The sequence below is a fragment of the Agelaius tricolor genome, unplaced genomic scaffold, assembly GCF_023055355.1.
Source record: "Agelaius tricolor isolate 1412-34295 unplaced genomic scaffold, bAgeTri1.0.p SCAF_15, whole genome shotgun sequence".
Classification (NCBI taxonomy): Eukaryota; Metazoa; Chordata; class Aves; order Passeriformes; family Icteridae; genus Agelaius; species Agelaius tricolor.
In genome coordinates, this window is record NW_027269275.1 from 8526643 (window position 1) to 8598210 (window position 71568).

Genomic DNA, 71568 nt, shown 5'->3' on the forward strand with positions numbered 1-71568 from the left:
GCAGAGCCCTGGAACAGCTGCCCAGGGAGGGCGCGGGGTGTCCTCCTCTGGAGACATTTCAAACCCACCGGCGGCGTTCCTGTGCCACCTGCGCCAGGTGACCCTGCCTTGGCAAGGGCTGGGACTGGGTGATCTCCAGAGTTCCTTCCAGCCCGAACGATTCTGGGGCTCTGAACCAGGATGCTGAGCCCTTCGACCCGGAGCGCGGATGCAGGAGAGCACAGTTGTGTAAAAACCAAAAAAAAGGGGATTTCAGCTCGTAGCAGTCCCACTTAACAGAGGATTTGTCACACGCTCCCTCTCCAATGTCGGAGCCCCTAGCACTCCTCAGAGCGCTCAGCCCACACCCATTGCCAGTGCCAGCCTGACACCTGCCGGCGGCCCAGCGGCCTCGGCAGGACTGAAGGGGACCTGCTCGGCTCGCTGTTTGCAAGGAGATCGGACCCGAGAGGCCCCGGGAGCGGCAGTAGGAGCAGCGGGAGCGCCTCGGGAGCGGCGGGGCCGATTCGGGGCCGGCGGGACCGGTTCGGGAGCGATGGGGGCGATTCGGGGCCGGGCCCGTAGGGGCCGGGAGCAGCGCGGCCGCCGCCACCAGGGGGCGCAGCGGGCGGGGCGCGCGAGGCCGGTCCCTGCCGGCGCCCGTAGGGGGCGGGGCCGCGGGGCGTGAGGGGCCGGGCTGCCATGGCGGCGGGGCCGGCGTGAGGGGCGCGGGCAGGACGAGGGTGGCGAGCAGCCATGGCGGCGGGCAGCGCTATCCAGATCCCGACCCGGCTGCCGCTGCTGCTCACGCACGAGAGCGTGCTCCTGCCCGGCTCCACCATGCGCACCAGCGTGGACTCGCCGCGCAACATGCAGCTGGTGCGCAGCCGGCTGCTGAAGGGCACCTCGCTGCGGAGCACCATCATCGGCGTCATCCCCAACACCAGCGACCCCACGTCCGACTGCGACGACCTGCCCAACCTGCACAGGTGCGGCTCGGCCCGGCTCTCCTGCCGCCCTCGCGGCCTGCGGGGCCCCCGGAGCCCGGCCCGGCCTCCCCGGCCGGGGCTCGCCGTGGGGTCCCCCCGCGGGGCCGCCCCGCTCCGGGAAACGCCTCTGCCCTCCCCGAAACCCGGTCTCACAACCGACCCAGCGGGCCAGGGGCCGGGGACGGGCTGGCCGGAGGGGAAGTTTAAAAAGAGGCTGAGGTGGCCGAGCAAAATAAGACGAAAGAACGCAGCTCTAGGGCTGTCGCAGCTGTTAACCATAGGATTTTTCACCTAATAGGTAACACGGATATTGGCTTAGTTCACATAAAATAAAAACAACTGTATTTCTGTCTGGTGAAACTTACATGATATAACCCTTGCTTTCGCAACTTTATCGTATCAGTGGACTTAGTCAGATGTTGCAAGAAAATAACTTCTGTTGTAAATCTGCTTCAGTAGGTCCGGTGATCTAAAATATTGATTCAGTTCAAGGCTGGAAAGAACTGTCATTTACAGACACTCCCATTTCCCAGTGCATATTGCTTCAGCAGAAGTGTCAGTGTGCCTGTCCACAGCCAGATCCATTATGAAAAAATGACATATGTTTCTAAATTGTATAACTGATATTACAGTACCTTTCTTAGTTTTTCTGTTAACTCATTTGTGTTCAGGCTTTAGGGGTTTGGTTTTGTAATCTGTGTTACAAAGGGAATTGAATAATTTGATTACATTTCACAATAGGAACTATGACCCATCAGGGTCTTGCAACTTACAGCTTGGTTGCTTCTGATAGGGAGCACACAAAATGTTCTGTGGAAGGTGGCAGATAATACAAGATTTGATCTGGTTTTAGGATTGGCACTGCTGCCCTGGCAGTTCAGGTGGTTGGTAGCAACTGGCCCAAGCCCCATTACACGTTGCTGGTGACAGGCCTGTGCCGGTTCCAGATCCTGCAGCTGCTGAAGGAGAAGCCCTATCCCATTGCTGAGGTACAGCAGTTAGATCGACTGGAGCAGTTCACTAATGGCCATAAATCTGAGGAGGAGCTTGGAGAGCTCTCAGAACAATTCTACAAGTATGCAGTGCAGGTAATTTGTTTTATTCTTGTGTGTCACATAACCTGCGGGTATACTTAGGCTCTTTACTTGTTTTCTATCTGCCCTTCTGTTTCTCCAGTTCCTATATTTTTCAGCAACTAGTAGAGTTTCAGTATTTCTGCTACAAAATAAATGTTACTGTTACAGCTTAAGGTTTCTATGCCAAGTTCCAGGGTGTCTACCCAGCTCATTGCAGCTGAATCTTGTGCAACTGCTTGTGTTGGTGCTATAAGTTGGTGTTTCATATATAGCAATACTATAGATACATTCTAGTAAAAGATTTGGTCAATTTTTACAGAGATATAAGAACTTATATCCGGTAGGATATATTGAAAAACAGTAGATATGGATGTATTGAAAAACAGTCATGGGGAAGTTTTTAATCTGTGTATATGGGGGAAAGAGGAGATGAAAATATTGAAAAAAAATGCTGCAAACAATAATGATACTTTTGAACTTCTGAAACAAGCAGAAAGCTCAAAGTCTTGGTGCTCTGTGCTGAGTTAGTGCTTCATCTGTGAACTTTGGTGAACTTATTTCAGTAGCTTTTTGGCAAACTACCTGGACATGCTTCAGACTGAAAGCCACAATCATGTTCAGATCAGAGAGGCACTGAGCTCATCCCAAAGGGGCCCAGCAGCCGTCAGTGTTGTTCCCTGTGTGTTGTAGCTGGTTGAGATGCTGGATATGTCCGTGCCTGCGGTGGCAAAGCTCCGGCGCCTCCTGGACAATCTGCCCAGGGAAGCCCTGCCCGATATCCTGACCTCGATCATCCGAACTACCAACCAGGAGAAGCTGCAGGTATCGTCTTCTTCAGCTCTTTCACTGCTGCTTAGGTGTGCTGCCTTCCAGAGTCACTCACTTTGGGTAATTTTGGAGTTGCTTACACTTGTGACTGTGCAGTGATAACATTATGCCAGCAGGGATTTGTGTTACAGCTGAGCATGAGTGCTTGCAAAATGGTTTGATGGTCTGGTTTAAAGTGTTTATATGCATGTGGCAGAACTCACCCAAGGTAAATAGATCTAGTTGGGAAATCTTGGAAATGGTTCACTTTATTAAACTCAAATAAGTAGAGTATGGACTTCTCATAGTAAAGATGAAAAATCTTTCTTCAGGTTGTGTTGAAACTTTGCATATTTATCCCAGCTGACTGATCATTATATGTGTCTTAATACTAATAACTTCAGAATTTAAATACTTTTAGTATTAGATTGAAGTATTTTTAAAAACATCTTGAAGTCTGGGTTTCTTTAAGCTGAGACAGTGGTTAAATTTCTATCAAATGTCAAAGTAAATCTGTGCAAAAATGATCTTTATGGCTTGGTGCTTATTCATCTGATTTCTGTATTTGCTTGCTATGTTTTGGAAGTTGTTCCTTTTCTTCTCTAACTGCTTATGCTGCACCTGGAATTGAGTGTGTGTTAGGTTCTTTCAAAGCACCACAAGTAGAAATTAATGCAGTGTAATGTGAAGGGAAGGTGTGCACTGTAGCTGAATATCCTGCTGGAGGAAGGTACATTAGGTATTGGTGTGTCACTTTTTCATTTTTAGGAGTTCTAAAGAAAAGAGCAGCTGGTGGAAGCTGTGGAAATACAGAGGAGTAGAATTCTACCCATTTCCACACATTAACTTCATTTAATATGAAAATGAAATTGTGTACAAAATATTAAAAAGACAAAATAAACAAATCTCTGAACGAAAACCTTAAGGCACAAGGTGATTGTTTTTCCCCTGGGTTACCCAAGGAGATGATGCTGTAACTTTTTTAACAGGGCCATCTCTTTGCTGAGGCCCAGTAATTGAAAAATAGGACATTGATAGATGCTTGCTACAGAAAATGCAACTGAAATATTCAGATGTTTTCAAATGAGACAGGGTAAAAGAATTTTCTCTAGTTTGAAGTGGTTTGTAGTTCAGGCATCCATACCCTTGAGGCCTAGATTTTGTGTACTGTGTTCTCCTTGCTTTTTTTGCTACCTGTTTTCCTAAATCCATCTATTCTGTACCTCTGGTCAAAAGACAGTAGCAGTACCTCCATGTTCCCTTCCCCCAGAGTGAGGATTCATCACTGTGAACTTGGCTGCTTACAACTCCCTGCTCTCAGATTTTAGATGCTGTTAGGCTGGAAGAACGGTTCAAGATGACCATACCATTGCTTGTTAGACAGATTGAAGGCCTGAAGCTGCTTCAGAAAACAAGAAAGTCCAAACAGGATGATGATAAAAGGGTATGCAGCTTTAAATGTGGAATACTTAAACATTCTAAATAAGGTGCACTTTTTAAACAGGCTGATGAATGCATGATTTTAATCTGTGTGTTTTTAATATGTAGCCATAGCTGGCAACTTTGGCTGTGTAGATACACAAAATACAAAATATTTGTTTAAAACTGCCTAGGCTTTATTTTAATGTTTTTTAAATTTAATTTTTATTTCATTCTGAGCACTTTGTGACATTAAATGAATGTGCAGATTCCTGAGTTCATGGTATGCACCCAGTGAGTTCTGGCCTGTGCAGTGAAAGGTGTATTGTTTACTGATGGCATTGCAGATGAGTGCCAGCTTTTGAACTACAGATAAACAATGGGTGTTGTAAAATGGAGCTTGTTCACTTTTGCTGCATCTAACTGCACTTAAATAGTTTAGTAACTGGAAAGTCATTGAGAAATGAAAAAAGATAAGAGAGATGTACCAGATGTACCCATTTTTCTGCTTAATGTGATGAGCTGCAGTGCTTGAAATATCACAAATAGCTCCTTTCAGTTTTGTTCCTATTTTGTGTTGTTTTAGAGTTTAGGCTATACAATAAACTTACTTAGAAAATATATAAAGAACTGTAACTTTTTAAAGTAGCACCAATAACACTCTTTGAAGTTAATTTCTGGAGTTGAAACTTTCTTGAGTTCTGAATTCTTCTGTGCACCTTACCTGTTTTTGCCATGATTTTCATTCAAAGGCAAAGTCCACAGCTTATTTAAAACCCAGGACCTGGTGCAATTCTGTGGCTCTGTTTCCATTGCACAGGTTGTAGCTATTCGTCCTAATAGAAGAATCAGCCATGGAAGCATTACAGAAGATGAGGAGGAAGAAGAAGATCATGATGATGTTGTCATGCTAGAAAAAAAGATTAGAACATCCAGTATGTCTGAACAAGCTCTTAAAGTTTGTCTTAAAGAAATAAAAAGGTAGGAGGCTTTTAAATGGTGGTTTCTTTTAAAATTTAAACAAATCTTGCAGACCTTCTCCTGTTTAATATGTGTTGGTTGTTTTTTTGAAATGATTTTAAATCTCAGGCACAAATTGCTGCCTTGTGGTGCAGTAGAGGCTTCCTTTGCATTTAGTTTCTTGTTGGCCTTTTGAATTCTGTACTTGCATTTCCAGATTAAAGAAGATGCCTCAGTCAATGCCAGAATATGCTTTGACAAGAAATTACTTGGAACTGATGGTAGAATTGCCGTGGAACAAGAGTACAAAAGGTGAAACCCTTCTCTTAGTGGTGATTCTTGTGCACAAGCGTTTTAGGACAAGTAACTATCATGTAAACTGTGAATTGGTTCAGTCTTGTAAAAACATTGTGGGTAAGTTACTGTAAGCCAGGTAAACCATTACACTTCAGTTTTAAGAAGTCTAACTGAGTAGCCTGTGTAGCTCACTTGGATATCTAAGAATGTAGATTTAAGAAGTGTTAAGAATAGTTTCATTAAAAAATGAAGGTGTTACTAATTACAATTTGTGCCAGTATGTATCAAAGAAATGAGCATCTAATTATTTCTTATATGTCAGACAAAAAACCCCTTTGGGAATTTCTGTAACATTGGTCTTTCTGAAGAAGATTCTGGTTTATCTTAAGCAAGTGTGGTAAGAAACAAAAGGATAAAAAAGCACAACTGTAGTTAATTTTAATAATTACAGCTTGGGGTGCAGTTGAAAAACTGAGTCTATATCTGCTTTGTACTGTAGTTTTTGGAGTTGTGAGTAGAGGGTGATACTGTTACTAAAGATACAGTGTGCAAAAATGGAGGGTGAGAGAAGAATAGGAACCAACTCTCCTGACCAGCACAAGTAGGTTAAATGGGCAAAATTACTTTGCACAAGGTGGACTTAGCCCACTTGCATGTCCATCCCTACCCTTCTGGTGGTACTTGTAGTGATGAATTGTTGCTGGTTTGAAATAGAGCCCTGGCTGTTTACAAATTTTGTAAATATTTTCTTTAATCATGAAATTGTAAAAAGATCTGCTTACATTTACTTTGCAGTATTATTCAAAGAATCCCCAAATGAGTAAAATGTTTGTTGACAGCCATGTCCTAGCAGAATGTTTTTTTGGTGGAAATTGCTCTTTGATCTTTTAGAATTAAGCTGTGTCATGTGAAGTGTGGTGTTTTTACTTTAAGCAAAGTTTGTGAGTGTGACCCATGTGATTGCTACTTTGAACTCTGTAGCAAGAGTGAATAAAAACACACATGAATACAGAAATAGAAAATCATGATAATGACATCCAAGGCTGAAATAACTATCAGCACTGTGTCATTTTCAGTACTATAATCCATCTAGCTAAGAAGGAGATCAAAGAGAACTTTAATACCTTGTTTTAGAGAAGCACTGTCTGTGCTATGTGTGAATGGGGACTGCCCTGCTGAAGGGATCTGTTGCTGCTGTAGGATCAGTTGTTTGCATTTGCAGGGCAGATGTTGTGATTGATCCCTGGCTGTGTCCATCCAGATCGCCTGGAGATCCGCGCAGCCCGCATCGTTCTGGACAATGACCATTACGCCATGGAGAAGCTGAAGAAGAGAGTGTTGGAGTACTTGGCTGTGCGACAACTTAAAAACAACCTCAAGGGCCCCATTCTTTGTTTTGTGGGGCCCCCAGGAGTTGGTAAAACCAGTGTTGGAAGGTCAATTGCAAAGACTTTGGGTCGAGAATTCCACAGAATTGCTTTAGGAGGAGTCTGTGATCAGTCTGATATTCGAGGCCACAGGTAATTACTTCTTCTTTTCCTAATTGCAGTTTTTTCTTTGCAGAATGTATTGCTTGCTTTCACTGTTCAGCCAATACAGAGAAATGGTAAGTTTTTATTGATATTCCTTGGTATTCAGTGGTCTTCCTTGGGAGAGAATTTTAATGGGAATGGATGTTTAGTGCTGTGGTGCAGCCTTTATTCTTTTCTCCTGCTGCTGCCTTCTATTTTCATAGGGAATGGATTTCATCTTCAGTTATTTTAGCACTTTGAAGTAAAATTCTGTAGAAAGTTTACATTAAACTCTTGATTTTTCTGCTTTTTAAGAGAGATGTAATTAAGAAAGATGTAATTATCCAGTGTAACCTGTGGTAGCAATACGTTCTTTCATAACCATGTTTGCTGCTAAAATACAAGAGGAAACTTGGAGTGATACATGAAGGTTGCTAGAGGATAGCAATGGACTTGTTTGAGCACTGTTTCCCTGTTTCAAAAGGGTATCTATGCAAGAACACCTAAGCTGGCAGGTTTCAAAGGAGATTTTTTGGGATGACATTCCTTAGGACTGTTTTTGATGTTGGGCTCTTTATGTATCTACTATTCAGTATTTTAAATCTGTATTAGTCCATTCTCAATCCTTGCACCTGGAAGCATAATGAATGGGCAATAGTGATAGATAACTGCTAAGCATCAGTGCAGCATTTTTGTTTCCATTACACTTATTTTGCTTATTGCATGCAGTGTAGAAAATCTGGAATAATGAATTTTAGTCAGGTTTTCTTTTTTAACTCATGCTATTGAATAAAATTTCTCCTTACAGCACCAGGTGAATACTGTGAATTAAAACCTGTCAGTTATTTTTTTATGCCATCTAACAGTTAATTTTGCCCAGTGGCTATGCAGCTACTCTCAGTAGGGTACACCTAAAATAGAATGTCCTAAAAACAACTTAAAATGTGACTCAACAACATGTGCTATTCGAAGTGAAGCCACTAGAGGCTGTGAAATACTCAGCATTATGGAAAGTAACTTTTCCAGAGCAGAGCAGGACTCAATCCTCTGTAACAGGGAAACCACATCTTGAGCTTGACATTATAAACAAAAGTCAAATTTCCCATCTTGTGCTTAGACCTCATAAAGAGTAAAGACAGGGAGAGTCATATGAGAGAGCCTCTGAAAAGCTTTTTAATTCAGATGTTTGTGGCTGTCACACATTTTTGAGGGCATTATTAAGTTATTAATTCAGAGGCTAATTTCATATTTAAAAGTGTATTAGCCAATGAAATTAGCCAATGGTAAATATTTGCTAAGAGATTTTATTTTTCACCAGCGAAGGAAAATGTAATCTAGAATTAGCAAGAATATTGTGTGGTTACTGTCAACAAGCAAGTGTATAGTTTAAAAATGAACTTCAGAGCAGTTGGTACCAGGAGTCCTTTGTAGCCAACTGCTTTTTCCAGTTTTTTGTAGCTAAAATCAAACCCACCTGTTGCATACTGGATTTTAAATTCTGCTTTGGTTAGTTTTCCTCTTTCTCAGAATAAGATTTAATCAGATTAGAACTACAGCTTTTCTGTAGAGCTCTGTAGTGTCCTTTTGTGTGAATAAATCCTTCAGGTTACTCCCAGTCAGGTGAATGCACGTTGGCAGTCTGGTGGCAGTCAGAGGGAGGTGGTCACAGACTGTTGCTTTCTGAGTTTCACTGTCAAGCAGGCTGATTTTCTAATATTACACCTTGGAACACTTGAGATTGTTTTTCTCCTAAAAGCTCTTTATTAGGCTTTGGGGCTTAAGTTAAGGATTCCATTAACATTGCAGGAGAACAGTACTGTATGTGCCTACTGATGTACTGAACATGTAGAAAAATGTACCAAATGTACTAGAACATTCAAAAGGAACTGTTTCAGCTTGACTTGCAAGCAAACAGTGCCTGAAATAGCTTTCACTTGGCCACTTTGGTGAAAGGTGCAGATGAGAGATTGAGCAGACCAGGCTCTGGGAGAGCAGCAGGCTGGGCTGTGCTGTCTCAGTAACTGTGCTGTCCCACCTGATGTGTAAATGTGGCAGTTGGAGCTGCCCAGGTTTGGCCATTTCACTGGGGATCCTGTGGGATCCAGCTTGGGAATCCTCCACTGATTTAGTAAAGAGTGGCAGCCATTGCTCTGCATTCCCAAAATGAAATCATCCTCCTGGTACCAAAGCAGAGCTCCTTGATCAGACATCTTTCAGCTGTTGTCTGCATTTACCTCTCATCTATACCATGTGTTAAAGTATGTTGGGTTACATCTGTCATTTACTTGTATTTAAAAAGAAAGATAAAAAGAAAAAAAACTCCACAAACCACTCTGAAGAATGACTTAGAACTTTTTTCCAAGCTGCTTTTAAAATCTCCTCGGTATTGATATTTTGTATCACAGGAAATCACACTCTGTTGTGTGTTTTTTCTATTTCTGAAAAGGAAAGATGTAATTGTGCCATTTATTTATAGTGGTGCTGGTGAGGTAAGTGTGAAGCTCTGCTTTCTCACCTTCATGTGAAGCACCCCTCCTGTATTACCCCTGCTTTGCAGTTTCAGAAGCTTGGACAGTTCACTTCTGCCTTAGGCCTTTGACTTGTTCAGGTGCAGCTGTTGGAGCAGAGGTGGATTCCTCACCAGGACAGCTGTGCTGGCAGAACTTCTGCACAGGCCTTGTTGCACCAGGGAGAAACAAACTTCAAACAGCTTCACCCAGGAGAGGAAGGAGCTGTGTTAGACAAGTACAAAGCAGAGATTTGTAAAGCCCTTGAGTGGATGCAATCTCTGGCCTTGCACAAAAAAAACCCCAAAAAACCAAAAAGGCTGTGACCTTGTGCAAGGACTTTCAGAAACAGTGGTGTTACCTTTGTTTAACTGCAGGTTAAAACATTTAACCTGCAGTTAAAATATTTTAAAGTATTTGTCTTGAGATCACTGTGAAGAAAGTGAGTCCTGTTTCTTTCTTTCAGTAAATCTACCACTGCTTTAAGGATTCTGTTTCCTAGGCTTTCCCAGTTGACTTTTGGAGAACCAAGAAGGCTGGATTTCCCAGCTGTTTTTCCTGCATTTTCTAGGATACACAGTGCCTGATGACATACTATACCACTCTAGTGTTTTGTTTAAAGGTACTTTTTCACTCTATATAAAAAGATTACTAAGTTGCAGACTTCTGCCTGGAGCTCTCAAGGGGGGTTTGGATTTTTTAAGTGAGGTAAGTAGTAACCCTGCTCTGTGCTTCCTGTTTTGAGTGGGGAAAGCTGACTGTCCTCTGGGTTTAATGCAGGGAAAGAAACTGCATCAAAAAATGAGCAAAGCAATGTAGGATATTGTTTAACCTCCTTTCAACCCAGGCAAAAATAATGAATTCAACATCACATTCAGTGAAAGTGTTCCTAAACATTAGCATTTAGTTTCACACCTTACAAGGCAAAGGTTAACAGCCAGACAGATAGATTTCCATATCTGCTTGTAATTTTAATATATTCTGGCTGGTTTTATATGTAAATACCTGTAGGGCCTGCTTTACCAAGGATTCTTTTGTTGACGTGTGTTCCCCTAATAACTTTGGAGATCTCAAGCATTTGATTATTAGTATAATAAAATATGTATTGGTCCATGTCTAGTAAATGAAGAGGTACTACAGATTTAAACTATTGCATCTGTTTGTCTTCATTTGGTTTATAAACCAGCCTCTTTCTTAAAACTCAGTGGAACATGGATAGCTCAAATCTTCATGGGATTCAAAAGGACCAAGTAAAACTGTATCTAAAATCACAAACATGCATTAAAAAAGGGTAGTGTTTTAAAGCATGCACTTGAGAATAATGTAGCAAGCAAGAGCAAAGAATGTTTGATGTTTACCTAATTGTGTTACCCTATTACTACCATAAGCAAAATATTGAAACAGTTGGTCTGCATTGTCTCTGAAGCATATAAAATTATTCTCAAGTGCAGGGAGTACTTTGTGGTAAAAACAACCCAGAGGAGAACAAAACTACCACCACCAAACAAAACCCAAAACCACAAAAAGAAAAGAACCCAAACCCATAACTGAAAAAAACCCAAATTCCCCCAAAACCAAAGGAATGCCCAAACTGCTACACTGACACGTTTATTTACACTGGTAAGTGATTCACTTGTGTGACCTGCAGCTCTGACTGAGTCTCCTCATTTTCTGAATGCACTCTGTGGGCTGCTTTCCCTGTGCTGGCAGGGCTGTGGGTGGGCAGATGGAGGAGGAGGAGGAGGCAGAGCTGCCCATGCAGAGTGCTGATCTGTAATGAACGTTCCACAGCTTGGGCTCCTGGGAGCAATCCACTCCCTTCTGCACACTGATACTGCACTAAAGCACTGAAGGGAGCAACTGTTGCCTGCCAGCTGCTTCAGTCTTTAGCAGCTGCTTCAGGAAGGTCCTAACAGGCAAACTGAATTTCTCCTGCATTGCTGGCTGTTTAGAAGATCTTAAAACCTTTTATTTTTTGTCAGATCTAGAATTAAGTTAAAATTAAATTTTATTTACTGCAATTTGTTTCCTCAGTGGTTGAATGTTACATGGAACCAACACCATTGCTGTGTGGTTTGGGTTCTGTTTTTGTTGGGTTTTGGGGGTTTTTTATATATTTAAAGTAATCTCTAGTATTTTTTGAAATTAGTCCCGTGGTATTTTTGGTTTCATGTTTGTAAATGTCATCCTGTTTATTTTGGACAGTAGTGAACCAGATCCTGTGGCAAAGCAGGCCTGTTCTGCTTGTCTGCTTTGTGGGTCATGAGCTAGATATGTAATTCAGCACTTAGTGTATCTCTTTCTTCTTAGAATTTCATGCTCTTAATTATAGTGCTTTGAGTAGTTATGGCACAAGCAGGAATGAGTGTGATAAATGCAGCAAACAGGGGTTGTATACATCTGTAAAATGTAGTTCTGCTCTGGTGTGTGTTATGGAAAAAAGGTTTTACTGATTTGCTAAATAAATTCAAATTCGTCATTTTTTGTTTCATTGCAGTGTTCAGCTTTTCACTTTATATTGAAATGACAGTAAATACTGTTCTTTTTGGTGGGTGTTTATTAAACCATGCTGTCAAGGGGACATTGACAGTTCAGCATAATTGGAATTTTGCTCTCTTTTGTAACCTGCTGTGTGAACTCTGTTGTGATGACAAAATCCCAGCATTGTAATTATGAAAATGTTTTTATTAATGAGGTTCCCAAATCTGCTTCTGCTTGTTCTTACAGTACAAGGATGCTGGTACTGGAAGATGTAAAGGTGTCCACAAGCTATAAAGTTTGGATACACTTTAATGCAAATTATTATCTTTGCAGACCAGCTAGTTCACCATGGAACTCAAATTTTCATCTGCTGTTACAATTGCCTGTATTAGCTCCATTGTATATTCCATATTTTTATCAAGTATTCCACAATTTTGTGCAAAAAAAGCAAGAATTATTGAAGTGCTGTTTGTTCTCCTATTTTGCCTGGAGTTTTATTAGTGATATCTTTGGTGTTGCTGCTCCTGTTGCCTGTGTCACCCCCGTTTCCCCATCCCCTTTCCTTCGCAGGCGCACCTACGTGGGCAGCATGCCTGGCAGGATCATCAATGGGCTGAAGACTGTCGGGGTCAACAATCCTGTTTTCCTCTTGGATGAGGTGGATAAACTGGCAAAGAGCTTGCAGGGGGATCCTGCAGCAGCCTTGCTTGAGGTAAGAGGTGTCAAACTGCAAGCATTGTTTCATTTGAATTTTAAAAGAATTAAACTGGACTCAGAAGATTCACTGGACAAAAGAAGGTCTGGCAGTGCCAGCTCTGTTCTGATATTGCAATATCAGCTGCTGAGTTCTGACATGGGGGGTTCCTGTCAGTTCCTTGGGCACAGTGCAGATGCTGTTACACAGTGGCTAAGTAACAGAAATCTCAGTGAGCTGTACTTGAACACAAGGAAAGATTTTGGGATGTTTTCTGTATTTAAATAGTGTTCAAGCCCTGAACATCACTTATTTGGGGGACTTCAAGACATTGATTTTTAATGATCAATGTTGTTAGCTAAGAACTGTAGAGGATCTAGACAGTAACCAGGCCTCTTCAAGTTTTCCCTTTCTTTCTTGGAACAACTTAAATATATTTTTGAAGCTCTTGATGGTACCAGCTTATATTAGAGCTAAGCAGTTTACCCAGTGCATAATATGGACCAGATGCATGTTCTCTTAGGAGCATTTCTTTAATTTGTGTTGTAATTAACTTTCTGAACTTGGATTTTTCATGTAAGTCACAGATTCCCACTCCTTGACTGATTATGGTGTGATGAGTGTTTGGCTGATTATGGTGTGATGAGTGTTAGCTTTCCATGAGAGTCAGGTTTTCCATGAGTGCATTTTTTCTGAACTTCTGGCACTCAGATATGAATTGCTCTAATTTTGAAGCAGATATTACACTTATTTTATCATGAAGGTTTTAGAGTTGTCAAAGTTGATTTCCTTAAAGACACAACATTCCAGAGATTCAGTTGATGACTTTGGTGAATGAGATACTGTTGGAATATTTTGTAAATCTCATCAAGTGTTGAGGTATTATTAATTAGGTTAGTTGGGCTTTCAGGAGGCCAAAACTGGAGTGATCACAAGGAAGATAAATTGAGACCTGTGCCTTGCAAGCTTCATGCATCATGTTACAGACAGCAGTAAGGAGTTGTCAGAACCTTCATCCCAATTTCCATTTTCTGGAGTGTGACGTGATTACAATTCCCTTTTCCACCGATTTGTGCATATTCAGTGCTTTTGTTCTAGCAGTTTGCTAGAATAAAACATTCTCTTTGCTTTGGAGAGAGGCAGGAGCATGTCCTCAGGTGTGGGGGAGAGACAAAGCGTTGCCCTTCCCTGGGCAGAAGCAGGCTGTGTCCATGTTCCTGTGCCAGCACGGACGGCACAGGAGAGAACGAGGGAGGTGCTGGCACAGCAGGGCTGGCCCAGGCTGAATTGTTGGGAGTGCCAGGGCAGATGCAGCACTAATGCACAGTGATGGTTTCAGGATTGTGCATGCTTAGAGATTCCTTGTACTGCTGTAGTTTTACACCCTGCCTTCTCTTTTGTGTTCTCTCTGCCCTAGGGGCTGCCATGTTCCCACTGTTGCAGCTGCACTGCTTCTGGCATGGTTCTGTACCTGTTTCAGTCAAAGGGAGAGGCATTAGTAAAGAATACCCACATTTTTTGAGCTAGCCTGGCTGGCTGTCACAGAAGTGACTTAGGGCATAATCCTAGAAGCATCTCAGTTGTCAGACCTGAGGTATGGTAGCTTTAGTAGGTGGGGGTGAAAGTGGATCTGATAGTATTTGCCTACCGAGTCATTCTAATGACTCTCTTGACTGACAGTGCTTAATGCAGTGATTTAAATATGAAAAATGCTACTTAAATGAAGGTGTCATGAGCTCATCTGGATGCTGTATGACATTCTGCAAATGAAGTGTCAATTGACTTCCTACAAACGTCATTATTTTCTTCCTGCTAGATAGTGGAAAATTACTGTTTTGACAAGGCCAACGAGTTCTTTGAAAATCAGTGTATGAACAGGCTGTGGTTTGAGAGCTCTGTTTTGATCTTTGCATGTTAACATGAACTAGTAGTAATTTAAATGTGCTAGCAAAGAGCGTGGCTTCACTTCTTTAGCTTTTAAAAATGACAGTTATGGTCCTTTACCTGTGCATTTACCAAGAGTGTAGTACACTTTTTTAGGGTGCATGAAGGGCCTCAAAGTGCAAAGAAAACAAGCAGAGAAGTGTAAGAAATACATTATTCCTTGTGCTATTCCTCTGAAGGATTTTATTTACACTTTGCTGAAAGTGTAATGCTCTCTGTTTCTAAGTTTGCTGATACCTCTCCTGTCATTTGTCTTTTAGGTACTTGAACTAAGCTGTCCTAATTCTAGTCAATGAATGGATAAAAATACCTGAAAATCAATTTTTTCTATTTAGCTGGCTGTTGTTTGCTATGCAGACACAATGATTTGGAATTCCTTGGGAAGAGTGTTCCAGTCGTGAATCTAGATCTGTAGATTAATATTGGTAATTTTATTCAACCTTTACTGGGTTTTATAATTTTTTTTTCATTCCCTGCCCTTCAGTGGAGAACAATTGTGGTTTTCTATTGTGTCATTTGTGAAGGTAAACAAATTTAATTAATACCTGTTTATTGGTTGTGTTGGAATTCTGGTACTTTGTTGCTGCTTCGAGATGTTCCTGTTTTCCATCTTTTAAAACCACATTCTCAGGGATATTCAGCTCTGCTCCTGTCATAGATTTTTCCAGCTAAGCCTCATAAGATTCACTTCCCACTGCCTGCCTGGGCTGCAGGGTTTATGTAAGCCCTGCTAATTGCCCATTAGTTGCATCTGGAGAAGTAATTGCTCTATTAACCATGGCTGGGCTGCTCCCCTGTGAGATCTTTCTATCTCTCTGCTGCTGGCTAAACATCCCAAAGCAGGTGCTTTACCTCTTCTAATGGACAGATGTCTCATGGCTGGACATTATAGCCTCATTTTCATCTGCTTCTCGTGGTTTCTGTGCTTGGAAGGTCCATCTGGAGGGAGCAGAGGTGGGGGTTATGCTGGAGAGCAAACAGTAGGCAGTGGTCACCTAACTGCTGCATCTGCTGTTCACGCTGCTGCTTGTGTGCTAAGTGCCACCATTAAGTATGAAAGGCACATCCTTTATTCCTTAATGTGTAGGTGTGTTAAATTCTTGCTGTCCACAACAGGGCATATTCAGGAAGAAAATTGCCATCCCTGTGAGCTTGGGAGCAAAGCTTGGTGCTTTCTAATTGCTGGATATGTGTTTAGTTCTAATGCTTCTGCAGAGCTGTTGCTTCAGCAAGACAGAATGTCTTCCTATTTCCAGTTACTGTTCATTAACAAAGGAATATTTTAGTCTAAATTTAGATGACCTCTGTTAAAACCAGAAGAAAACAGAAATGGATCCAAGTGCCTGATAGTGACTATTTGTATGCAGGGAAATTAGACCAGGAGCATAGCCAGGCAATTAAATGTTCATGGAATTTATTCTGGATTTTGTGGTAATAAAAAGCTGTTACAGAGAAGCCTTTGTATGCATGTGAGCTATCTGTCATAAATTAGCCAAGATATTTTGTGCACTGAATGTTCTTTTTGTACTTCATATTTCTGTATTAGTTGAGTATCTTGGAAGACTTTTGAGCTTGAACTTCAGCACAGATACCTAACTGAAGAACAGTTCTATTTGCTTTGGAAAGTCTGTTTGAAATACAGAGGCAGGACATTGCTTTGTATCTTATTCTAAAAAACAGTTACCGTGACAAGGAATTATGAGTCCAGAGGATCTCCAGCCCTTGTAAAAAAATCTCAGATAATTCACATTTTTAGATATAATCCAAGTTGGTTTGAATTACAGTTTTCTTTATCTTTATTGGATAGTATTTTTTACATGTGAGTTCAGCATCAATATTTTGTATATCTTCATAAATAACATTGTACTCACCAGCTTGGCACTTAGTAGGGTTCATAAGGATTTCTAGTTGCAGACTAGAAGGAGAGAGAAACATGCATGTAAATAAATGTGTCTAAATGCCAATTTGGTCTTTTAGAATACATTGTTTTTCAGCAGCTTTGGAATTGCAAACACTTCAGCTGATAGACTAGAATTGTGTGGAGATATTAGTATTTAAAAAAAGAAGTTGAATTAGGATTGGCTATTTAAAACAGTTTAGAAAAATTTGCTAGAGTAGACTTTGAGTGGGAAGCTAATATTTGGTATAGACCTGCTTGTTTTGAAGCCAGTTTGTAGCTGCTGTGCTGCATCCCCTGCCTGTTGTTGTCTCCCTGTGGTTTAGGGCTGGGCTGGGGGGCTGGCTGAGGTAAGGCACAGCTCTGAATGATGTATCGGTGGACTTGGCTTGTCAGGATTTTTCAAGGCCTTTTGCCTTGTTTGTAAAGAAGGGAGTAAATGACAGCAGCTTCTTGCTGAAGAGGGTAAGAAAAGCTTTTGAATAGCTTAGAGCCAGTGCACAATGGCATTCACTGAGTTCCAGCTCTAGGTTCAGAATTGGAGCATATGCTTCAGTATGTTTTAAGATTTCACTATTAAGGGGAAAGTGTAACTCCTCTTACATCTTTGCAGCTCTTCAAAATAAAATCCAAATGTATTCTGATTTTTAGGAAAGTCAGCTGTGATTCTGGCATTCTGTAATAGAATAATTTTTTAAGTTTGTTCTCATCATTAATTTTTTGAAAAGATTTTTCACTTTTCAAAGCCTGAGGAGAATTGAAGAGTAATGAAAATTCAGAATTGTTTCTTTATAACCATCAAAGAAGTCCCCAAATTCAGTTGTTGTTTTTTAATTATCAACACTGTTCTTGGCTATAATTCAGGTTGTGTGCATTCATTTGGGTGTAGGCAGATAAGTTATTTTGACAGTGGAGTGCTGTTTCTCAGGAGATGCATGGGCCCCATTATTTGTGACATGAGAATTTTTTGTGTGGGTGTAGCATTGATCATTCATCACGTGGCAAGGAAGAGTGTGGCTGCACTTCAAGGGGATGTGAAGCAAAGGTGCTTCTCAGGTGATACAGGAGCCAGGGGTACATGGATGTGTACAATGACCTTGCCATTTTTGGCACTGTTAACAAATCTACAAGACAGCATCTCAGTACCCTCATGCTCCGTGTTTGTAGTGAATACTTAGCACCTAATCTTAAACCTAGGCAAGTGTTGTATTAGCACACCTAAGTTGTACTAAAAACAATAGGAAGACAACACAGTTATTGAAGCCCTAGTTCTACTTGCTCAGTAGATTTTTGAGGTTGGTCAGACTGTGTTTTTGTGCTGCAGTGCTTGTTCAGTTTTGTCTGTGTTGTTTTGGAACAAAAAGAAAAACAATTGTGTTGGGAAGGCCGGGGCTTGCCAAGGGTCAGAGCTTGCCTGGGATGTCGTGGGCAATAAGAACTTGTACTCCTCCTTTAGTAATAAACCTGGACAAAGCAGAAAGAGTGGGGCAGCTGATTTTGTGACAGCAGCTAAGGCTGGGATTGTGTTTTCCCCTTGGTCTCACAAAAGAGATCTCACAGGCTGGTGTAGGAGTAAGAAGTAAGCTTATAGTAAGAAGAGCTGCCAGCAGCAGGTGAGGGTTGGAGTCAGGGATCACTTGGGAGAATTCTCCTTGTTCCATGGGACCACATGGACTGCTTTTCCAGGGTTGCTGTGAGTCCTTGAAGGACCACTCTGCCATGTGTGAAAGGTCATGGAGATGCAGCTTAGGGAAGTGCTTGATGGCTGGAGAAATGCTGCAGCAGCTCTAGAAAAGGGCAGCAACAAGTCAGGGGAAGTGGCTTTTTGAACTGTACATGTGATGTGACATGTAGTCACAGAGTAATCCAGGCAAGGCCAGGATTTATTGATAGCCATAATGTATTTCATTACTGTAAAGTCAGATGGGACAGATCCAAATGGAATATAATAAAAATGTGCATATTTTATTTACTTCTGAATGAACAATTGTGTGACTTTTTTGTGTTCACTCTTGTTAAGGTCCTGGATCCAGAACAAAATCACAGTTTCACTGATCACTACCTAAATGTAGCCTTTGACCTGTCCCAAGTGCTTTTCATAGCTACAGCCAACACTACAGCCACAATCCCACCTGCCCTGCTGGACAGAATGGAGGTTATCCAGGTGCCAGGTAACACTGCAGTGCCTTCATGACATGGCTGCTGCAGGTCTTTAAACAAGGTTGGGGTGTTCCTGCTGAAATGAAAGGCAGCTCCTTAAGGAAGGCCTGCCAGGAGTCTGGAGTGCATGGCTGGGGTCATCAGAAGGGACAAGGCAGGATGCCTCTCCTGTGGCCTCTGTCACAAGGATAGTATTTACCATTGGATTAGCACTCAAGAAAATGGTTTAAAAGTGTTTGGCACTCAGGAAAATGCAGTTCCAGGTCTATGGTGATACATGGGTACATTCTGTAATGATATTTTCCTTCACTGATTCGTTTGTATTCTAATGGTCACTTGGCTGATGCATCTTTTTAAGATTCCAATGGAGAAAGGGGTCTTTGAAACACTAAAATTCTCTTCTTGTTTGTGTGAAGTTTTGAATAGCCACAAAGGATCATACCAACAGCCTTGTAAATTATAGCTGGGGGAGGCTTTTTCCTAAATTCAGTCAGGTAGAATTGTAAAAGATAAGAAATTTGATTATATTGTAGTATGTAAGCAAAAACATCATTAATAAATACATAAATGCCTTTTTTTTTTTTTCTTTTGAAGGATACACACAAGAAGAAAAAATTGAAATTGCACATAGACACTTGATTCCTAAACAGCTTGAACTACATGGTCTGACTCCACAGCAAATACAGATTCCCCAAGTAACCACTCTGGGCATAATTACCAGGTAAATCTGTTCATTGCTTTCAGTGTAAATACCTTCTTTTATAAATCAGTTTATGAAGTGGTAATACATCTTATACATCAAATACATCAAATATATCTTAATATGTATTGTCCTTAATAGCTTCAGCAGTTCAACAGTTGGTAGCTTATGGAATTGCTCTTTCCCTAGCTCTTACCTTCTCTAGAGAACATCCTTTCTGTAGAGAATCCTTTGCTCCTGCTCTCCAGGTGAGGCTCACAGTCAGTTGTGCTGACACAATTGCCAAGGCCCTGAATAAACAGGAATACCTGAGGCTGGTGTGGCTGCACTGTCTGCAGCCATGGCCCTGGCAGCAGACAACATGTAGTTTAAAGAACCAAGTTATATTTCTATAATTTTCATACAAAAAATGGAAATTAGGCTTCGTTTTTTTCCCTTGTGATTTGATGGGTACATTTGTTTAGATCTTGAATTAGGCTTAAAAAATTAAAGTACAGGATTTTTAAATAGCTTCTATTCATTAGAACTGGGGTTTTTGTTAGACATGACAGCAAATGTATTGATCAAAACATCTTTGGAACTTGAAACCAGCTCATTTCCAATGAAAAAGTGTACTGATTCAATGAATTGAAGTATTTTATGACCAGTATTTTGGCTGTTTTGTGTAGTGTTACTGCCTGGTGCTTCTTTTTAGTTCATAGACTAAAACAAAATATTCTTTTATGGCCAGTTCCTCAACTTCCACTGAGCTATATATTTCAAGTTTTAAAATAATTTTTCCTTTTAATTTTTATTCTTCCAGGAGAAGAGCTCAGTGCTATTGGACATTGCTTAGCATTTTATGAAGGTTTGGCACCAGCTGTTAGTCATGTCTTCCCACTCAGTAATTAGTCTGCAATTTTATCAGCAACCACAATTATTTTGATAAAAACAAATTCTTTTTTTCCTAAGTGCCAGAGCAGCCCAAGGTGTTGGTCCATTTGCCATGCCATTTCTGTGTGTGTGGTCAGTGAGAAGTGTGTTTCCACTGCAGAGAGCTCTGTCCTGCAGAGCCCAGCCCAGTCTTGTCTCCCCAGGTACACGAGGGAGGCGGGAGTGCGGGCCCTGGATCGGAAGCTGGGAGCCATTTGCAGAGCAGTGGCTGTGAAGGTGGCAGAAGGGCAGCACAAGGAAGCAAAGCCAGATCGTGCTGAGCTGGGGGAAGGAGAAGGTGTGTATCTTTGGCATGTTTTGTTAAAAAGGGAGCTTCTAATGTAGTCACTAGGAAGCTAATGTAGCAACTTTTCCTCCTGTTTTATTCTGCTTTAAGGACTCTTGTTTTCAAAAGCCTGGCAGATAGTGTGACAATATTATTATGTGCAGTTTTAGTGCTGAATTATGACTTAGGACATAATTTGAGTAGTTTCAGCCTGCTGAGTTGGTAATTGACAAGTTCAGTGCATCTGTTTTATGTCCTAGAGATGCAGTTATGATTTGTGTATGTCTTCCTAGGTTTTTTAATGCAAATCTTTCACATCTTCTCTAAGCATGGCTGTAGTTCCTACTAGCTCAGAACTCAATCTGGTTATTTTGTTGTACACTAAAAAAATTGTCTGCTTGAAGGGCTCTGAAATTAGAATTCTTTTTATGTGCCTTTTAAGACCATGCTTGTTCAAAGTCTCTCAAAGCTTTGGTAACTTCTCAGCCTCAATTAGTCTGCTCTTGTCTCCCATATGTACAGACAGTGTTTTATCATTTCCAGTCATCAAACACACTGAAAGAAAACTAAACACAAAACTCTCAAACAGCAAAAATACCCAGGTAACTGCTTCACCAGTAAAGGCAGGTCTCTTTCTAGTCTGGAAATAGGAGGGGGAAGGATGAAGTGAGTTGAGTGTTCTGGGATAACTGTAATGTCTGTGAAAACTGTAATATAAGAACATTGAATTTGGCAGTGTTTGCTTAAGCAGGTTCAGCTTGGTTTTCTCTGAACGTTTGGCTTAAAGGCAGTGAGCTCTCACAGCAGCAGTGACTGAATCCAGGAGCAATCCTGCAGTTTAAATCATCTCATCTCCATTAAAAGGCAGAGCTTTTAAGACATTTACCAATGCTTTCCTTTTCTATTGTGTGTGTGTCCTGTCCCTTCTGTGCTCTGATGGACTCTGAAGTCAAACACTGACTTGTTGATGCTTCTGTGGTTGGGAGTGCTGAGCCTTTGGCTCTGCTGGCCCAGCTCAGCAGCACCAGGCAGTACCAGGTGTCCTGGCTACTGCACCTTCTGCATGGTAACTTTGACAAGTCATATTTGCAAAGTAGGTAGCTGTGTCTAAAATGGGGTTCAGAGGTCTAATGCAGCTGCTGAATAAAAAGAGATGTTCTGCTCTTCAAGCATTCTGCTAAAATAGACAAGAGGTAGGTTCAGAGCACAACTCATGGTACTGTAAGAAGAAACACTTTATTATTAAGGCAGGTAATAAAAAGGAACTGTACTAGACATCTCAATCCAGTGAGAGAGTTATTTACCATGTTAAAATTAGCACTGTGCTTGCAACTGAGGTATTTACACTGTTAAAATTACACACTGTTAAAATTAGTTCTGGACTTGCAACTTACCAAAGCTAAGTGAAAATAGCAGCCCCAGTGCTTCAGAAGGGAGCAAAATGCTGGCATTTTTGGTTGACCCAGTTTGGAGTTAAGAAAAAAATGAGCTGTGAAGAGTTGCCTTGTATTTCTGAAGTGAAAACTGTCCATAAGAAAAAGGTGTATTAATAAAAGGAGTCTGAGGGACAGGTGTCTCTGCAGTGAAACTCTGTGCAGAACAGTGCAATCTGGAAAGTGGGTTTTATTTTGTACTGACACTGTGCTTACACCCTGGTGTGTTTTTCCAGTGTGTCATTTCCTGGGAGTGTGTGAGAGTAGGAGCCTTTCATTCTGTAGGTTGGAATCAACTAAGTCTTCAAAACAAAGCTTGTAAATATCTCCAAATACTTGCAAGTTGATGCAAATAATGGGACTTGTAGTCTAAATTGATTTCTTTGGCCTTTTTTCCTCCTGTTGATTAGTGGACATTTGTGCAGTTGTGCATCATGATGATGAATTTTTATTTCATATAATGAATGACTCTGGAAGATTAGTTAATCAAGTTCTCATCCCTTAATAGTTTCATTTAGAATAATCTCTGGAATTTTTTTAATTTAGAATAATCTCTGGAATCTATAAAAATTCCTGGCAGTCATTTTTGCTTCCTGCATTTGTGTGTTGCTGATGAGAGACTGACACTCTGCAGTTAGTGTGCCTTGAGCTGTGACTAGGAGAGGGCACATGCAGGCTTGCCTTGCTTGCTAAAACAGAATTTCTACCTGATCCAGAGCATAGCAAATCCTGCCACGGTTCTGTTTATTCAACTGAGTGCCTCTGCCTGGGGTTGTAGTAAGAGTTAAGGGCACCAGGTGGTAGAATCACAGCCTTTCCACCATTCCATCGATTCAGTCAGGTTACTGCCTCCAGGGAGAGCAGCTGTTTTCAAGGCTTTGTTGCCCCTGTGTGGCAGTGGGCTCGGGAAGGGAGGGCACTGCCCTGCACAGCTGGAGACTGAGCCTGGGTTCAGCACTTCCAGAAATGCCCCCCTGAAATGCACGGGCAGCTTGGAGTGCCTCCCTGCTCTGGAACTCCTGAGCTTTCTGGAGAGGCTGGTGAGTGCAGGAATGTTGCTTTGTGTCAGTTGTGGAGTGTGCCCAGGGAGCTTTTCAGCATTTTCAGAGCTCTCTGGGGGTCAGCCCTGTGCACAGCCATGCTGGCTGATCTTTCACTGAAACACTAGCTCAGATTTATGAGACACTCCTCGAGTCTTTGGACTCTACAAGAAATTCTAGAAGTCACAAAAATATGTGAAACTCTCCTTCCTATTTTAGTGCAACTGCCTTGAGAATACAATGCAGCAACTGTGCACTAAGGCATCATGTCATGATACAGCAGTTGAAACCCAGGGTAAAAAACAATTTGTCTAATTCAGACCCAAAGGGAGATTTAGGACAGGTAATATTTCATAAGCAAAAGTGATGAAATGAGGATTGTGTTTATGTTGAAACTAAGGCTTTAAACATACTTTAATATTTCCATAACCCAGCAATACAGAGCAGTTTGTTACACTCCTTGTGGATGAAACACTTGGTTTTAAATTAAATGCAAATTTGACCAAAGTGGTCAGTGTGAACTGACACATGAAATCTGCTGAGCATCAGTGACTGCAGGTACCCAGGTCTGAGCTCTGCTGACCCTAGAGAGCTTCCAGCTCTGCAATGTGGACCTTTTTCTGGAATTTCTGAAAATTGCTTGGAATGACTTCTCTGCAGGAGGTCAAAAAGACATAAGTGTTCTGAGAAGTTTGGCTTGAATACAAATTAATTTTTAAAGTGTTATTTTTTCCATGTTAATTTATTTAAATATTCCTGCATGAGCACCTCACCTTCAAGTGTTTCCAGTACACATTGTTATTGTAGGTCACTAATGATGGAATGTAATTATTTTGTGGAAAGAGAACTTTTCTGGTGCTGTGGGGAGAAATGCACATAGCATTAAATTTAAGCATGTAAGTAACTGCAAACAGGATTAGGGTCCCAGGAAATTGTTCCCTTCCTAAAGAAACACTTCCTAAAAGTTTGGTGCATAAGGTTTAAGTTTGGCAGTGGAATGTTGCTTTTAGGGAGCAGTTTGATGTTATGGCTGCCTTTGAATGTGAACTGTTGTCAGCAGAACCATCCCATCCTTCTTTACCTAAATGCACTTCTTTTTTACTTGGAAGGGGCCAAAAGAATTCTGAGTCTGCCTGTTGTGTGCTGAAGCATCTGCTTCTAAGTCAGGTGAGAAAGAAGGAAAGAAAAGTAGAAGCCTAACATTTTAAAGTAGTTTTAACATAACATTGATTTGCTGAATTGCTACAGAGATATAAAAAAGAGCATCAGCATGATGGACAAGGTTTCAAGTCTGTTGGCAATTAAAGGATAATAAAATTCTATCTTGGTCAGTAAGTGTGGCTAGAAATCTTTGGTTTAAGACTTGTGTTGCTAGTGTTTAATTTAAATCTGTTCTGTGAGGAGATGAGAATTTGCTACATGTTGAGGAAGTTTTAGACTTTTGTATTCTCTCATTTTCATTAGAAGGCAGCAGTCTAATCTTTGTGCCATGAAATGTCTATTAACATTAAATCTTTAATTACATTTAATAGTTCATTGTCAGTATGTTTTCTTAGGAGTCCATTATCTTACAAATCCATTATTTACATGTGAGATGTAGTTTTATTTTGGGAACTTGCAAAGACAGATTCCTGAAGAACATTGTGATCTTTGAGTAGCTGCAGATTCTGCTTGGAAAATTTTACAAACAGTCTTTTTTTGGTTGGTTGTTTTTTGAACTTATTTTTGGTTACTTGGGATGGGTTATGTGTTGTTTATTTTTAGTATTACAATTTTTAAATGTTAAAACAACTCAATACCATGCTGCTTTTGTGTAAGCAGACATGTAATAGCAGAGCAGCAGGTGGTTCCTCTAGTGCAGTTTGGAGCTCTGCTGAGGGCACTTTTTGACCTTTTAGTTTATTTTGCCAACTTGTCTCAAAGTGTAAGATGATTAAGCTGCTGTCCTAATGAGAAGTTCTGTTTCTGGAAACCTGAATTTAAGTGTCTTGTTTTAGATAAATATGCCACTTAGCTTGTACTGTGGTTTATGGCTGTTAGTCTGGGGAAGGTAAGGAACACAATTTGTCACTGTTAGTGGAAATCTTAATTACTTGTGTCTGCATAGATTCCTCATAGTCAGCACCTGTTTAAAGATGATAAACGGAGATGGCTTTTTCCTTCAAAGAAAAAGTTAGAGTTTGTAATTACATTTTGGACATCACTGCTTTTACAGAAAATTAGATAGTGACAGAATTTAGTTTAACATTTTTGGAAAAGGTCTGGAGTTTGTTATTGTTACAGATCATAAAACAGGATCTACTCGTTAGATCAGATGTAGAAGAGAGTTTCTGATTCTTTTAATGGGGCAGGTGGCCTCAAATTCCCTGGTTTGTTTATGAGGAGTTTGTCTCTTCTGCTGTATACAGAGCTAGGTGAAATAAATACATTTGTGCTTGTTAGGCAGTAAAATCGTGGTATAGAACAAAAGCAGCTGGTTTAAAACTCAGTTTTGCTTTGAAATATGGATTGCATCTCAGATTATCAAATAGCACTGAAATTGCAGTCTGAATTGCAAGAATATCATGCAGGGTCAAGCTTCCTAGACTTGCCAGTATTTATGTCTTTGAATTTGTTATGTACAAAAATAGCAGTTTAACAAAAGCAGAGAGACATGCTGGAACAACAGGAGGCATCTGACTAAGGCAGTGTTTGCAGCAGAGGAATGGGATTTAGCCATGGAGCAGTGGGCTGGACAATGAAAGATTAGTGGCTGTTGGTGAGAACTGTTGGATTGGAGTCCTGAATGAAAGCTGAGGTGCTGCTGTTGTGTTCATGGTGATGTGGAATGTTTTCCTTGAGGCTCTCTTAAGGCATTAGTGAGAATTGCACAGTCAAAAAATTATCTGTAAAAAGGTCTTTATGTATCAGCATTAGTACCAGGAAAGTTTGTATCTTGTGAAAGGAGACATCCTCCTTCATCCCTTCTGAGAATTGCTTCTGCACCACTGAGCACCTCTTCATGTTATAGTAAATAGATTAGATCAGTGATTTGTGGTTTTCTGTGCTTTTTTGTACTCTTGGATCTTCAGTTACTGTGCATGCAGTGATGTGCAGAGGAAGAACCAGAAAGTTCCTTTTCAAACTAAAATTAGAAAGAAGTCAAAGAAAGTAAACAAGCCATATTTGGATCCAGAATCTGTGCAGGAGTCCTGAAGCCCAGTGTACACTGCTGTGTCATACAGACTTCAGATGTGTGTTGGGCTTGGGGCTGGGAACAAAAGTCCTCACTCTGTGTGTGCAGGACAGCCCCAGGGCAGGGAGCACTGCCTGAGAGAGCCCCAGAGCCTCAGGAACAGCTGGATTGTCCAAGCATTCTTCATTTCTCTGAGAGATGCTTCACTAAAACACTGCTTAGGGCTCTTGAGAAATGCTGATAGACCTCTTGCACCTGGATCAGATCTGTGGGGAAATGATTCCCTGCTTGCATTGTCCCTCTGCTCCCAGTTCCTGGGTACCTGTGCAGTGTCAGGCCCTGCCAGTTCTGGAGCTCAGCCATGCAAGCAGCTCCTCTGCAGGCTGGGGTGAGACTTGGCATTGCCATGGTTCCCATCACAGTTCACTGGCACCACATTTCTCTTCACAGAGAAAAGCAAGGCACAATTCTTCCCAAGAATATTTCTGGGTTTCACATTCTCTGAACCTCAGACAAAGAAAACACAATTCTTATCTCATTTGCTGTGCCTGTGTTGTGCAAAAGTAGAATGCAATGTGGAGATTGTTTACCCACAGTGATGGTGTTTTGTTTCCTTGGGCTGTCAGGGCCAGGTGTGTGTGTGTGTGTGCTTGGCAGATTCAGTTTAGATGTAATATAGTGTAATATAGTATAGAATAATATAGTATAATAAAGTCATTAATTAGCCTTCTGATACCAATGGAATCCTCCTCATCATTCCTCCCTTCGTTGGGGCATTCCCTGTGAATACCATAGTTCACTTCTGTATAAAAAGAGAAAACAGAAATTTGAAGGCAGTTCTGCTAAGGAAGCCACTGTACAAGTAAGAAATCCACTCCTGCTGTGAGTGAAGGAAGGGAAGAGCCCCTTTCTGAACCCATAACTGTTGCTTTAATTGTTGGTCCCTCCTGGGTGACACCTGAGTATATTGCATTCAAAAGTGTCAGGCTGCTGGAGGTTTATAGCCCTCCCTCAAGAGTATATCCTGCCTGTAGGTGTTTCTGAAAATGTCTGGTAATTGGACCTTGGAGGAATTTTTTGCTGCTACTGGTTATTGAGCATGGCACCTTAGCAATATCTCCTTCAACAAAGAGAAGAACAGAGCCCTCTGTGTGTGTAGTATTTCAAGACAAAAGCCACAGGCTGTTACACCAAAATTGAGATTTTTCCACTGCACAAGGCCTGTGTGTGTTCTGTTCTGGGCTGGCTGTTGAACAGACAGGAGATGTCAGTTTTGTGAGTTAAGCAGCCTGAGTAGGTGGAAGGTGTCCCTGTGTGTGGTGGGGACTTGGGCTGGTGATCTTTAGGGTCCCTTCCAACCCAAACCCTTCTATGCCTGACTAAAGCCCTAAAACTCCGAGGAGACAAAAGCCAACATGAGCAATGTCCCAGCAGAGCCTGTGCTGCAGGGGCTGCCCTGCAGGTGCTCTGTGCTGGGGCACACCTGTAAACACTCAGGAAAGGAACAGGAGTTCCTGCAGTGTCAGAGCTGCCCCAGAATTGTTCAGCTGCCCATTCTCTGTTACACCACCCTGCACATGGCTCGTCCTGCAGGAATTAACCCTTTCCTGTCAGGGTGGGCAGGCCCTGCACAGGCTCCCAGACAAGCTGTGGCTGCCCCATCCTTTGGAAGTGTCCAAGGCCAGCTGGGACAGGGCTCTGAGCCTCCTGGGATGGTGGAAGGCGTCCCTGCAAGACCCCAAAGCAAGATCAGCTTTAAGGTCCTTTACGGCCCAAACTATTCTGATTCTGTGAAATACTGCTTTTCTGCACAAATCTGGTGAAAAATGTAAAGTCTTAAATGAGCCTAATGTGTTTTGCTATTTGAATTAGTTTAAATTGCACTTAAGCTGATGAGTTGCATCTCTGTCAGTGCTCTAGATTTAATTTTATCTTTGATGAACACTTAGAACATATTTAAGCTTAATAATTACATTTCATGCCATATTATCTTTAATTTGACAAGATTTTTGTGAGAGATGGTTTGAGCACATTTTCCTGAACTTACTGAGCATTTCATTGCATGTTTTATTTTTCTGTCACAATTTTTTAAAAATTCCTCTGTCTAGGAAAGACCATTACAAATGCTAAATTAGATTTTCTTCCCTTAGATTGCAAAGAACACGTCACAGAAGATGCCAAACCTGAATCCATCAGTGACACAGCTGACCTGGCTCTGCCACCTGAAATGCCAATTTTAATTGATTTCCATGCTCTGAAAGATATCCTGGGGCCCCCCATGTATGACATGGAGGTAACATCCTCATTTGTTTCTGTTTGATGCTGTTTCTGGCTGATATGATTATTGCTATTGACTGAGTCTATACAATGCTAATAACTTCAAAATATGTTAATAACAGCACTGTTCCTTTATGTTCCACAAAGTGTGTTTTCACCTAAAGCTTTTCTTTTAATTGAGGGTACATAAATGACATAATGACTTTTCTGTTAGCAAAGATTCCTGCAGCAGTGCTGAAGAATGTGGTGGTGTTTTTTCAGTTTGAAACAATTTTGCTTTTGTTTGGGGGATGTTTGGTGGTCTTGGGAAAGAAGCCAAAAGTAGAGCCCAGGAATCCTGTCTCTGCAGCAGCTGTGCTAAGGACTGCTCCTCATCCCTCCTTAAAGCCAGGCAGCATTTTGGGGTATTCAAAGCACTTCAGCTTGCACCAGAAGTTCTCAGACATTCTTTAGGTTAATGTGACTCTTAGCTATTCAAATGTTTTATGATCAGTCAGGCACCTCCAGCTCTGCTCCTCAATAGGCATATTTCAGATTTTTTGCTTTCCCCCATCTGTATTTTGCTCCTTTCTGTAGAAATGCCATCAGTTAAAGTAGTTTGTTAGTTTGGGATTCTCATTTCACCAGTGATAGTGACACTGACAGTTGTTCTCTGGTTCTGAGAACTTTCCTCTTACAGTTATTTTCTCCTAAATCAGAGGACCAAACTTCCAGTGGGACTTAAAGAGCAAAAAGGAGGCAAGATGATTGGGATAGCAGGAGAAAATGAATGATTGTTAAGGAATGAATCAGTTTTTAGACCTGAATTGAGCCTTTTGGATATGAAGATTTTATCATGGAAGAGATTCTTAGAGGAAGAGGCAGCAATGAGGAAACAGCTGGCAGGAGGCAGTGCCAGAGATTGCTGGGAGCTGGACCAGTGGCAGGCAGGGAGGATCAGTGACCAAGGGCCTGGTGGCTCTGGGCTGAGGGCATTCACAAGGTTCTTTGGTCATCTGGTTTTTAACTTTCAGAAATGAGGAGAATTTACTCTTTAGGCAAATGACTGACTTGTCAGCAGCTTCTGTTCTTTCCACATCTCAGAAGCCTCTGTACCCAGCAGGAAGATGACACAAATGCAAGAATTCAGTGCTAATATGGGACTTTCTTAGGTGTCCCACCTGGTGTCAGTTTTGTTTCTGGAGTTGATTATTCATTTAAATTTGGTCGTGTGGCTGTGTTGGAAAAGAATTTCTGCTATTTTGTCTTTTTTTTCTGTAGGATTAAGTAATTAAAGTGTGGTTCTTAATTTCAGGTGTACAAACACAGGAGTGCTAGCTGGGGCTTATCTTTGGTGGGTTTTGTTTATTTGTTGTGGGCTCCACTACAGATGCCATAAATTTGCAGATAAGCATTTCATGAATCTGCTGGCCTCTAAACTGAAATAAGACTGATTGAAACTTGTGACTACTGTTTCAAAAGGTTTTTTTAACATTTCCATATTTAGAAGGCAAATTTAGTGCATAAATAGAAGTAGAGATGAATCCACACAGATCAGTTCCCCAAGCAGGCCAGGATTTCTTTTCATGTACTATTTGCTGTGTTGATTGAGTGAATATTTTTCAGTACACACTTTGGGGTTTTCCATGTAAATTGCTCAAATAACAACATAACTCCTATTTTAAGGAATTTTCCCAACTAATGTGTTATTCCTTAGAATTTTCTCAAGTGCCCCCAAGGTTCTTTGGAGGAGCAGAGTTTCTGCTCTGAGCTTGGCTGCTGTGGGTTCTGCTCTGCAGGGTCAGCCTGGGTCTCCTCTCTGGGTCTGGCCTGAGAGCTTCACCCTGGGCCTGCATTTTGCCATTTATCAGCAGCTGAAACAAAGACACAAAGAAGCAGCCACGGTGTCAGTGCTTGCATGAGGCTGAGCAAATGGAACTGAAAACATGACATGGCTTCATTGATCTGTTGTCCTTCAGGGAATTCCTGAGCCAGGGATTCATCTTTCACCTTTCCAGGGCATTGCCTGGCTATTGTCTGCACAGCTCTCCCAGCAGGAGGATGGAACAGAATATTCAGCTCCTACTTGCTGGATTCATTCATTTATCACAAATAAATAATCTTACGTGTCTCCCTGCAGAACAAATGTTGGAATTAATCACATAGTGAGGCTTTGAAAGAATAATCTAATCAGTTTAAAGTGCAGATGATTTAATGAAATGTTTCAGCACAGCACACTTTTGGGGGAAAGGGTTTCTAAAATAACCAGTGGGTTTATAACAAACTATTTGTATTTTTGGCTTGGATTTTAAGTTGATGTATTGTGGGATTTTTTAGCTTTTTTTTTCTTTCTCAACCCTTAATTCTGCTTGAGTACCAAAGGTTGTTGGCACCACAGGAAGGCCCATCAGGATTGGTTTCTATCCTCATAACTTGAGTGGAGCTGAAGGGACAGAAGCTGCAGGTCAGGGAAGGGGCCTGTTCTAGGAAATGAAAGTGCAGATGCCATAAAAGAATGGCTCTGTTTCCTGTGACATGCACCATTTAATCAGGGAAAAACATCAGGGTGTCTTTCAGAAGCAAAACCCGTCCAAAGTACAGGTTTAGATTGGCATATTTGTCTAAGAACTGTCAGTCTTGTGGTGATATTTCTGGGAAATCCTCCTCCCTCAGAGGGAAGCCACTGTTAAATGTGCTTTGCCAGCAGTGATCTGCCAGGGAATGAATCAGAAGAGAAGAAAAAAAAGTTGGTACAGTCAGGCTGGGAGAACCTGTGGAAGGAAAACAAATGTGCTCAAGGCCAGCAAGTAACTGGTTCTCATCTGCCATTGGAATCAGGGACTTGCCAGCTTCTGGTCCATTGCACTGACTTGGTGTAGTTCCAAAACTGCAGCTGATAACCTGAAATACTCCAAAATAAATGACTGTGCTGAATGTTAAGACTTAAATTTTGCAGTATCCAGGCAGCTAAAATGCATCTGACAGTATGTTCATGTACTCAGGGTACAGCTAAATCACAGCTGGTTTGGTCTCATCTACAAAACTTCTCAGACCTCCAGACTCCATTGCTCAGTGGCATCTTCATCACCTGACAGACATCACCAGCCATCAGCTGATTCAAATGGGCATTTTTAATTGAGGCTGTTTAGAAAGTGTAAGAAAGGATTTATTCTAATTTAAATTCATCTGACTTCTGGTGAGAAGAAATTATTCAGAGGTGCCAGGAGCGATTCAGTCTTGTGGGGCTCCCTGTAACACTTTGTGGGTCTCTCTTGTGCTCTCCAGGCTGCTTTCCTCTGAGTGTTGGGGGTTCTGTGGCTCTGGCTGTGGGGGGGTTTCCAAGGGGCTTTTCTGCAGCCACGGGTGCCTGTCAGCGAGCTCAGAAAGGCTCAGCCTGCAGCAGGGGTGGTCCAGTCTCTCTCCAGGACAGCAGGAGAGGTTGCTTGGCAAGGAACAATGGTCCAAAGGTGATCAACACCTACTACACAGGCGATTTCTCTTATCAGATCTCAACTGACTTGTGAAAGTAGGAGGAGGGACCTGCCTAGTCTGAGGATAGAGGAGGGAGCCTGTGCTGAGTCTGTTAGAACCATTTGGGGTTTGATTTGTCCCATTTGCTGTGTTGTGCCCCAGAGCTCTCAAACAGCCTCTAAACTGTTTCCAGTTGATCCAGAGTACGGTCTAAAAGAACTGAAACAAAAGCCCCGGATCAATAAACCTTGTTGATGGCTGCTTTGGGCTGAGAGGGCGTGGACAGTGAATTGTGTTCATCTCACCTTTAATGGTTTGCCACAATAGCAGTCTCCAGTGCACAGGGGAATGTTCCAGCTTTGTTGGACTTCTGTGTGACCAGGGTGAGCTGGCTTTGTTAACCTGAGCTACCAAGCAGTGACTAAAATAATCAGAGTAAATCACTGTAACTAATAACATACAGGGAATGGATATGGAAACTGATGTTAGCAGGGATGAAAATGCTTGCTGAGGTATTTTGATACCATAAAAGTGAAACACACAGTTCTAATGCTAGAAGAAGAAAGAGCCTTCTTAGCCAATTGATGCTAATGAGAGCAAAGGGCAGAGTCTGCTGCCAGTGCTCAGGTAAGGCAGAGCCCCAGCAGAGGCAGGAGGAGGAGGGGCTGTGTGGGCTCCTTGCCCTTGGCTGCCACTGGAGCTGCTGATTGCTTGCTCGGCTGCTGTAACTCCTCAAGGGCTCTGTCAGGTGTCCCCACCTGGCCTGGGAACACAGGCTGGTCATGCCTCTGCTGTTCCAAAGGTTTGGAAAAGTCTGCAGAGAACAACATCAGGGGCTTGGCTGGCCAGAGCTCAGGCAGTGCCACCACCTTTAAAAAGGCTTGTGGGGAACACTGGGGAGCAAAAGTGGCTTTGTCACAGGAGTAACAGTCAGGGCAAACACACTCCAGCAGATGGGTTAAGTCACATAAACATTCAGTCAGGATTGACTGAATAGTTTGAGTCCTTTGAGGAGAAAGATTCTTAAGGTGTTTTTGGGGGCAGGGAAGGTTTCAAGAATGACACACCTTAGATGTTTGCCATGGCCTTAAGCTAAGCTGCCACATACAGCTCCTGTTGTGTAATTAGTGTTTACACATATCCAGAACTACTGCTGCATTAAATAATAAATTAAAATATAACAGATCAGACACTTGGCTTGACTTTAGTGTTTTGATGGGTACAGTTGTTTCAAAGCCAGCTATTGAATTGTTTTTCCAATTCTTTTTAATGGCTGTTTCCTAAACTGCTTCCTGTGTTTCCCTTCAGGTGTCTGAGCGCCTGAACCAGCCCGGGGTGGCCATAGGGCTGGCCTGGACGCCCCTGGGAGGGGAGATCATGTTTGTGGAAGCCAGCAGGATGGAAGGGGAGGGCCAGCTGACGCTGACCGGGCAGCTGGGGGACGTCATGAAGGAGTCGGCTCACCTGGCCATCAGCTGGCTGCGCAGCAACGCCAAGAGATACCAGCTGACCAACGGTGAGGGCAGGGACCTGCTGGTGCCACCTGCCGAGTCACCTGGGCTGTGCACACGTACAGGGAAAGGGTTTCAGCCAGCAGTGCTGCCCTGGGGATGAGAGCAGCCCCAGAGTGCATCTGTGTTGTTCTTTCCCAGCTGCTGCCAAGCCAAGGTGGCTGTGGCCTGGCAGAACATGAGTTGTGTCTCCCTGCCCCAGCCTGGAAGGTTGTGGGCAGCCTCAGTGCCAAGGTGCTTTCCTTGGTTGTGGCAGACACTGCCTCTGACTCATTTTTACACTCAAGCTTTTCAGCAGTATTGTCATGATGGAGACAGACATGGAAGTCTGTAGCTTTTCTCTGACAGGTTCTGTTAAAAGGTATTTTAGTCTAAGTTTTAGTATTTTGAGAGTGTTGGGTTTGTATGGCAGCTGTGGAACTGCCGTGCAATAGGACAAGAACATTTTAATTATTGTTTTGTCTGAACCTCCCAGGACTTGTAGAAATGTGCTTTCTAGATTGATCATCTGCTGATCAGGCAAATAATTCACCAGTATCTTCTACTATTTGTGTAAGTTTAGATAGGTTAAAAACCAAAATGTAATTAATGTATGAAATGCTGCAGGGATTACCTGTGTCCTCTCTGGTTTACACTCCATGTACTCCATTACAGGTGGAAGGACGTAAATAAGAGTTCCACTTGATTGTAATTGTGAGTTTCTGTGAAGTGTTCTCTGAACATTGACGTTGATGGTTTGGGACATAAAAATTCTATGTGGAAATTCCTTGGTTTCCACATTAATCCCTACTCTTCGTTTCCCAATGCATGCAAATGCCAAGCTTATTGGTTATCATGTTACAGTTTTTTCTGGGAATCTGGGTCTAGGAAAGCTCATTGGGATTTCTTTGTTGTTTTTTCCTAGGGCCTCTGCAATATTGTGTTGTTTTTTTCAGCCTACTGTTAGTAAATAGTGCCAAGGCTTTTAGTTCTTGGTGGGCTTTTAGAATAAAGACCAGGAACAAAATGGGTTTAGATTTTTAACATGCAAACCATTCTTTTTTTCCTTAAGCTTCTGGAAGTTTTGATCTCCTTGACAACACTGACATCCATCTGCACTTCCCAGCTGGAGCTGTCACAAAAGATGGACCATCTGCTGGTGTTACCATAGTAACCTGCCTTGCTTCACTCTTCAGTGGGCGGCTGGTGTGCTCAGATGTAGCCATGACAGGAGAAATTACACTTAGAGGCCTTGTTCTTCCAGTAAGCATCATTGGAGAAAAGAGCTAAGTTGTATTAATGCTCCCTATTTTGGATATAAAATCTGTTTATAGCCACTCAGAAAAGCGTGGATCCACAGCCTTGCTGGATCATTCCTTAGCAGCAATGTGGTCTCTGCTGGTGCAGTTGGAGGAGGCCAGGCTGCTGCAGGACTGCCCCACTCCTCTGCTTTGCCTCTCCAGCTAAAGCCAGCCTTGATGTGGCTTTTTGGGAAAATACATTCAATGTCTACTTAGAAAGGAAACCTCAAAGTCTTAAAATGCAAGGTGGCTCTGAGTCTGCACTGCAGTTTCTAAATGTGCTTCCTCAGACTGTTGGTTCTGGTGTCTTTGAAAAGTTGTGACTTAAAGCTCTCACAGTAACTGCATACAGGTTACTCCTGAATCCAGGGAGCTACTTTTAGGTTTCTCTTAAATGTTGATCCTTGCCTGTAGCTCAGCCAGATGGGGTTTCCATAAAGCTTTGTCTAAGCATGAAGGCAGAGCAGGCGTTCAGACAAACAGAGTTTAGTTCAAAGTGTCAGTGGGGCCTGGCACGGGGGCTGAAGCCAATATGGGAGTTATCATCTCGTGCCAAATGATGGACAGGAGGAGGATGAAGCTGGAAATCAGGGACAGGATTGTTGTTTCCTGCAGAGGAGACAGAACCAGAGGTGCCATGGCAGGCAGTGGCCTGGGAGGCTGTGGGGGCAGAGAGTGACAGGACAGGCCCTTGTCCAGGGGTCTGGAGCACCCTGCAGTGACTGGTGGGAGCCAGCTTAGCCCTGCAGTCTGCCTGTCCTGATTGTGCCTGCTGCTAAAGCTGTGTGCAGAGATAAGGGACCTGTAAATATTAACCCACACTTTCCTCCTTCCCCAAGGTAGTCTGGAATCTTGCTGTTCCAGTGCCTGAGGTGCCAGGGCTGTGCCAGGGGCTGCCCTTGCTGCTGAGTGTGCAGCTCTGCCCGGAGCTGTGGGTCACGTGAGGATCACGGTCCCCTCTGCCCGTGTCACAGCAGCCAGGCTTTGCCCTTTGTACGGCAGTACAGGCCCTTCCTCTCTCTAAAGCACTGTAAAATTACAAGTTTCTGCTCTAAGATGGTCTGTAGGAATAGAGAGGAGTTTGGGGGAAGAAGCTACAGCTGTAAAAAAATCTAATTTAACCCCTGTTTACATCTCATTAGCAACTCAACCAGGAGGCTCAGTGCCTCTCCACTCCTGAACACGGGTTTGCTTTGCTGAGCATATTTTGTTGTATAGCTCAAGTTATTTTTCATGGGACATTGCTGCCTTAGGACTCTTTTCCCCCTAAATCTAACACTGCCTTTATTGGAAAAATCTTCTGTTCTAATGCAGGTGCAGGATTTCAGTGATATAAAAAAACCAGAGTGAAGGCCATTTTTGTTACAGAAATTCCTGAAAAGCAATGACTTTCCCACTATTGATTCTTTTGTACCTACACTCCTAAATGTATTTCTCTCTGGTTATTAGCTGTTACAGAAAGAATACTGTAGCATATTAACATATTTCCCTCATTAAGCACATGATGAGCTACAACTCTGACTGCATTTTTAATTGCTTTCCTAAATGACTGAGGGAGGCAGAACCTTTCCTCAAAATTTAACTCCTGATGTGATGTTACAATGATCATTTCATTATTAGCTCGTGTTTTTATACATGTATCTCTTCTCCTCCTTAGGTCGGGGGAATTAAAGACAAAGTGCTGGCAGCACACCGAGCTGGCCTGAAGAGGATCATCCTTCCCCAGAGGAACGAGAAGGACCTGGAGGAGATCGCGGCGCCCGTGCGGCAGGAGCTGAGCTTCGTGCTGGCCGCCTGCCTGGACGAGGTGCTCAACGCTGCCTTCGACGGCGGCTTCGCGGCCAAGGCCAGCCTGGAGCACCTCAACAGCAAACTGTAGGCAGGCAGGCAGGCAGGCAGGCAGCCTGAGCTTGCTTCTCTCTGCAGTCCCATAGTTCTTGATCTCTTTCAGCTACATTTAGGTATCAGGTACCACTATGAGCTAAATGGGTTTGAATGGGGGTGTCAGTGCCATCGAAAGGAAGATGCTGCTGCAGTTACCAACCTGGAACTGCACTTCAGGGGCATTTGCTGCTTTGTATCAGCAAAGAATCTTGAATCTCATTTCCTGATGGATTTGAGCATGAGAAAGAATTCCTTAGCCTGTCTGGCACCTAGGTGTGTACATAGCAGCAGCTGGCCACATCCTTAAAAAGGGAATAATGTGCAGCAGGAGGGGGGGTCATAGGTGGGGTTGTTACAAAAAGCAACCGATTTAGTGCAGGTTTGCTTATTTACAAAATATCTGTAATAATAATGAATAATAATGTGCTAAGGAGCAGCAGTATCTGGGGAAAATAAGGTTTTTGAAATCTAAAAAAATACGCTTAAGGCATCTGAAGAGAAGCACTGTGGCCTAATAAATGAAGTTAGGAAGTTCTTTTAGCACTTGGTTCTAGTTTGTTCTATTTTTCAAATGCAGGAAGCAATGCCAGAACTGAAGTGTAGGAACTGTTGTGTAGGAAGGGAGAGAACACATCAGTTCCCATCTGCACAGCTGTCCCTGCAGCAGCAGCAGCAAGGGGGGGGGTGGAGTGTGCATGAGGCCTTAATGAAAAAACCCAGGAATGTTCTGGAAGGGCAGAGTTCATGTCCTTCGTTCCTACCCACTACAAACCCCCTTGGTTCTGGGATGCCGATGCTTGGAGGTTTACCTATGGAAATTAAATCCATTTGAACAATGCCAAGAAAATTCTGAATCTTTGTTCAGTGTGAATAATGTAAGGTTCAAGAAATCTGGCAGCCTCCCTGTCCTTTGATAGCTTTATCTCTTATCTCCCCTTGAACCTCAGAGAGGACTGTGCTTCAGTGAGTGTGTGATCCGGGTCCTTGGCATTCTTTATTCCAGGGGCAGCCCCACAAGCAAATCCTGGGTGCTGTTACATCCTTCTCTTGCTCCCTGGTTCTGAAACAACCCCCAAAGTGCTTATGAAACACAAGCTGTACCAGTCACAACAGCCTATTCTAGAAACTGCCTAAAAATCAAAAGTAAAGAGTTTGCTTTGCTTTCATTTTTGTAGATAACAAAGCTGATTTACCTGGAATAGAACAGCACTGATTGAAATCAATTCAGTGGGAATTTCAACACCTATTTTACAAAAGATTTTACAACTTCAACAAAAGACTTAATCTAATAAAATGATAAAAATAAAACCTGCTTCTGTGTCAGTATTTTAAGAGCTGCACTCTTAGTCACTCACAAGGATGTTCTGAGACTACAGACAACAGCCCCAGTCTCAGAACATGTTCTGCCTCATGAGAAATGTACAGGGAAGAAGTGCAAAGAAACTTTCCCAGGTAAAACCCCAGCCTGGTAACTCTGTGCTGCTGCTCTGCTTTTGATAAAGCAGTAAGGAAAAATCCTTTACCCAACAGATGGAGAAACAATCCTGCACTGCTCTGCACTGTGAGAGCAATGACATGCTTGGAATTCCAGCACAGTTTGTTTACACATGGACCAAACAAATCTGCATTTTTTAAGATGAGAATAAGGACTACTAAAAAAAAGTTTCCAGCATGGTCAACAGTGAGCTGCTCCCCAGAAAGTTCAAGGATGACTTTCTGTCATCACTCCAGCTCCTAAGTCTTGTCCCCATGGACTCCACCTGAAGGTGAGGGGTTTAATGGCACTCTGAGGATGATGCCAGGCATTCAGTGCCAGCTCTTCCTGTCCCTGCTGCCAGAGCTGAGGAGGTTCTGTTACTGAGCTGAGATTTTTCTGAACCAACATAAGCGTGACCCATTACAGCAGACACAACAGCCACACTCTGGTGCCCTTTGTTTGGCTTCCACTGAGCAAAGTACTCCTGTGCAGCAGTGAGCCAGAGCAGTGCAGAATGAAGGGATGGCAAGAGCCTGGGGAGTATCTGCTTAGGAACAGTTAGACAGAGCAGAGATTCACCTTGTGTCCCTCGGAAAAATACCCCAAAACAGCTGAAGCTTATCAAAAATGAAAGCAGTGGTAGCTCCTTTGCTCTATCCACACTGTAAACTGCTACAGATAGTAACTATCCCACTGGAACAATTCCTGCTTTAATCACAGCAGCTGGGAAAAGATTCTGGGTAAAACAACAGGACAGGCAGCAATACAAAACCATTCACCTGCTTTAATTTTAAACCACTACTGCAAACAAGAACTAGCAGGAACTGTCACAACAGAATCAAAATATTTACATCCACATTTGTCAAACATTTTAAGGCCTTTTTTCTTCCAAAAGGGCAATGAAAAAACCATGGAGGTAGTGCTAGCAGACAAATGCAAGATCTACTGCATTTCATCTTTTAGAGACAAATTTGAATACTCCTCCCAATACAGCAAAGTAAAACAGCACTTTCTAAAATAAACAGCTAATGTTAAGACAATGCCAGGCTTTAATACACCATTTATTTTAGATAAGGTAGTAAACTGTACAGACTTCTAGTATGGTTTCTTTTTTCATATATAACAGTGTAGTTGACTTACCAGATCCTCACACTCTTTAGGCTTTTAATACTGTGGAGGATCTGGGCCCAAGGGTAATTTCATAATTCCATCCGAGGATGGAAATTAAAGGTTTTATACAATTATTTAACACCAAATGGAGCAATACTAATTTACATTACAGTAAGTCAGCATACAGTAGTTATGCTATAGCTGTTGTCTGTGAAACATGAACAAACCTGTCTGAGCACAGCAGGCAGCTTCTAAAGCTCACTGCAAAGGCCATTCCTGAGGGCCCCTTCCAGAGCACAGCCTGACCTTCAGCCCACTGTGGCTCAATCAAACCAGTGCAGCTCAGCACAAGGGCCCAGGGGTGACTGCTCCTGGGGACACAGCCCCAGCTGAACCCTCCAAGCACAGCAGTGACCAGCCCTGCACAGCCCTGGCCTCTCACACATTCCCCACCACGTCCCCTCAGCACAGCCAGGGCTGGGATGGGCTCAGCTCAGCCAGGCAGGCACCAGGGAGGCAAGGAGATAGATGGGGGCTCCTCTAAAAGGAGTATTTAGCCAACTTTCTGTTAAAGACAAACTGAAGGTAAATACAGACAAGCTCAATTAGGCGAGAATAATTACTGAATTTAGGAAACTGCTAACAGTTGGCTGTATATTCAAAAAGAAAAAAATGCTAGATTGCAGGAGTTTTGGAAGCATTTATCTACTGTCACAAGGTACCAATACATCTTTTAAATTACATCTGTGCACAGTTCAAACAGTCTTAAGTATCAAATTTTCAGAGTCAAACTTTACTACATGAAGCCAACTATTTCTGCAGTATTTTATTAATCCAACCCAATGGATTTTATGTTCCTTACCTGTAGAACTACTTACCTCATCATGCATCAAAAACAGTAAGAACAAGAGTTGTCCTAACAGATCAACTTCTGATAAGAAAGTTAAGACAGTGCACAGTAAATAAACTGTATTTTAATGTGTTACAAAAGTAGTCAACAGCCAGACCAGCTCCCCGACACAGCCGCCACCACTCGCTTTGACAAAGGTTTTCTTCCTGCTGAGGTGGAACAGCTTTCCCTGCTCTTGTCTGGGTCTGTTTTGCAACACAAATCCCATTTACATTCGTGGTTCAGGTTTGCACATACAGGCAGTCTGCATAAAGCCCAGTATCCTTCCAAAGCCTTTAGGGCTGGTCAGTCACACCTGGAAGAGATTTATCTGCATTGTCATGTGGATCATGTCACCAAAATGAGATACAAAAGTCAGTTCCAGACACTTGCTTTAGTAACAACCAAAAGACATGAAGACAAGAAACTGAGCAAGAGCATCAATGTGTCAAACTTTGAGCTAAAGCAAAAAGCAGAAGTTGGCTGTGTTTTTTTTCATTTGCCAGGTAATCTTTTAATGACAAATATAAAAAGACTGAAAACATCTCACTCTGACTGCCTTTTGTTTTTTAGACAAATGGTCTGCTTTTATAATTACAATATTGTGTAATACAATACTTCCTTTGTACTGCAAACCGACAAATACAAGGATGCAATCAATTTTCTAAGCATCTCTAAATTTGAAATGTGAATTGCTATTTTTTTTTCCAAATTCGGAAACTTCTTAATAATTGTTTCATTTTTGTTAGAAGATAACTCAAAGTACAACAACATCTAGACCTGTTTTTAAAGGAGCTGTCTTTCCTGACACATCTTTGAACATAAGCACTCCTTTCGAGTTCAGTACATTCACAAATAGCTCAATTAAGAACAGTATCACCAATGAATTGACTACTGGAAAGAGACATAATTTACCAAACATACAGAAATATAAGTTTTACCATAGCAATTATGCATATCAAAAGATGACACCTGTAATTAATCTTAAAAAGATACAAAAAAGAGAAAAACCTGAATTACAGAAAAGAAAGTCATATTTATTTAATGAAAAACTAGAAGTTAATAAAAATTAGCAAATACACAAAAAATATACACAAACAGCAGCAATACTATGTAGTGACTTACAAAGGGGGGGTGGGGAGGAGAAGGGGAAGCAGCGGCCAGAGACCAGACCGCTCAACATGGCTTGTCAGTCAAAGGGGGAGGAAAAAAACACAAACAAAAACACGAAACAGTATCCTTTTCAACAGTACAATCAATCTACAAACAAGTTTTAGAATTATTTTACAACATTTCCTGTAGAATCAATTCTTAATACAAAAGATGCCCATTTTGGGTGTATATATATTTTCAGTGGTTTACTGTTGACTTATTTTAAATATATTAGTTACTACATGCAACTGCTTCCTGTAATTTAACAGCCTTTCCTTTTATTTACCTTCATTTATGTCTACCCTCCATCTACCAAATAATTTGTCTGACAGTCAAAGATGGTTACCCTATTTCTGCTAAATTAAATGCAACGGTTTTAAACACTGGCCTGAAGAGGTTTGATTGCCATTTCAACACATGGATATAGTTACGTTGATGCCTAAATTGCCATTTTCTGCAAAGAGCTGTGCAATGCTGGTGTCAAAGACTAGACAGTCACTATTCATAATGGCTGTTGCAATTCCCTCATGAATGGATCGAGGAGTTGCTTCCCAAGTCAATCGCCGCCTATGCCCGTTTAGCTCGAGTCGATAAGCAAAGTTTTCTGCTTGCTTGCGCGTTCCTATCAGCTGTACAATTGCAAAGAACTGCTGGTGACCATCATACTTTTCCTGTTTCTCCAACACTAGCATGAAATGAAAGCCAAAACAAGACTGCATCATAACCCAGTCAACAGCACCAGGAAGATTAATGTCCGTGGCCAGGAACACTATATCTTCTCCCTGCAGCGTCGTAATTGACTTATGCTGATGCATCAGGTGCGGCATTACAGCATCCAGAGAGCCTTGCCATTTACACGAAGCACCGGGACAGGGACAGGAGTAAGGCCTAAACTCACACAGCTCCTCATGGTCTGCTTTTTCTGTGTGTGGCAAAGTTATCTCGCAGCCGGAAGAGGCGTATTTACACGGGAATAGTACGGAATTGGCAACTTTCTCCATGGCCAGGTTACGGATGGAGCCCAGCGGGCCTCGGCAGGTGGGGCAGCACGTGAGCTTGGGGCGACAGTTGCTACAGACCAGGTGGCCACTCTGACACTGCAGGATGGGTGGCAGCACATAGTCAAAGCACACGGGACACTCAAAGAGACTGGCCAAGTCATTGTTGGAGGCTGTGGTGCCCGTCAGCGCGGGCACCCTCTGCGATGGCGTGCACTTGGAGGTACCTGTGGGTAGTGCTGTAGCGGTCTGACGGCTCATTTCTGCAACACAACACAGAACACACAGTTCAGATCTCACCACACTTCACTGCCATGCATACAGCACTTCTTAACTCACAAAGCTTCAAGAGACAGTAAGATACCAATGAAAGCAAAACCACCCACAAACCACCCCCAAGTACTACAAACTGCACATCGGTATGTGTAGAGCCGTTGTGCACAACAGCACAGACACTTGCACGACATCTAAACAACGAGTGAAGAAGTTCTGCTTATTGTTCTAAAGTGGCATTTACCTACTGGAAGCTGCAAGGGAGGGGAGTAAAAACATGCTAAAAATAAGATGTTTGTTATTGTTGGTTTGTTTTTTTAATATTGCATTTATGAAATGCTTCACCCAGATCACTTGTACGGATCAACTCTGTGTACGGAACAATTCTAAGCTGTTGTGTATGAGAAATGAGGCATTTTTAATGGAAAAAAAACTATCTTCTGGATGTGACCTTCTCAGTAACCATGCTTACAGTGTAATTTATTTTTAAAAAGTTGAAAAACGCAGCTCAGACAATTACTACCCTACTTTTTTCCCAGGATAGGACAGTGACTCTTCATTTTCATTACTTTGCTACTGAGGCCCACAGCTTGTAAAGCACAGTCACTGCTTCAGCTTCCTTAACTAAACCATTTGGGAGAATACCAGAAAAAAAAAAAACAAAACCCAAAGCACTTACTTTATCTAATTTCCCGAATAAGACTAAAAATTCAAACTTGTTAAATTTGAGAATGCATTGTACCATGTAAATACTCAGACACTTTCAGTCCCTCTTGATGAAGTTCTATGTTCAGTGGAGCTCCTACTGAACTTCTGCCCTCTCCAATGTCCCCAGACAAAGGTGACAGCTGTCTGACCAAACAGCTTGCTCAGGCATTCCACAGATGTGGAACAAGTACCAACCATATTTCTTAACATGTTATGTTTTCCTGCACTTCTAACTCTCCTCCTTCTTGTGGAAAAGAAATTACTAGCACTATCTGAAAAAATAAACACAGTTTTGAAAAAATAAACCATACCTTTGTAGGTAAAGGGCAGTTAAATAAAATGCTATCCAAAATTGGCTTCTGTTACACAGTACAATTCTCAGCCACCCTAAGTGCCTCTCTGCGAGTACAACCAGCTCTGGATCTGTCACGTACGTATAAAGCTCTCAAAATAAACCTCATCTTTAATCTCCTTGCTATTTGACATGGGAATATTAGGCAATAGGCAAGCTTCCCATATTTAGCATCATTTCACCCACAAACTTATTCATACTTGGACCAGACAGCTCAGAGCAGCATACTGTGCATGCTTTTGCAAGACATGCACTGTTCAGGGCACAAAGCAGAGGAACTAAGAGATCCCTCCTTGCAAAATGACTTAGTCCTTGACATTTAAAAAGTAACGAGAGACAGACAAGTCCAAATTCCTCTACAGAAGTACCTCTCCCCAGAGCTAGAAAAGTATGAGTGTCCAAGATATGATTCTCAGACACTGATTTTATGAGTCTCACAAGTTCCACTGCCAGCATCTTCCTAACCCACCAAACTCTTCCTTCATCTCAGTCTTGGTGGTCTAGCAATACTTGGGAAAAACACCCATGCAGCAGTTTTCAGTGCTGGGCCATAACCGATCCTGCAGAGATATGAGAATAATGTTTGTGTCTTTTGGCTCCATCTTCCCACTATGAGGCATTCCAGCTTAGATGAGAAGTTTAGGATGTCTGTGACAAATCAAGCATGTGTCCTGGGGCAGTGATGCTGCACCAGCCAGGGGACTGGAGCAGCAAGGCCTCTGCCAGCTGCCCTGCTCTGTGTCCCAGCAGCTGCAGGTGGGGGGCACCCTGCAGCTCCAGAACAAACCATCGGACACGGGACAACGAACCAATGCTGATCACACTGAGCGCTCGGGAACAGCTTAGAAATAACAAGCATATTCATATGTAAAATTCTGGAAGAAGTTTCCCTTCAAATATTGCAAACACACACATTTCAGAAAAAGCTGTGTGTGCTTCCTCTTGCCTGACCCTGTACATCCTGATCCAGGGATCCTCCACAACCTGCAGATAACGCTGGTGAAAACCACTGCGTCAGACCAGTTCCCTGGGCAGCCTGACAAGCTGGGTGAGCTCTGCTGTCTTTAATTACACCTCGCTGAGCCCGTGCAACAGTTAAATGAAGCAACCTACCAACTTTGTGAAAGACTTTGTGCACGGATGCACTTCCCACCTGAGCTTTCTAAGGTAGAACAGAACTGTGTTAGCAGTGCCCCTGTGTGAGCAGCCTTCCCGTACACCTTCCACAACACTCACAGGAGCGGCACTGGAAACGAGGAGGAATCTCTGAACCAGACCACTGGGATTAGCATGCAGGAAAGACACTGCATAAGGCTATAAACTGTAATTTACCAAGCCTAAACCTGCCCAAAGCCTACATTTTCATCACTCTTGTTAACACAAAGATGAATAATACATCTTTTATGGCTATCTCAAAAGTTACAAGTTAATCACAAGCAGAAGTTTTAACAGTGGAATACATTTAACCCACCAAACTATGAAAACAATACAATTAAAAACCCAGGAAAAACAACTACAGAACTGGAGATAAAGTTTAAATATATTTTTGGTTACAAATCCCTTACTCCAGGTAAAAAAACACTTATATGCAATATTTGCTATTTCATTATCTTTATTTGCACACGCTAGGAACAAGTTTCTAAGCAACAGGGACAAACTAAGGAACACTAAGGTGTCGTTTTCAAGAGTATTAGGTCCTTTAACTCCAATTATCAGAAAGACTGTACATATTCAAAAAGATTTACCCAACAGTAAGAGTGAAAAGGGGAAAACGCATCTGAAGATTTCCTAGTTCTAAATCAAGAAAAGCTGCTCCTGGTAACATCTAGAACGCACCGACCTGTTGCTAAAAGCATTCTCGACACTGTTGTGGGAAAGGTGGCATGCACAGGTTACCGAGACCTCCCGCGGGACACAACTCAACAGCTCCTACAAGCCCAGCTCTAAATACTGCGCATAAGGCAATGCAAACGGCGCTACCTTTCCCCTTGCAGGTTTTACTCCCCGGCAAGCACGCAGACCAGACGCCCTTCCAGGAGTACGGCCCGCTGGAGGCGGATCTGCCCGTCATGGGGCGCGGAGGAGCTCATGGCGCGTCCGCGCAGCACAGGCGGGCTCGGGCCGCGGGCCGGGCGGGGACGGCGCCGAAAGCCCCCGCGACACCCGGGGGGCCCCGCGCGGCGCCCGGATGTCACCGCCCCGGGCGGGGCCCGCCGCCCCCATGTGCGGCCGCGCTCCGGCCCCGCGCCCCAAAATGGTTCCCCGAGCTTCCCCCGGCACTGCCGGCGCGGGACGGCCCCGCCCCGCCCCGCCCTTCCCGCCGCTGCCTCCGGGGGAGGACGCGGCTCGGCCCCGCCCGCGGAACCGGGAGCCGGCCCCGCCCTTCCCGCGGAACCGGGAGCCGGCCCCGCCCCGCCATGGGACCGAGATCCGGCCCCGCCCGCCCGGCCCGGCCGCTCCGCACACGCCGCTCCCCCGCATGCCCGCGGCCCGGCCGAGCCTCACACGTGCGCACGGAGAAAGCCCTCGCCTCCCCCGAAATAACTGCTTGAAAAAGCGATAGCCTCCATTCAAAACTCTTCTAGGACATGAAAATCACTTCCTCCTATTTCAAGGATATTCCTCAGATGAGCATTTTTCACTACGGATCTGTAAAGTCCTATTCAACAGGAATTTTCTCCATTTGTATAAATATTATTTGATTAAGCAAAAGCATAATCTCAAGGATGACCAACAGAACTAAAACAATGTGGCATATCTGATTATCTACTTGGACTAAAAAAAAAATTAGAACAGTTAAAAGGATAAAGCAGTTGGAAGCCAAGCCAACACGTTTGCATGAGGCACACGCTTTGCTCAGAAAAGCTTAGACATTATGGAACGCTGATGTAATGATGGTAAAGTCATGGAACTAACAAGTTTCAGTGGAGGCAACAGAACAAACACATGGAGATAAACTGTTGTGGTCACATAAAAAGTAAGGCTACAAAATCTGAGTAAAGATAATTATCTTTAAAACGCTTTCCTACTATTTGAAATCCAAGTCCTTTTCAAGAAGACTTTTATCAGCACTGCAAATAATGCCCACTTGCTACAAAGAAAACCTGCACACTTGATACAAGGCTTCCTTCAGTCTCACCCGCAAACGTGCAATACACAGCATCCCACCAGGTAAGAGTCAAGAAAGTTTACAAGCAGAACAGAAAAGCTGAAGAAAGACTGCATAGAAACAGCTTTTGAGGAACTAAGAGCATGTGGGAGGAGCCACCCCTCGTGTGGCAGTGCCCCAGAGCACAGCCACCGGCCCCAGGCTGCAGCTGCTGCTGCCCCGCGCTTGGCTGGCTGCCCCGTGCCTCGGGACAGAACCAAAATCCCGGGGGAATGGAAGGCACAACCGAACCACTGGTTAGAATGCTCTGCTGAGGCACAGGTGCACAGAAAGTAGTCTGAAGAAGTTGAAAAAGATCGTGTGCCGCATGTGCTAGGGAGTTATCAGTGATAAACAGGACTAGACTGATTCTCTTCCACTTTCTCACCTCACCAAGGCGTTAGCACCACACACATTCTAGAAATCACATCTGTGCTTCACTGGAATGCAGGGCACCTTTGACAAATTCAACTTAGCATCATCCACTTCTCTCATATCAAATAGCACATCTTCTCTCATATCCTCACCCATATCAAACAGATTAGACTTGAGTTTAGCATTTTAGCTAGCTTTTGAAAGGGTAACTGGATATTAGTTTGGGGGAAAAAAAACACATAAAAGTTCTGTATAGTCATTGTAATGGCTGGAAGGGAAAAAGTCTCATATAAGAGTAAAAAAAGGACGGAAAAAAAATTATCACAATTGTCTGTATGTGATGCAACAAAATTTTTTCTGTAACATTTCAAAACTGAGTTCAGGAACTTCCACTCAAAATCCACTCTTAATGCATTACAGCCACCAACAAAGTAATAGAAAACCTTTCATTTTTTTCAACAGTACATTCATATTTGAGAATAAGACTTTTTTACACACAATACTGCTAGAGAGCACTGGAAACGAGAATAGGATGAAGTTGTGAAAAACATGCACAAGTTACCTTTTTCAAGACATAACACAAGCCAAAGAATGTCAAAACCCAAAAGCTAAATGAAAGGTTGAAAATACTCATTAAACATATCAGAGAAAATATTGCCAATATTTTTGAAGAAACTACTATTTTTAAATTTATTTAATTTCAAAGACATTTTAGGGCCCAAGGCTTTGCCTTTTGCAGTGCATCAGTTTCTCTTTCCCAGCTCTTGGGAGATGTTGGATCCCAAGGGCCTGGCATGGTTAGGATCAAATGCAGGCCTGGACACACATGTGCACCCCTGCTCAGACACAGCCTCTGATACAGCCTCTGGACCTGCTGGCCTACTTCAGAATTTTTACAAGACAGCTCATGACATAAATTATTAATCAACTATATAATACAATTTAGTCTCTATACACTCTGGTTTTGACTAATGAATTAGGATTTTTTTCCAAGCCTTACAGACATTCTTTTCTTTGGTGCCCTTAACTATGCTATTTGTTTTTTCAGACACCTCAGGGCTTCTCTTTTCCTGCATAACAAGCAAAAGCTAGATCAATCCAATGTAACAGACTACTATAAAATGAGACCGAGACATTCCCTACCAACCCCATTTTCCAACCACCAGGTAGGGAAATCCCAACAGATTTCTATAACCATGGAATCGTCTTTGTGGCCAGCACTGCAGTGAGTCCCCAGTCCCTGACACCCCACGTTTCTGACGTGTCCCACACATGTTCCATGATCCCCAGCAGAGCCATGGCAGTGCCTGTCCTGACCCTCTTGAGTTCAGCACACCCCACGTGGCAGATGCAAACACAAACACAGCCATGGAAACACCAACAGCACCGTTACACCCCCAAATCAGAGTGACCTACTTCTAACTCAGTGCAGACACCTGACTTGGGTAGCACTGATTGACTTCTGCCTCATTGCTGTTGCTCTCTATTTCTCCTGTGGAGTTATGCTGGAATATTCAACATCAGCCCAGGAGAGGTTTTTCCCTAGCTGTTAAACATTTTCTTTCCAACAACTTTATAAGCAAAAATTAGGAAGGAACAGTATCCTGTAGAAGACATACAACGACCACATCAAAATCACTTTAGTAACCAACTACTATGACCAAAGTGTTCCATTTTAAATGCAACAAAGAACTTCATCAATTCCAACAAGTGAATAACCTGTTCTCCATTCAAAGAGAGCTTCAACATCCACCTTTGCACAGAACACTGGAGCCCAAGCTGCTATGGTACTCCAACCTTGTGAAGGAAGACAAGCTGAGGAACAACATTCTGTGAAAAAACCTGATAAACCCCCAGATTTCATTCTGAAACTATGTACAGCTGAACAAAAATACAGGGAAAAACCACTCTTTAAATACAAAACAAAACCAAACACTTGCATTAGAAAGATCATGGACCACTTCCACATTGGATTTATCAAGCCATGTACCTCTGCTCTCCCCGTTTCTCCCCCTTCCAGCCCTAAACCTCTTACCCCAAAACTTGGTATTTTAAAGAGAGCAAATTCTGCTCATGAGCTGGGAAGTCGACTCCCTGAGCATGTTAAAATGCCTGAGTTCCCTTGTCCACAATGCCCAGGCCAGGCTGCATGGAGCATTTCCCAAACCCTGTGTCCCTGCTCTGACACCCAGAGCACGTGTCAGCTTTTCAGAGAGCAGTGATGCCCAAATGGCCCCCAGTCCCTAGGGGGTACACAGATTTGACTGTATTTTTCTTTTTTACAAACAAGCAAATAGCTTGTCTTGCTGTGACACTGCCAAATCCCACCAGCAGAGAGGTATGAAGCTGGTGATAGAGAAACACTGCTCCAGGCTGTGCCCTGCACTGCACCTGGTGGTGCTGTCTGACAAGAGCCTTCTCTTCCCTCCTTCCCCAGCTCTGTATCCCCAATGCCAGGATCAGCAGGCAGCCAGTGGCCAAAGCTCTCCTTGCCACAGGACACCCAGAGCTGCCCCCACAGGGACCCCACAGCATCATAACCACGGGATGGACCCAACCTGGCACCTGTGCCCCAGGAGCCCTCTGAGAAACCCAAAGGAGCGTGCCTGCCTGCAGCCTGCTGTCTCAAAATAAGGATGGCAGAAACCAGAGAATCTAAGAAACTAAAGAAAATTTCAGATGAAAAATACAGATAACTCTATGCAAACTAAGTAACAGGGAAAAGATTTTTATTTTATTTTTGGTAATATCTAGTTTCTGTTCACTGTGCACAGAACACACTGAACTGAGCTGTATCAGAATCACCCTTCAACATTTCAGCCCAGTAACATCTATAAACACAGGGAGACAGCTACCTTTCTAAAAGTTCTGGACATACAATGCTGCAATAGAAAGTAAGGCAGGCACACAGAAGGATCAGCTACAGAGTGAACTAGGTAAGAGCAACAGAAAAGAGGAAAGCCAGGTATTTTTCATGCTCTAACACATACTGCCATTCAGAAGTCTCTAGACAGGAAGCACTCAATTGTTCTACAAGGCATCATAGGTGGGCTCTGTATACAATTACACTCGATTGGATTTTTTTTAAAGGAGAGAAATAAAATAACCAACCCCCTGTATAAACATTAACAGCAAATCCTACCATGTGTGTCAATTTGGGGGCTGTGTTTCTTTCCTCAGTCAGATTTTGCAAACCCTTCAGTGCATGCTGTAATTGCCATGCAATGTTGCATCACCATTCCTGTGTCTGTGGCAGACACAGGGAGGAGGGTGTGGCATGGAAGCTCTTACCTGAATTCAGTAAGGCTCAGCTAAAAGAAGTACCTGGACTTTGATGTGTCTTCACTTACCAAGTCGTTCTGTGTTAACTATTCCAATTCAAATTCAAGACCTATTTTATGCTCAATATTTTTCCTGCATAACTTAACAGTAGTATGGAGCAGACTATCAAAATAACTAGACCTAATCAGAGAGACCTACAAATAAAGACTGCCCTACAGGAGACTGACCCATGACACAGAAAGCCCCTCTGTAGGAGGTCAGGACAGGATGACATACATTGACTACTTTTATAGAGATGCCTCCATCTTGTTAATTCCTTAGGTTTGTACATACTTCCACTTTAAATAATCATTTCTTCTTGGGATCCTTCACTTGTTCTGTATTCCTGTATGCAGCCCTGATGACAGTGGAGCCTGTGTAAGGTATGGCACTCTAAACTCAGGAGGGCAAATATGTAGGAGAGGGCTTGGAGAATCAAGATACTTATTGCAGAGTACAGACCAGTGTGTCACAAGGTATGTCAGGTATGGATCCTACACAAATCATCCAGCATCACAGAACACACTCTAGTGGCACTGGAAGTCTAACTTTTAATACCTCAGAAATTACTAATTTTTCAGAACCACTGGTACTAAACTACAGAATCCCTAGTCTGAGTGACAGTTTTTACAAATCTGGTTTTTTTAAATAATCTTCAAAAGCAAGAACTATTAGAAGAATGTCTGATAAAGATAATGCATTCATTTTATCAGACACACACCACAAGGAGAATAAAACACACAACATTTAAAAGTAAAGGATCAAGGCTGTATTTTTAAAATGGACATTTCCAAATTTTGGAACTAAAATTTTCCTACTATGCATACTAATTCAAAAGGAAAGCTGTGGCAATGTAAGGTGGGCCACAGGTTTTTTGTACTTTGTTGATATACCACAGGTAGAAAACAGAAAGGACTGAGCTTAGACTATGTAAGACTTTAGTAAAAGAAGTACAAAACTACAGTGGGACTTTTGCATTTCTGATGGTTCCACACTTTTCAATACTTCATTTCTTTAAACTCCCATTTTCTGCATGCCTTGTGTTTCTGGAACTTATTCTTTGAAGCCCATGTGCCTCCATTAGAACCAATTCTGTTTTATTGCAGTGACTTAGCTTTTCCCCACTCATCAATTCTAAATCAACTATTTCTTGTAATATTGTTGCATGAAAATTCAATTGCCGCAATAATTAATATTTTTAAAATCATTATTAAAATGTAAATCAAATTCTCAAACTCGGCTACTGACAACTCTGCAGCCAAGCCTGGTTACACAGCTGCAGAGAGCAACAGTTCTGCAGCTTCTGATCAAACCCTCAGGTTTAAAATGCAGCTTTAACTCCCAAACAAGAGCAGGCCCAGGAAATGTCCAACCCAGAGTGGGTGGAGCTGCTGCTGCCACAGCCCACCATGCTGCATGAAAAGCCTGAGCATTCCTTGAAACCTTAAAAAAAAGCCAACCAAACCCACGATCAGTGGTGCAGAGCACAAGCCTGTGGCAAGGGAGACCTGGGGCTAGTTCCTGTTTTGTCACGAGTTTCTGAGTCACCACAGGCAAGTACTTCCCTGCCTTTTACAGGTTTGAAACTACCACAAGTAGCTGTCAGTCTGACAATTAATGCAAAAAGGAATGACTTGATAAGGATACCAAGTTAACCCTGTTAGACCCTATTCAAATTTACCTCAGTTTAGTAATAACTGAATATCATTACACACTAAAAGACACTGTTAAATCATTTAACATCTCAGTTTTTGTAGTCCACCATTATCAGACTTCAATCACTGTTTACTTTCAAACTCCTGCTCACATATGGATAACTACTCATTCCAGTATTTTGTACATCAAAGACACAAATTATGGAAACATTGGCAACACCCTTCTCACCACCTCTACTGTATCTAATCTGAAGGCCCTCCTGATTTTATGAAAAGTTAAGTAACCTTTCTTTAGAGGGATCCTAGAATTATCAAAAAAAATTTCCCTCAGTGTCTTTTGTGAAGCTCCAAGTACCCAGATTGTCAAGCAAGTTATTTAAATTCAGAGGAAAAAAAAGCTCTTGGGCAAGAGAATTACATGTTCTTTTATTGCCATTAAATTCTGATCAGGTGCATCTCAAATGTCAAGTAAAATGTACGCACTGTCTCACTTATTTGTATTGCTTGGGAACTGCTTCATGGCATACAAAATTAAAATTCTGTCATAATCACTCTGAAGTCAGGCCTGAGTCTGCACCAGAAGTTAAAACACAAGATAATATAAATGGTTTGGAAATGACAGGAGTAGACATATTTTTCTGCTACTTCATGTTCTCTTTATCTGCACTTTCTAAATTCAAGACCTATCACTGTCTTTCTCTGCAAAAAATTGTCCTCTCTTCTATTGTGTATTCAAAATCAAAACTTGAGTCTGTTGCAGTGCTGAATCTCTAACATCAACTCTTAGCCATGAATCACTGTCTAAAGCAGAATAGAAAATTCTGTCTAAAACCAGAATAGGCTGGAAGATCAAGCATTCAAAAAAATGGGAAATAAAAAAAATAAAGTTTCATAGGCAACCTTACATCTACTTCCCCATATGCACATTATAAAACAGCTTTCAATGAAATCCTCTTTTTCCCTACACTCAACTCCATAAGTAGATGAGCACTTTTACATGCATGGGAGAATTACGACTGTACAAGGAACAACAACTTTTGTTTAAGCAGACACATTAGTTTTAAACAAAACTGTTTATGTCAGCAGCTGGTTTTAATATGAACAAAAGTGCTCTTAAAATTACTGTTTTATAGGTGCTGTTTTGGAAGAATGTCCATGTTAGCCTCTACTATGGAATGCATATTTTTTATCTGTAAAATTTCCTTTCTAAATAATTAGACTTGACCCAGCACAAAGCCACACTAAAATTTCATAGTACACCATCAACATCTGCCAGCCAAATGATTCCCTAGTCACACCTGTGCAACCAGTCTCCAAATTACATCCTTAGGGCACTTGTGCAATCACACAGATATCGACCATGGAGAGATGAACCCTATACAAATTAACTCCCAACTGTGCTGATGCCTTCATGCACAGAAAGGGGGAAAATTCCTGTGAATGAAAGCAGTTTTATGACTCTAAAGACTTTTATATAAATACATGTGCATATATAGTTCAAAATAAACAGTCATTCAGAAACCAAAATGTTAGCTGAGGAGAGCATTTTTGCAACTGTTACAAGAAGACAACTGCACATGCACCTTGTGAGACAGAAAGGACCAAGACTTAAGGCTCAAATAAAAGCAAAAGTGATCAGCTTTAAACATGAGAAGTTTCTCTTTTACACCTTAAACCGGGGTCATACAGGTATCACACAAAAATGCAAATGATTTTCAAAACAACATTAGGTAATTTAAGAAGATTAAAATATAAAAACTGTAGCAGACCCCTGTTGGTAAAAAAAAAAAAGACAGAAGGTGATGAGGTTTCAAAAAAAAAAAAACCAAGAGTCCATTTTTACAGAAAAGAGTTACAGTCACTACCTTTCAAAGTAGCAACATGCCATATTTTAAAGGTTCTTAAATATTTTAATAGCACTTCTAAGAAAACTGCTCAGTTGCAATATTTCTTAAGAGCTTTCACACAGCACTACAAGAAAATGGTTTATCTATAGCATGAATAATATCCCACCAGACACAGGCTCCATGACACCAGGCACACACACAGGGGACGCTGGAGTGTAATTCCACCATTTCCACAACAAACAAAAGCAGGCTGCCACCAAACAGAGCGGTTGTGCTGCCTGCTTTACCCCCGGTTTTCTTTCTCTTTAAGGTAATGTATTCAACAAGAGCAGCCTTGCACAAGCACCTGAGCAGCTCCCCTGGCAGCCCGGGAAGCACCAAACCATGTGGCAATGGAGGGCCCAGCCACCCTTTCTCAGCTCGGAGCCTGCCCTGACAGGGACCCGAGTGCAGCCAGAGTGACAGAGGGTGGCACCTCCCGCAGCAGGGACAAACTCACGGTCCCACGGTGGCAGCTGCCCCGGGAAGGGCACGGGGAACAGTCACCCTCTCCTCACAGGTTCACTTCTCAACTGAACTTGGGACGGAAACCGCTCCATCTCACATCCCATGGGAGCAGCAGCACTGCAAGGTAACGCTGGCAGCCCCGCAGGAACTGCACCCTGCATGTGCCACAGCCTGTGCAGGGTACACCTGCTAGGATTTCTCCTTCCTAACACTCACGTGTTAACAGCAACTAACCACATATTTTAGGAATAACACTGACTTTTGAAAAAATCATAGAAAAAAACTTTTAAACCCCACTTCAAACTAATGCCTACATCACACTTCAGCATAAAACACTTGTACCAAGGTTTACAAAACAGATGCCTTGTATTGCAGTTGTCATCCCCTTGTAAAATATGTAAGACATATAACTTTCCCTCATGAAGGATCTGTACACAGAGCAAACAAACAACAAAGGTAAGCCTTTTAACACATGCACATTTCTAAGCTAGACACCAATTCTAGAAATTTTTATGCAATTTATTTTCAAGCTTTCCTTCTTGCAGTTTAACACCAAATCACTTTAAAATACTCCTACTGCAGTTAAAACCTTCACACAATCCATACATTAGCAAAATTTTAAGAATAATTTTCCTTCAACAAACTTCATCTGAACGTGTATTTGAAAGTAACTCTTACAAGCAGTGGCATTCTAATGCTCCTCCTTGACAGCATTAAAACAAAATCTTGAAAAGTGGCTGCTGTCTTTCTTCAAAGACTAAATTACTTTTTGCTCTGTTCAATACTATGTGCAAGAGTTTTAGAAAAGAACCTTAGAATATTTAAAGACTTCATGCCACTGTGCTGCTTTTGCTTTGGTTAGAGTTCATTTTCTTTGCAGTGGCTGGGACAGGGCTGTTTTGGGTTTGTGCTGGAAGCAGTGCTGATAAATACAGATGGTTTTGCTATTGCTGAGCAGCTCCTGCACACAGTCAAGGCCTTTCCTGCTTCTCACATCAGCCCAGCAGTGGGGAGGCTGAGCACAACACCTTGGGAGGGGACACAGGCAGGACAGGTGACCCCAGCTGAGCAGAGGATGTTCAGACCATCTGGCATCATGCTCAGCAGATAAAGCTGGGGGAAGAAGAGGAAGGGAGGATGTCTGGAGTGATGGCATTTGTCTCCTCAGGTAACCACCAAGCACGATGGAGCCCTGCTCTGCTGGGGATGGCTCAACACCTGCCTTGCTCATGGGAAGTGGTGAAAGAACTCCTTGATCTGCTTTGTTTGTGTGTGCAGCTCTTCCTTCACCTGTTACACTGTCTTTATCTCAATCCAAGAGGTTTTTTGCTTTTACTCTTGCAATTCTCTCCTTGATCCCGCAGGTGGGGAAGTGAAGAGAGAGGCTGTGTGGTACTGAGCTGCCAGCTGGGGTTAAACCACCCCAGCCACACAAACCACACTTCAAAGAACTTCTCTTTCACTTTTAAGGAGTGGATGAGTAATTTTTTAAACAGCCAAGTTATCACTACACTCTCCTTGTTTTTCTTCACGTCCAGCAAGGTCATCAATTGCTATGAGAAGAGATAAAAATGTGTTTCTGGATAAGGCAGACCAAAAAAGGGAAAAGGTCATCAACTGTCTATAGAGCAATTTACTGCTCTTCTTATATCAATTGCCCAGGAATATATCCATGGTAATTTTATAATTAATTTTCCAGGTGCAAGAGGACAAATACAGATTTTATCATTTAAGTAACATTTTACTTCCTCTCTGAAAACACAGACAACCTCACTTTTCATATTCAGCTTCTATAAAGAAAAACAAGTTAAAATCAGAAGTGGACCATTTGGTTAGCTGTAATTATCTAGCACTTTATCTGATTAAAGTATTGTGGAATTAGTAACCAAATCTCTCCTTATTCCTATGATAACACAAAGAATCATCATTTTATACAGTCACTCAAACAGGCATATATGTATAACAGTTATCCTGGCCATTACAGAAACGTAGTATGCAGTTTGGGTCAGAATTAGGATCTCTCTCTCTCTCTCTAGTGGTACAAAACTTAAAGACTATTAAATGGGGCATTAATGCTGCCTTTTGTGTTCCTTAACTCCACTGTAAAGTTAACAGCTGAATGTACCCTGGCATATCAAACAACCCCAGGTCACTGACTTAGGAAGATTTTTGCTTACATGCATTTAAGTGCCAACAGCAAAATGTCAGGTAAACCTGAAGTAACAGCTCAGTACTTGTGCATATCTCCCAATTTCTAGCCCACAATGTGATACTGTACACAGAAAACACACATCAAAATTACATTTTTACCATGCCATTGAACATTTAGGAAAGGAACAGTACATACACTTTCAAAAAGAGTAACCTGCTTACAACAAATTTTTCTTACTAAAGAAACATTCTTATTAATGAAAGCATTTTATTAAGGCAACAATTTGTCTCTGGTGTGTATTTTGTCCAAGTAAAAAAAAAAAAAAAAAACCAAACAAAAAAAAAAAAAAAAAAACCACAAAAACCCCCAAAATCCTCTTACTATTTTTTTTAATTACAACTAGCTTTCCTTTTTTAAAATGCTGATTTCCATTCAAAAACCAAAGTAACAGAAAAGCAAAAAAAAAAAATATCTGCATCTACAACGTTCATGACATTTAAGACTGTAAACTCTGGAGCTGAGATCCTGAGCTTCAGGCACCACGTGATGGCTGAGATGAACTCGAGCCTGCCAACATCCTCACTCCAGTGCGGCTGCTTTCTGCAGCAGGTAGCACCGACAGCACTGAGCAGGAATTCAGGTAACCACAGGCAGCAGCTGCAAACACAGAGCACACTCTGGCCTTCTGCAGACTGGCTACATGCACCACAACTGCAGAACTGAGTTCTTTATGTCTCAAGAATTTCAAGTATCATTCATTCACCTTGACTATTCTGCTTCAGTTTAGCTCCTGAAAATAAGCATTAAAGAAAAAAAGGCACTAATAATCCATTTGGCAAAACTCAGTCCACCTTTCAAAGCTGTCAGTTCCAAGACTAGCAGCACTACTACAGAAGAAAAATAAAGCAAAGTGATTCTAAGTTAAAATGAAGAACATCCTATTTCTGATGGCAGTTGCATGCACAGTCCTCCGGAATGTTTCATCTAAGACCACAGTTTATAAAACTGTCCTACTTGATTTCTCTGAATTTTCTGACCAAAGAGCTGCTTCTCACATGAATATGGGCACATGCTCCCCTTTTCCACATTAGAGGCACGTGTCTGACATTTCAGCAGGATTTCTTTCTCAATTCACACAAAGCAAAGAGCAGCAACTCTACTCAAACCTAAGTATGAAAAGTACTCTTGTTATTTAAAGTATTCACTTTCCTTAGTTCACACCTACTTAGCTGGAGCCGCTGAATTTCTGAGCTAACTCCTCTACTACAATCTAATTGGACTATGGCATTAAAACCTTATCAATAGAAATGGCACAGTAACAGTTCAGCTACTTCATCTGGACATGCACTTTCAGGTCAAAACCGCCCATCATTTCATCAGGTTCAGAATTCTTAGGTGACAACAGATTTCTAAAATTGTATCACTGATGGATAGGTCTTATTCTTGTGCTTTCCTCTATGATTTTTCACTGCTGTGAAAAGGGCAAAGGCTATTTAAGAACATTAGTTTCCATTGAAAAGAACTTAACTTTTAGCATTTGATTTTTACTTCAGGTATACTCCTCAAAGTAATTTTGTGCAACGAATCCAGAGATCCAAGCTTTACCCTAAAAAGCTCTGTATCAGTGTACCTGCACTCCAATAACTGAAATCTTCTTGCAGACCAGCTTGATTAAATCAGGGTTGAGAAGAGTCCCTTCCATTTTCCCTCCCCCTCTGGAATGCACCGTGCTAGTCTCAGTTTAGAAGGGAGATAAACAGACAACTGAAACTATGTCCCGAGCGTGGAATATCCCATGTCCTTCATGACCTAGTCCAATTAGCTGTGAGCTTCCTAACAGACACCCCTGTGCCACCTTAGACAAATTAAATCATTTTATCTATTTATTTAGACTATGAGTAGGCTGCTCAGAGACGAGGCAATATTCACCCAGACTGGCTGAAAAGGAGGGCACAAGCAGAATATTGGAGAAATGTTGTATGTGCCACCAGCTCACCACTGGAAAAGAAACTTGGTTCTTCTCCTGAAGAAATACTTGAGATGCTTTGCCTTTCACTACAAACGCTGTTTTCTCCCGTCCTTTTAAAACCGTGGAGAAGGGGAAGGCACGAAGGTCCCCGGCCTTTTCATCTTTGAGGGGAATCCGTAGGATGGGCAAAAATCTCTCTCCCTCGTTGCTCTCACCGATTAGGTAAGAGCGAGCAGCCCTGTCGGTAATGCCAGCGAGGGGCACCCAGCGGCACATTTACCCCGGCAGGCAGCCCGTTCCTGCGGCGGCCGGGCCCGCCGGGAGCTCGCAGGGGCCAGGCCGCCTCCCCGGGCCGCGCCGAGCCCGCGGCGCTCCCCGAGCACAAAGCGCGGCGGGGCCGAGGCCGAGCCCACAAAGGGGCAGCCCCAGCCCGGGCGGCGCAGGCCCGGCCCGGGCCGCCGCCTCCGCCTGCACACAATGGCCCGGCGGAAGGGCTCGGGGCCGCCGCTCCCGCAGGCCCCGCCGCGCCCCGCTCCCCTGAGCCGCGGCCGCCACTCAGCACCGCCCGCCCGGGCCGCGCTTAGGCCGCGCAGGGGCCTTGTCCCGACGCAGCCCCGCGGCCGCGCCGGGGCCTCCCGCGGGCGGCGGCGGGGCCCGGGCTGGGGCTGAGGGCCGCGCGGGGCCGGCCGCTCCCGCTGCCCCTCGCTCTCCCCACGCCGCTCACCTGTGGGCGCCGGGCAGGGCGGGACCCGCTGAGGCGGCCTTGGCTCCCCCGATGGCGGCTCCGTGCGGGCCGACTAGCGCTGCACCGCTCCGGCCGAGACGCTCCGTGCGCGGCCCGAGCCCACCGCGCGCTCCCTGCCTCCCTCCCTCGCTCGCTCGCTCCCTGCGCCGCGGGCACGCGCCAGCTGCGCCCGAGCGATCCTGCCGCCGCCTCCGCGCGCGCGCGCTCCACGGGCGCGCTCCCGCCGGCGCCCCCCCTCCCGCGCACGCGCACCCGCGGGCCGCGCTCTGCCCCGCGCCCGGCCGGGAACAAAGGCCGCGCTGCCCTCCGCGCCCCCGGCGCCGCCGCCTACCCCGGCCCGGCACCGCCGCCTCTCACCTGCGCCGCCCCGGGGCCGCTCGGGCCCCCCTCAGCCCCCACGGGCCCCGGGCGCTGCCGCGGCCTCGCGGTCGTGGCGGCCCCGCCGTGCCCGGGCAGCGAGGGTCGGGCACCGCGGGACCACGCGGGGACTGTCACAAGGGCTCGGGATTGTGTGGTAGAAAATGAAAGAGCCCGCAAAGGGGCCTCTCGCAGAAAGGCCGGGAACGTCCGGCACGGGGGCATTCTGGTGCTTTTAATGGACTGCTAAAAACAAACCCCTCCTCCAGTCTCTGTTCAAAGACTTTGCATAATTCAGGTTAGGTCCCCATCCAGCAATGCCCTAAATACAAATGTAACTTTCAACACGTAAGCTGGATGAAATAAATGTAATTACCATTGTGCTTGCATACGCTTTGTTGGATTAGGACCATGCTCATTTACTGAAGCTATTCAGAGGTTTGCCAGAGGAGAGACACTGTTTATTTTCTTTTCAGTAAAATATTTAAAAATATGTATTTGCTGTCTTGTTTCCATTTTCTGAATGACTGAAGCATTTTCTTGGCCAGTTTAATTGATTATCCAGATGGTTCTCACTATCATCCTCATTCCTTTTGATGACCAGTAAAGCACTTCTTTTTGTATAACATTCGAGTGTTGAATCTGCCAAGTCTGCTCCTATTCAGAGAATTTTGTGATTAATTTTAAGGCAGAATCTCAGAGATCACTGTAGTGATGCAGTGCAATATGTACCAAATGCACTCTTTAAGAATCCTCCCAAGTATAGATAATATCAATTATTTATTGTCAAAGGATGGCCAACTACAAGAGTTTAACTTCTTTGCATATAATTTCTCCCTGCACACCTTGTAGCTATGCAGTGGTTATTAAGCCTTTTGCTTTAAGTATTCATGCGGGGTGATACACATGGCAATGACTGCCAACTCATAGTTGGGCTGACTTATTGAATACTTAAAGAGATATGATTAAGTAAAATAAAATTATTTTTGTCCTGGATAGAAAGGATACAATCCTGAAGCAACATATTTTTAATACTGAAGTTTTTTCCCCCACCTTCAATTTTAGTACAGAGTAGTGCTAATCATTTGATGTATTTTTAAACATATGGAGGTCTATTCACCAGTGGAAGCTTCTAAAAAAGGTACCATCCTATAGAGAGCAAGGGAAAAAGCAGCTATAATAGTAGCAGTTGGTATTTTTAGAGATGAGAACCACAATGCTTATCAGTTCCGGTAATCTGTGTGGTTTGTACAAAGTATCTGTGTGGTTAACACTTTGATCCTGGAAACACACACTTTTGCTAAAAAAAGACAAGTCTTGTGTCAGATCGATGCATTGCTGGTTGGTCACTATGAAACAGCCTACAAACACTTGCTTTTCCCTGAGTGAAGCTAGTTTCCTGAGCAGTGAAGGTAATTAAACCCTGTTTCTAATGGGATTTTCTTCTCTGACTTTGCCACAGGAGCCTCCCAATTCATTCCCCTGTTCCTGCTCCCCCTGCAGTGCCACCAGCTCGCCCACCTGCCCTAAGCCGGGTGGCACCGGGGCTCACGGTGCCCGTGGCTGCAGGTGCCCCAGAGGGACAGCCAAGGCAGCTGCTGTGCTCCCAGCCTGCTCCCTCACCCAGCCCACTCTGCCAGCCCCTCCAGCACACCAGAGTCAGCAGCAGCACCACCACTTAGCTCAGCTTTCCCTCCATGGTTTGCAAGGAAGCTGCAGGAACTTCAGAGTGTTTGAGACTCGTTCCTCCCTGGAACTGGGCCGTCACTGCCCACAGGGTCAGAGTGAGTAGTGAGGGAAGGCTGGAACAGACCCCATGGCAAGGTGGCACAGCCTTCATCACTGTGGGAAACGAGGGCTGAAAGGGCTCAAAGATGCATCATCCACTCCATGCTGCTGCTGCAAGGTAGGATCAGCCATGCCTTTGTTGTTCCTACCAAGTGTTTGTTTCAGCAGCTCATAAAAGTCCTCCCGCAGCAGAAATGTTTAAACCTCTTCTGATGTTTGCCTGTCCTTAGCATTACATTGGTCTCCCCTGTGATAAATAATCTGAATCTCCCATTATAATTTCAGCTCATTCTTGAAACACTTCTGTGAACACTGAAGCTTTTTTTTTCACTTTCCTGTTTTATAACACTTTCCTCTTCAGTACATTACATCAATTCCTTTCTATCTGTAGATGACCACTGCAAGGCCTCTGATCATTCTTGGTTTTGCTCTCTGCTACTCTGTAGCTGCTTCTTTCATTATTTTTGACCATAGTTCTGGCAACTGGGCACAGCACTCCATCTGAGGCCCTTCTAAATGCTGAGTAATAAAGGCTGACTCTATGGGGAAGCCATTAAATTAGCAGTATCTGTTAATATAATAATTTCAAACTGAAATCAGTAGTTTTAACATCAGTTTTTACTACTTTATTGACATTACTTTTGTGTGCATTGTTTACTAGAAATGTGCCTACTGTCAGTGTGTAAGTGTGTAAAACCACTGTCCTTGAAGTTCTAGGGGTATGCTGTCCCATAGTTGAATGGCCTTACTGTGTTTTCTTATTTGACAATAATGTCTGTAATCTTCATTTCATTTTATGTAATAAAATACTATTTCTCTCCTTTAAACTTTAGACTGTGTCCTCATTCTTAAAAGCCCTATTATTTCACATCCATTGAGTAAAAGAGATAAACTTGTTCACACTACTTACATGAGTTACAATAGCATTTTACTAAGTTCATACATTATTATTGGATACATGATTTTTTATGTGAAAAGTCATTGCTGATTATTTTATGTTTCTTTAAAACCCATTTTTGCTTCATGAAAGAAGAAAGTAAGATCAACACATAGCAGCTTTCTCTTGAGATGAAACATGATTATCAGAGGATAAATTGGCTACTCAAATGTTTGTCTGGATTCGATTTCTCAGGCAGAAACACTGTTTCTGATCAGTCAGAGTAACACTCAGTCCTGGGAGCTCAATGCCTACACCCTAAACAAAGCACCCAAACATAAACTCAATTCTAAGCTTGTCTGTAACAACATTGAAGAAAGGAAAAATACACATGCTTAAGTGATTTTCTACTTACAGCTTTTCAAAGTCTCTAAAAGTAATGAATTCATTTTTACCCAGTGTCCTATCCTAACTACTTTTTTATTATATATCAAAATAAGAACACTGAAGCCATTAAGAAAACTGAGTACAGAGTGTCCAACAAAACACACTTATTTTTGAGGCTTGCCTAATTGAAGTACCCAAAGGTAACAGTACACTAATTAAAAATTAGTGATTACACATATTGCAAAAGGACATCTAAGATCTCTACTGATCTCTTCATTCTGCAGTGGGATGAGTTTGGGAGTGTGAATTTATATTCTTCACTGCTCTGCTTGCTAAACATCAGTATTTCCAAACACTTTATTTAGGGACCTTCTGGCAGCAAGAAAGTGAAAGAATGGCATGACTACTTAAAGCAGCTAATTAAAAAAGAAACTTATTTTTACAGAAAAACATCAATAGCTGTTTCATATGTGTGCTTGAACTGCACATTTTGCATAGCAATAAAATTCTGAGCTAAGAAGAACTCCACAAAAATGCAATTTTGGATACATTGAATACTGTCTGGTATAAACCTAGTTTGTAAGAAGGTAGTGAACATCTCTGAAACCCTGTGATATCCCACTCTTGACCTGCACAGCCTTGGGCATGCACAGGATTGTTGTCTCCATTAATTTTATCAATAAATACTCATGTGACAGAAGTCTTGGGGATTTTTTCCTGCAAGGCTGCCTCTAACATCTGCAATATAAAAGCAATTACTTCAAATTTGGATTCCCCTAAAATAAAGGAACAAACAAAACTTTGAGAAGACCTAAAGTTTCAGAAGGTAAATAGAATCCCACTCTTAGTATCTTAAATAATAAATGTTTCATTTGGAAGCTCGTGTTCTGTTAGACTGTTGGATTTGATGGTCCTGATGTACCAGCTGAGCTCATCGAGCTCCACAGAAATATCTGTGATCAGCTCATTTCTAGACAATTATTACCTTCCAGCTTTAGGAGGGAAGCAAGTGACTGAGTGCCAGTATGGGTGCCATAATTAATCTAAATCCTGTTTTAAAACAAGCTCTGCTTTTCAAGGCAGCAGGAGTACACTCTTAGCCACACAAAGAGCCAACCCTCCTGAGGATCAGTATGAATCCAAGGAGAGGCTGAGGACCATCAAGTTATTTTGCAATAATCTATAACTAGTCATTAGAAAAAATAAAATTCCAATCAGCCCTGACCTATTTTAGATTCCAGATAACTAAATTTAAAAGCCTTTAAAACCAATTAAAATCTCCTGAATCATCCAGGTCTTACTATGTAAACACGCAGGCTTCATTTAAATTTTTCTGGGTGAAAAATGAGATGTGTAATTATATAGCACTAAATAGGATTGGAGAAATTCTGTGATCACTATGATACTATGTAGAAATCATGACTACATAACTAGAATTCATTAAGCCAACTATAGGATAAAAAAATTATTTTAAAATAGTGGAAAACAAATATCATAACTTTTCCACTTTTGAAATTTCCATGTCTGTAAGACTGAACAAGGGTTTTTTGAGGATTTTCTTTTGGTAAGCTTCTTAGGAGGTTATGGCTGGATGGAAGAAATTAGTCTTGCACCATGACATGAAGAACAACAATACTGGCTAGTCATATGTAATTAGAAACAATAGAAAGTCATAAGTCATCCATTAAACAGGTTGTTTTTTTGGTGGATATTTTTTGTTGTTTTGTTTTAAATCTGGGCCTATTACCAGATGTGAATTACTTTGACAGATGATCTCTGCATGCACATAATCAGGTGCCAGCTAAAGCTAAACATTGTATTAAAAAAGTCCTCAACCAGACTCAGCACATCTTTAGTTTAATACAGAAACAAACAGCAAACAGAGTATGGAAACACCTGTAGCTGGCACAAATAAGTTAATTTGCTGATGTATAGTTCCATACCAAGCACATTAAAAGTAGTTTTTCTCTAAATTCATAAAGGTTGTTTCATTATACTGTTGCTCATTGCTCAGGCAAAGAGCCAACATTTTGAGCCTTCCTAAAATGACAGACCTGTATAGGATTTGGTATGTCTTTGTCATAAGCCTATTTATGAAATATGCAATGAACATATTAGAGAGAAAAAGAAAGTGGCATCACTTTCCTCGCTTGCAAATCCCATTTTTGCTTTTGTGAAATGCCTCTGACAGAGGCCAATGGCTTCTCTTCACGTTTTCTGATGAGAAAACAGGCACTAATCCCCATTTCTGTACTTGCCACCAGTCTCCCAAGGCACATGATTAACACCTTGCTCAGATCCTGCCACGTCTACCAGCTCCTACTGGTTCCAGCTCCCTCAGTACACATAAATGTTTCATTGTTCTCCTGTTCTCATTGACTGCACGCAGGCCCGTGACTGAGCACAGGCACAAACATTTGCCAGAAAAGGAGCATTTTCAGAACACCTCCAAAGAAAATGGTCATGCTTCCACTCTTTTTCCCTCTTTTCTTCCTCTATCCATACAAACAGGGACAAAAAGTCTCCTGGTTTTCATTTTCTGCATGAATCAGTAAGAATGGGAGCACTACCATGGGAAGCCTGGACAAAGGAGAAAGGTTTGCTTTCAGCTTTCATTGATGGGTGACTGGAGAGTTCTGAATTTTCCTCTTGTTAGTAATTTTTCAGCAGAGTTCTCATGGTCACCAAGGTGCAAATGCAGCAAGATCATACACTACAGTAAGGGTCAACTTTATTCCCATTCCTATTTCTGTTTAAAATAGGTTTTAAAAACATTATCAATGTCAATGAAGACTTATCACCAGAAATATACCAGCAAATCATATATTGTACAAATATAACACCTTACATTAGGTATTTTGGGAACAGTGCAAAGTAAGGATATTTATTGCCAGGTATCCTTTGTCATTCAACATTCCTGTTAATTTTACTGGAAGACAGTCCAAGCAGACACCACAGAGTGTAATGAGGATTATAAAATCAGAGTGGGTGAAGCACTGAGGAAGCTGTCAGCCTCAAAGAAATCTGATTACATGCATTATCCCTGACACTTCTGATTTACCAGAGAAGGGGGAAAATTACAAGAGATAACATTCTGTTTTTCACACCTGAGTACAGAGGAAGCTCGAGGCATTATAATGTTCTTTGATATAAATGCCTAATTCATACTGCACACATCTTTTTTCCTGCCGACTGTCATATCATTTACCATTGTGGCACCTCTGTTTCCAGCCTCCCCATGGATTGCTGGTGCTGCACATGAAAGATTTTGAGGCACAGGCTTCTTTTTATTCAACAGGGCTCTTTTAACAGTGTTGTAAGAAAAAGGGAAAAAATAATTAAAACAGTCTGGTTTGCAACAGAACGATTAAAAAATGTCATATGACAAAAAAAGGTTCACCATCCTAATTAGAATGGTGACACTAATCATCAATAATGTCACCATAGTCTTCCCCACTGAAAATGTTAGGTTTTTAATTCCTGTTACTACTTGTTGGTTTGGGTTTAGGGGCTGGGTTTTTTGCTCTCAGTTGTATGGAGAGGACAGCTCCCCGGCTAAGGTGAAAGGCTTTTGTAAAATTATTAGACTCGATTCATTAAAAATTAGGCTTTTACACCAAAGTAAGCCTAAAATTGAATGTAAAATCTCTTAGGTAGTTATAAATAAATCCATACTTCTTTTGATTATTTTGTACATTTGCTTAAAATGAAAAGCTCTTGGGAAGATCACACATTTGCAGAGCTGCCTGAGAGAAAATTTATAGCTTGTCAGCTGCAGAAAGATATCATCTTCCAAAGTATTTTTGGGTGACATGGTAACAACATTCAATAAGATATTAAACAGAAATCCTTTGCAAGCTGTGCCTGTGTTCACTGTGATACTGCTAAAAAGTTTCTTTCTCTCTAAATGGAAGAAAGCAAGTACATCATTTGAACATCTGCACAGTGAAACACACATCCTTTTTCATAATTATGGAGCAAACTCTGTGCTGGCTGGCCCAGTGGGGATAAGGAGAAGCACTGCACAGTGCATTTGTTACCACAGGGATCCTGCAGACAGGATTGCATTCCAGCAGGCCCACCCCAGGGAGGCACTTGGAGACATGATAAAATACTACAGCCCTGTCTGCCTGCTCAGCCTGATATACAGCACCTGGGAAACCTGCAGTAACACCATCTCCTCATTTTGAATAATATGCCACTGGAGCTGTATCATATGAAGCTGAGATCTGCACAGTCTCAAATTATTTCTTAATTTATTATTGTAACGCATGCTTCCTTAAAAATTCTGAAAAGAGCGCTAATGCAAAAATCTCTGATTTGTTTAGAAGAGCTTTAGCTCCAGGACATGGAGATTTCTTGCTGCAGAGCTGTTCTTGCTGTTAGCCATCCTACACATTCAGAAAGTTTGGATGTGTGGTAGGGAACTCTACTGCCATAAAATAAATGGCAATAAAATCAATTCTCTCTGTATGTATTCTAAGCTACACTATTCAAGCACAAATCTCAAAGTGACTCCAATAGTTTCAGCAAACATGGCCCCCTTCAGTCATCACATCACAGACAATAATTTTCACAATCAATAAATTTCATCCATGGGCTTCCAATAAATGGTCCTTAGAAGAATATTACAATGGGAAGGTCTGGAATGTGACCTATCCTGGTAACTAACCACAGCAGAATCTTCTCCAGCTGCACATCAAAGCAGCTGTAAAACTGCTTTTAGCAAGGAATTAGAGTTCATTCAGAAAATCCAACTATTTTACTCAATCAAATTTCTCATCATTGTTGACTGTAGAGTTCCTACAGGGCTGCATTCAAAGTTTTGGGATTTTGTTGTGGAGGTTTTTTGAGGCAGACATAAATTTCAACATATTCCTGGAAAATAGGAATGAACTTCTTGATTCCAACTCCTTAATCTGCCACTTCTCCTCCTTTCTGATTTCATTTTGACTATTTAGTATCTTTTACAATGGCTGCTCTCTCTGAAATTGTTTTATTCCACTATCCAGGTTCAAATTTTTGAATTGGGCATTGTGTTTTTCACAGTTTCAAATCTTCCCTTTTCATTTTAGTTGTGAAGTCCATTAAGAAACTACTTTAAACCATGTCCACTTCAACTCTTTCCTCCTTTTTTAACTGGTGTTTACCATAAGCTCAGTTTTATTGTCACCTTCCTGATTGCTGTCTACCAATTAGACACTGAAAAGCAAAAGGGTATCTGGAGTTTCCATCAAGGAGAAGGTACCCCCTGGGAATGAAAAACAACCCCTGGTGCTGCATCTGCTGAATTCTAATGGAAATGAATTTAATCTAGTTAGAGGATAGACACTGGGGTTTATTAGTGCCAGAGGCCTTCTGAACTGTGTACATGCTTACATAAATCCTCACAAACTATTTTAAATTTCATTTATCTCTGTAGCTTTCTAGTTCTGTAACTTTATTATAACATGGTGCTTAATGAAACCATAACAAAACCCTTCTTACTATGCAAAATCTTTTCCAACATGGTTTTATACAATATAAACTAAAACCAACACAAATAGGGACAGGGTGGTAGAAAGGTGCCTGGTTATGTCAGTACCACTAAATACATGGTCCCAGCAGCCTAAGCTTGTGCTTCAAGCCCATAACCATATTTAAAATACCACCCCAAAAGCCACTTACCCCAAAGAGGATGGCGGCAGGACTGATCCTAGGAAGGAGATAAATCTCTGCACATTATCAATACAAATTAAGCACAGAGGTTATCAATTGCATCTCTTGTGCTGATGGAGGAAAAAGCAACCAATTCTTGGTCTGAGACCCTTTTCTAAGTCATTCCCACTTTTCCATGTTTTTGCCTTGAGTTTTGAACTACCATTGCAGTGACATCAAGATGTAAAGGTGTGATCTGTCTTAACACAGTTAAAACACTAAACAACTAATTTCAGCCAGTAGGCAAAGAAATGCTGTTTCTCTGCCTTTTAAATGAGTTCCTGTGTGATGGGGTTTTTTTTGGTTCAGCAGCAGAGACTAGCTTAGACCAAGTGCTGTAATACACATTATTACTCATACAGACAAGTTACAAGGCTAATCTAAAAAAAATATCATTTGCTGTTTTGGAGATCTGACAGATGTTATTTCCTACATCAAAAGGATTATGTTATCTACAACATAAACTCTGAGTAATGTATGCATTACACTGTTTTAGCAGTCTGAAAAACCAAGTTTCACCTAGACAAACATAATCTGTGAATGCTCTGATACATCTCCTTTTGCACATATTTAATAAAACATTACCAATCTTCCATATTCTAGGACAGCCCAAATTCAGACAATTAACAAGAAAAGCAAAATAGGACATGAAATCCTATGTCTCTATTTCCATCAGCAGATTCTGTGTTGGCCTGGGGGATGTTGGAATAGCCACTGCACTTCCCAATTGCAATTTTTGTCTTCATGTGTGCATAAAAAAAAAGACTGGTATGTTTGATGTGCACTCCTTGCAGTTCCTACAAAAGGACTATGAAAAATCCAAGTCCTCATGACCATAATTCATGGAGTAACCCTTTTGAACAGCCAGGACATTAGAATGCTGATGGACACTTACCCTTCTGATGTCACAGAAGTTACTTACAAGCAAACCTCCTGACTAAGATGTACATGCTAAGAAGCTTTTGGACTTCGTATGACCAGAATGTGGTCTCCTTTCCACTGACCACAATCTAATTTCATCCACAGTAAGATCTGAAATAATTTCATTATTAGAGACATAAAATATACTGCACATCTGCAAATTAATTGTGGGGGATGGAGGGAATGTTTTTGTATAGCTCACACAGGAAGATGAGATTATGGTAAATGTAATAATTTCCCACTCTAGTGAATAGATTCTCCATTTTAACAGATCCAGGGCTTTCTGATTCCATTGTGGAACAATGGAACAGCTCACAATACAAATTAGTAATTTCTTGGGTAGCAGCTCAGTGATGTTTCAAAGAACATGTCTGTCATACCAGCAAATTCATCCCACACACGATGACCATAACACAAATCTTTAAATATAAGTCAGTTTTCCTGTACAAGAACAAAAGGCATCCTCTCTCAAGCCTCCAAGGGAACGTGGGGGCAGCATCTATCCTGACAAAGACTTTGTGAGCATTATATTCCTTGCTATCCTCTTTATTTATCTGTCTGTATTGATTTGCTATAATCAACATCCTTCTCTCTCAGTAGTCGAGTGATAAGTGAACATCTTATGTCCTGTAATTAATATACTGCTCCATAGTAGAAATTTATAAGATTGCCAATGCTTGTATTAAAATCCAGAGTACAAAAGTACAAAAAATGCCTACAAGTGAACTTGCTCTGCCCATCTCTCATCAAAATCTCTGAATCACTTCTCATAGTTCTGATTTTCCCCCAAAATACAACTTGTACATCTCCTGTATTTTTCCAGCATTCTTTTCTAATGGGGCAGGGGGTGTCAAGGGTTCAAACTGTAAGCCAGGATAGATTCAAGTCTGCCATGCAGGAACACCTAATCTTACAGCATTGTACAAAGCAGAAATATTCAGCTGTGTTATGATACAGATAACCTTTCCCATTGCTTCCCACAGAAAGTACAAGGGCTTGATTAACCCAAATGTAACAATATCAAAAACATATTTCTACATTTTACATGTCAGAATGAAGAATATTGAAATAATAACAATTAAAATGTTCAAGATAAAAGGTAATTTAATTTTAAAATGTATTTCATGTACTTTTACATGATCTGGGAAATTAACCATAATAAAAGAACTAAACAGGTTTATTTACACAGTGATATGCTGCCAAAAAGTGTTGGATATGAAGGCCAGAAGTCAAGTTCCAAACTTCTGAGTCAAATCCACAATGGAAAACAATATCACCACTTCACATTTTCTGGAAACATTGCCTGTCATTTTTGCAACCCATTTGTCAGCACTCCTGCCATAATGAACTGCTAGCTACCTCAGATTATTCACTATTATTTATGTAAGATCTTGCACTATTTGACTAGGTATTTTTGAAGCCTCATTAGCAAAGATTACATCATTAGTGAAGATTTAGCCCTGGCAAGGCTAAGTCCATTAAGAAAGAAAGGCTGAGCTGTAACACCACATAGTAATTTGCAATTTATATTAGCTAGACTTCTACGCTTAATGCAGTAAGATTGGCTGTTTCAGTGGTATGACAAGAAAACATGATTACCAACAAACATGCACTCTGTGTGCAGTGAAACCAATCAAGTCCAGCCTCTGGACTGGAGTGGAATTTAAGCACTGGTGCCATCTGATCACTTATGTCACAAATACAATAAGAAAACATCCTACCCTCACCACTTTGCTAGAAACTGGACAGTGGTGAGAAAGCTGAAAAACTGAGCAGCTGGTGAAAGAGGGCAGGATCTCATCAAACCCCTTTAACTGTAAAGACAAGCAAAATAAATATCAGGTCCTAATGTAAGTTATTATGCCATCAAGATATTGTATTGTGAATCAGGATTTAAGAAGAGCAATATTTATCAATCTGGATATTAAATGCTTTCTAGCAAGTATGAAGACAATATAAGCTAAAAGTTAGTGATGAGATCAAACATTTTAACATTAAATGCTTCACAAATAAATGTATTCAATATATTCTGCTCGTATCACCAACTGCAGACAGCTGTATAATGTGATACACACAGGATAAAAATGAGAATGATGAGAATGCCTGCTATCTTTAACACACTGTGCTTCTACAGGCCACTGCAGAGGAAGCTTAAGGCCTAGAGTTTACTTAGATGTATTTTTCAGAGATTTTA

The 71568-nt window shown here is 42.1% G+C and overlaps 2 protein-coding genes across 5 annotated transcripts; one reads left to right on the forward strand and one right to left on the reverse strand.

The window, feature by feature from the left end:
* Positions 1 to 651: 651 nt before the first annotated feature.
* Positions 652 to 37977, forward strand: LONP2 (lon peptidase 2, peroxisomal). The gene is made up of 15 exons (XM_071440343.1): positions 652 to 968; positions 1822 to 2056; positions 2735 to 2866; positions 4173 to 4295; positions 5091 to 5251; positions 5448 to 5542; positions 6789 to 7047; positions 12597 to 12738; positions 18582 to 18732; positions 19316 to 19442; positions 20498 to 20631; positions 28418 to 28560; positions 33303 to 33510; positions 34557 to 34747; positions 36443 to 37977. The coding sequence occupies exons 1-15, from the start codon at positions 736 to 738 to the stop codon at positions 36662 to 36664; spliced, it is 2556 nt and encodes an 851-aa protein (XP_071296444.1). The 5' UTR covers positions 652 to 735; the 3' UTR covers positions 36665 to 37977.
* A 2233-nt stretch (positions 37978 to 40210) lies between these two features.
* SIAH1 (siah E3 ubiquitin protein ligase 1) lies at positions 40211 to 59943 on the reverse strand. Of its 4 annotated transcripts, none has more exons than XM_071440348.1 (2): positions 59705 to 59943; positions 40211 to 42558 (listed from the first exon to the last, which is right to left on the reverse strand). In XM_071440348.1, the coding sequence occupies exon 2, from the start codon at positions 42554 to 42556 to the stop codon at positions 41708 to 41710; it is 849 nt and encodes a 282-aa protein (XP_071296449.1). In that variant the 5' UTR covers positions 42557 to 42558; positions 59705 to 59943; the 3' UTR covers positions 40211 to 41707. The 4 variants fall into 4 exon arrangements, with proteins under 4 accessions (XP_071296449.1, XP_071296447.1, XP_071296445.1 ...); XM_071440346.1 differs by lacking the exon at positions 59705 to 59943 and adding an exon at positions 59327 to 59568; XM_071440344.1 differs by lacking the exon at positions 59705 to 59943 and adding an exon at positions 58563 to 58585.
* Positions 59944 to 71568: the final 11625 nt, after the last annotated feature.

Bases quoted from the DNA above. Each gene is read 5' to 3' on its own strand.
- LONP2 (XM_071440343.1), top strand. From the start codon at position 736: ATGGCGGCGGGCAGCGCTATCCAGATCCCGACCCGGCTGCCGCTGCTG. The intron at 19,443-20,497 runs GTAAATCTGTTC...TTGTCTCCCCAG, and splicing joins ACTCTGGGCATAATTACCAG to GTACACGAGGGAGGCGGGAG. The intron at 28,561-33,302 runs GTAACATCCTCA...GTTTCCCTTCAG, and splicing joins CCCCCATGTATGACATGGAG to GTGTCTGAGCGCCTGAACCA.
- SIAH1 (XM_071440345.1), bottom strand. From the start codon at position 45,699: ATGACGGGCAGATCCGCCTCCAGCGGGCCGTACTCCTGGAAGGGCGTC. The intron at 42,559-45,608 runs GTAGCGCCGTTT...GTTGTGTTGCAG, and splicing joins TAAAACCTGCAAGGGGAAAG to AAATGAGCCGTCAGACCGCT.